The sequence below is a fragment of the Triticum aestivum genome, chromosome 3A (genome assembly GCF_018294505.1).
Source record: "Triticum aestivum cultivar Chinese Spring chromosome 3A, IWGSC CS RefSeq v2.1, whole genome shotgun sequence".
Classification (NCBI taxonomy): domain Eukaryota; kingdom Viridiplantae; phylum Streptophyta; class Magnoliopsida; order Poales; family Poaceae; genus Triticum; species Triticum aestivum.
Window position 1 is genome coordinate 58256065 of NC_057800.1, and position 68666 is coordinate 58324730.

Here is a 68666-nt window from a genome sequence, read left to right on the forward strand (position 1 = left end):
AAGGATCTCATGCTGCAGCGATTCACAGTTGCCTCAGACTGTAAACGGTAGTAATGGACATCCACAATGGCACCATGGGCCCTATTGCATCGATTCTGAAGGAGATAGAGGAAACTTCTAGGGATTTTATTTCTTGCAATTTCGTTTTTGAAGGTAGGCTTTCGAATACGAAAGCACATAGGCTAGCTATAAATATGCTCTACACCTAGATGAGGGACGCCATTTGTGGCTGCTCCACCCTCATGACATTTCTGTTATTCCTGTAGGTTGAGTCATTGACCAATAAAGCAAAGCATGTGTTATCCCTAAAAAAAAAGGAGGGTGCCTTCGGTCCATCACTTAATTTCCGAAGGTTCCCTTCAAAAATTATTTCTTTTTTTGAACACAATACAATATAGACGCAGACACTCATTCCTATGAACACATGCACGTACATCCTATCCGTATGAGCACATCCAGGAGCTGGGCCGGCACATCATCTTGAGATTGATGAAGTCATCAAGACGCCTTCGTAGTTAAAAAAAACCTTCATTTCTAAAAGGATAATGATATAGTACATATCAACTGTCAACATAGATCATGTGCTACATTCCAATACCAGTGACAGACCCAGTGGGGGTGCCGTGGGTGCCCTGGCACCCACTCAAAAAATGCAAAACTTCTTTATATAGTATTAGTTAGTCTAATCCTGTGTGTTTGATAGAGCTTGAACGATAAACTGGTAATTTTGTATGGTTATACAAGGCATTTCTATAGTGAGTGATAAGTTGGCACCCCTTGTGGTCAAGCTCTAGGTCCGCCACTATCCAATAACAGTGGTGTACAGAGGAAGCTTGATTTCGGTTCTGTTTAAGTTATGTCAAGTTCAAGAATGCAAGTTTCTATGAATGTGTGCTACTATGATAAAATTTTGATTCTTTGATTAAGATTGTATTAGTAGTAGTTGCAGCTGCGGATACATAATCTAGCTCAGATATGTTGCGTGTAGTGCAAACTTTTTTTCACACAAAAAAAGAGTCCCCAATTTGTGGGATCAGAGCTCGATACCTACACGAAGACCATCTCATGACTAAACCATATCCGTCAGATGCTGGAGTCAGCAGTAAAAGAGTGCCTTAGGGTGTGTTTGGTTCAGGAACGAAGTGTAATGGAATGGAATGGTTCCGTTCCACGGGAATGGAATGGTTCCATCTCTGTGTTTAGTATGAATAATGAGGTGGAATGGAATGGTTACGTCTCAATGTTTGGTTGGTGGAATGGAATGGAATGAAATTTTTTCAAATTGATGTTTACTTTTTGTCAATATATGCAAAATTGATTGTATTTTGAGAAGCATTTCATTTAAATTCCAAAACAACATTTTCTTTTTCTTTTCATCACCACTAATTTGTAATTTGCTTCACAAATATTCTAATAAAACGACGTCTATATATAATTTTAATGCACAAATTTACAATTGCAAAAGGCAAAAGAAAACATGTGCAAATAGACAACGAAATTACAAATAAACAGAACAATTGCAAAAGGCAAGAACCGCTGCTCCTGGCACCCAAGCCGGCCGTCGTCGCCCGCCTCTCCAGCTGCCGGCTGAGCGCTGGATGCCGGCACTCGTCTTCACGGCCGCGAGCCATGCATCCACCACCTTGAAGCCAATTGGCGAGGAGACGACAAAGAGGAGCAGAGGACAACGCGGAGGAAGGAGAGGAGCAGAGGACGGCGCGGGGAAGGAGATGAGCGGTCGGCGGCGCGGGGGAAGGAGATGAGCGGCCGACGGCGCGGATCAAGGGAGAGAAGCAGCCGGCGGCGGGAGGTGAAAGCGCCTCGTGAGAGGCTGTTCCGGGTGATTCCTCCGATTTGAAGGAACGCGTGCGTTCGGCATATTGATGGTATATTCGTTTCGGGAGGACGAGTTGGTTCCGGTCCCTGATCCAACTAAACACGAGGACGAGGCCCAGGGACGGAATGGACCCATTCCATTCCGGCCCGTGATCGAAAGCAAACACACCCTTAGTGGCAATGGATGCCTGTTCCATTAATTGGATAGTGGCCATTCATTTGGCAGTGTATATTAAAATATGTAGGAGTATCATTTATAGTGTATTTCAATTTACTGATCAAATCCGTAGGAAGGCATTAACTTTACAGACTTCCATCCTAGGCAACAGGTTTTGTAGCTCGGCTCGCCAAAAATGACAGAAGCATTTTGAGAATCAACACAACTAGCTACAGTTGGAATAAAATCAAATATGTACAGATTGTGATTTATTTATTTTTGTCATGCTAACAATCCAGACCTGAGTATAGGTCATCCAACGCTTGGTACAGAAATTTAGCAGCATTTGGTTGCTCCAGATTCCCCATAAGTATATCACTGGTCGTCAGATACGGGTCGCCGTAGAACCGCAGATTGGCATCCATTCTGGTGGTAACAATGTTCCCTTCTAGTGAAACCCCGATAAATGCGCCTGTGAAGTCATCGAAAACCATCACAAATTAGTTGTAGGCTTGGCAGGACAGGTACATGCATGAGCAAGATGAACTATTACGAAGATTTACACTTGTACAGAGTTCTAAAATATCTCCTTTCTCCCAAGCTTGTTTACTCTTGGTATCAGGATGACTTTGTATACTGAGTTCATTGCTGGACTCCGATTTTTCAGACTGCGGGTATTACATATAAGTTATCCACCAAGAACACCATTTCTTACTCATCTCGTGTCAGGGTACCCTTATCTGGCTCTGTACAAGTTACGAACAAGAATACCATTTCTTACTTAACTCGTTCAGGGTACCCTTATCTGGCTCTGTGCATTTCAAGAATATAAAATTAAGAAGCAGACCACGGAATATAATTAAACCTCCGCTACACTAAAAAACGTTCAAAACTTTTGCAGGGCAGTAAATTTGTACCCAATAAACCGAAATAAAACAGATCTGGTGCTGAGCATTCAAATAGAAGTTAGCTTTCCTAATTTCGAGAATGTAAAACTTAAGTAGCCCCCGGTGGCCGCAGTGCCTAGCAAAGCAACTAGGGTGTCGTGTTGTAATATCCAGGTGTTGGCCTTCTTAGGCTTGTACAAATTATTTCTATCAATGCATCGAAATGCAAGGCTTTCGTGTTTTCTCAAAATTAAAAACGCAATACAAACAGAGCTTGACTTCACATGATAAAAGGAGCCTAAAATTTTGAATTGAACAAGAACATTACCTTTGCTGTGACTATATGTATAGCAAACTCCAGAGCCTTTATTACCAGCTCTCACATCAGCTTCTAATACTCTACCAACAGGTCCTGCTGCAGCACTTAAGCCTGCACCGAGTGAAAAATGCATCCGGCTACTGAAGGTCTTCACAGCTTCAGGACCATGAAGCACTATGATGAAATCCATCAACTCACCGCCAAGCTGTATGTTAAGATAAAACATGTACATGTAAGAGATCTGAACACATAATATTGAAATTACTAGGGAAGTACATGAACCATGTCCGAAATCATAAATTATCGATTTTAGGCAACAGTCACTGTCCAACATGTTTTTGCTCAGCCCAAGACCATGTTCTACACAAACATAGCAACTTCAACCTGATGTTTTATCTAAAATCAGGCAAAAACAAGAGGAAATATACCTAAATGCAAACACAGTTTCAGGGTTTCACTTAAAAAATAACACTGATAGAAACAAATAAACCATTCCATCCTAAGACATGAAACAAGTGTGTGTTTCATGTTTTCATCTAGGAAATTTTTAGATAGGAGAAATGCAGGGTTAAAAAAACATTTTTATCATACACCATTTGCCCTATGCCATGCAAGTAGTAGATTATGTCTGCAATTATCCCCACATCAAAGGGAACCAGTCTAACAATAAAAGATGTTGTATCTAATCAATTCATAGATTAGATGTTGACCACATGAAAGATACAGAGAAGAATTCTGCAACCAAGTTACTAACCTGTGCTCCCCATCCTAATCCAGCTGAAGCTATAGCAGAGGGTGGAGACCATGACCCATCTGATTTACGAGCAACTACTAAGCCAGTTCCAAGTTTGTATGTAAGAAATGCACCAGCTTTTACAACTGTCAAGATAGCAAGTCCACTTGCTCCACTAAGGACTGCACGTGGAATAGATTTTCTCGGGTTTATCCTTGAAACCTGCAATGCAGTATTTATTTTTTATTAAGTAGGTATTGCCATTAAACATGTAAATATGGCAGAGAAAATGGAAACATAATTTGGACACCTGACTGTAGCTCCTAAGGGATGCTGCTGCCTTGTATATCTCGTGTTCCAATGTTAATCCAATAGGCAAATTCAACCACCCTCTCGCAGAAGTCCAATCCATAACATCATGCTTTGCAGTTTGTGTCGCGTTGCTGACAGAATTTATCAGTAAGTTCTGCAATGGATCAAGCCTATCATAGCATGCATCGCAGACCCTTTGTGGGTTTCGCTCACGAAACTTGGCTGGCAAAAGACATCTGCCTTTTGAACATGCCTTGCAAAATATCCCTCCACAGAATCGACAATGATGCCTTCCACGAGTAATGGCAGTGAAAGAAGCAGAACACTGCATGCACGAGTCAGCATAGCTATCGGGCAGCCATTCTGGTGGTTCTGCCTCCAAAACAACCCTATAAATATTGTAACTCAGGGCTTCTTCATCCAGCAAAGGAGGAGCACTTGGCGCATAGACAGACGGATGCAAGGATGTATCTCCATCACTACCTGACCCCAAGAATGAGACACTAGAGTCCTTTGATTGTTGAATGCCATCATTTTTGCAAGTGCGGCCAATGATAGCAACTATGCCACCCAGCAGGTTTCTAATGTTAACTGGCTTTTGTGCCTTGTGCTGTTCATAGTCCCAATAATCATCAGGACATTCATATCCATCAAGAAAATCATTTCCGCCGTCAAAATCAAACGACTTCTGCCCGGACAGTTTTGACTCAATGGAGTTAACGACATTTCCAGCTGTTTCCCATGCCCCTTCCAGTTGCTGAGGCAGTGCCTTTCGATCAATGGAGTTCATGACATTGCCTATCGTGCCCATAACCTTGGAGTGGATCTGATCCTTGAGGCTGTCTTGAGCTCCTGGTACGGGCAACGAGTGATAAAAGGGAACCTCGCTGGAGGTTTTCATGGTCAGTGACTAGATATAACTTCCTGAAAGAAGAAAAACAGTATTACAATTATCAGCATAGACAATGACGATGACCTGATGGAGAATAATTACAGGTAAGTTGCTACTCCCTCGTTCACAGATGTAAGACATTTCGGCAGTTTAAATTAAACTGCCAAATCGTCTTACAATTGTGAACAGAGGGAGTAGATTCAAAGAGGGGGTGAGGCAAGTCATTATTATATAACTGTTCTAAAATGTCATATATGACTTGACAGGTGCTACTGCAGTTAGTAGTACTTGAAATGGGCGAAGGTTGTCCGGCCGCTCTCATCTAAAATCTTTCTTGGGCAGAGCCAGCTTTTGATTCCACACAGGGCAGTAGTGAAAGACTCAATTAGTATCACCTAATTTATACCACTGGTAAAAAAATAAAACTAATTTACCAGTTATTGCAAAAGAACAAGGTTGTACTGGGTCCACCCAATCTACCATAACTAGTAGTACGGTTGGGCAACAAGATTGGCAGCAATTGATCAAAGCATAACTCTAGAGACAAAACAACGGCCTCCGACAACCATCGCCGCCGGAAATCTCAGTGTGATGTATGTACCCAACTACCGCAGCTTGATACAGAGGATGAATAAAGACAGAAAGGACAACGGTTTGTAGTTTGTACGGCTGTTGCCAACTACTATGCCAAAACAGGCATGAGCAAAAGGAACTCGATTCGTACCAGCTAACTTATTGATTTAGGCTGCCGTGATTTACCGATAACGTCGGTAGCGCGATTCCACGAACCCTAGAAAGAACCCCCGGCACGGCAGCTACGGAGAGGGGACGCACGCGTGCGGAAGATACCAGGGATGGAGGGCGCACCTGCGATGCGGGAGCGGGGGAGAGCCGGAGCGAGAGGAAGAGCAGGCAAGCCGGAGACGAGGAATCGGAAGAGGGGGAAGAAGCTGGGCGGCGTTCGTGGTGGGGGGAAGAAGAGAAGGACGGAAGGGGGAAAGGGGAAGACCCCCGGGTTGGTTTAGCTTACGTGTTACGCCGTGGGTTCATTTTTATTTTTTTGAGCTGTGTACGCCGTGGCTTGATAATAAACCGTGGAAATTTTTTTACTGTGCATGCGTTCCTCCGCAAACTGCTCCAGTGCTCTCTCCCCCACCGTTTCCTCCTCCTCTTCCTCCTCTCCTCTGGTTGGCTGGTCGCGTGATCCATCCATCCGCCTCCCGGCCTCCTCTTCTCCATAGACGCATCGCTCCTTTCCGCCCGCATTTCTCAGGTAACAAAAGTTTCACTGTTCGCCCGAATCGTCCCGACGTTAAGTGATTGTAATGTGGTTCCCTTTCCTTTTTCCATCCTTTGATGCGTGGATTCTCTAGTCCTCGGTCTCGACCCTGGATTCTCTCGGTGTTAGTGAGAATGTGTAGGGATTGGTTGATTCATTTTTTTTTGGTCAGGAACAAGGGAGAGGGGCGACCAAACGTTGTTCATGTAAGTTAGGGATTGGCATGGTCATCAAGATGACCGGCCTGGCATAGAATTACGGATTCTGCTGATCCTTGAAGAGGAAATTTACAAAAACTTTATAAACTATATATATTCAGATGTAATTCATAGGAAAATTCCTATTTATACCAAGCTCTGTTGACAAAGCACTGTCTAGGTGACGCTTAGGCACAAAGCCTATGCAGGACAATCAAGAAATTGTACGCTCCAAAATAAATTATTCCATATGAAACTGGCATGTCAAATGAGACATGCTGAACTTTATACTTAATTCAGATGTTGTTTGTGCAAAATTACATGTGATACTTAATTTTACATGCATGGAGCTAAGTATTGAAATTCATCACCATTATATTTGCCATATAATTTGAATGAGTTGATTATCTTATGGCGTCTACTTTTACTAGTCCTATTCCAGATGTGCAATAGGCTCTCACTACTAATGTTAAATAGGTTAGTAGGTCTACTAAAAAGAGCTTTACAAAATGTCAATGACAAAAGAAAAATACAAAAGTTCCTTCTGCCGTTCTTCACCGAGGATGCTTGACTATTTTGGATGTGTCTATCTATTGAAATGTATTGTGTTGAACTTATTTTATGATCTACTCTGAAAAATAACCACAGACATAGGAAAAAATGGGTTGGCCAAACAAAATAAAATAGGCAAAGGCTAGTTTAAAAGGCTACATCATCATAATCCACCTTAATGTCGAGCATTGAATGTTACCTATACACCTATTATTGACACAAATTCTCATTTGTTTTCTCAACTGTATCACTTAATCCTAGCACGCCCGTTCTTTAGCTAAGGGATGACAAGCCGTTGCCATATCATCTGTATTTATTTCTTCCAACTTAGTAAATATGTTGGTTGCCAATGATAACAAAATACCGAGCCATGATGTTGTGAGTACCTAATGGAATCACCTATTTTCCTTGATCCAGACATTGTTACAAGTGCTCCTCTTAAAGGCAAAACGGGCTAGGGATGTAGTATTGGAATAGTATTTTTTTGTTCTAAATATGCTACTTTTATGTATTGCCAAGCTCTAGGTCGTTTCTTGTTTAGGTTTTTCCCGTTGATTCTGAAGCTATTTTGCCATTGTCGTTTTTTTTCTCAATGCAATACCATGTAGTTTTCCTTAATGTATGTTCTCTAAATTTTACTTCTATTAGAAACTGATAAGTAAACTATTGTTTGTATCATAGCATGTCATCCTCTGACAACCCCAAGAAAGTTGACAAAGACCAGGATGAAGGAGAGGGAGGATTCTTCGACAAAGTTAAGGATTTCATCTCAGACATTGGAGAAAAGATTGAAGAAGCAGTCAGCTTTGGAAAGCCTACTGCTGACGTTACTGGAATCCACATACCTCAAATTAGTCTTGAGAAGGTAGAGCTCATTGCTGATGTTCTGATTACAAACCCAAACCCTGTACCCATCCCTCTTGTCGACGTCGAATACCTTATTGAAAGCGAAGGGAGGAAGCTCATGTCCGGAGCAATCCCAGATGCTGGAACCATCGATGCACATGGCTCAGAGACTGTCAAAATCCCCGTGTTGCTCATCTATGATGACATCAAGAGCACATATGGTGACATAAAGCCCGGGAGCATCATCCCTTACTTGGTCAAAGTTATTCTCCATGTTGATGTCCCAGTCATTGGCAGGATCTCCTTACCTCTCGAGAAAGCCGGTGAGATCCCTGTGCCTTACAAGCCAGACGTTGATATTAGCAAGATCAAGTTTGAGAAGTTTTCTTTCGAGGAGGCGACCGCGACTCTACATCTGAATCTCGACAACAAGAATGACTTTGACCTGGGACTTAATGCCCTGGATTATGAGATCTGGCTCTCCAATGTGAGCATTGCTTCTGCTGAGACGAAAGAATCTACAAACATTAAAAAGCAGGAAGTAACGACCATGACCTTGCCGATCAGCTTCAGGCCTAAGGATTTTGGGTCTGCTATGTGGGATATGATAAGGGGAAAGGGCACTGGTTACACCATAAAGGGGCATATTGACGTGAACACTCCCTTTGGACACATGAAGATACCTATTAGCAGAGAAGGTGGAACAACTCGACTAAAGAAGGAAGACGATGACGACGATAACGATGAGGTATACTATGTTAGTTTCTATAGTGTTTCATCTACAATTTCCATTAGACATTCATCAAATATTGACTTGATAAATACTTGCATGTACATTTGGATATCCATATCACTTGTATCTTACCCATTGCCACTTTATCCAGGACTAAAAATTGAAGAAATGCACTTTCCTGGAACAGAGTTAATGCTTTGAAGTTTTAACAAATGGCGCCCTATGACTCGAGAGCACTTTGTTCTTACATTTGAATCGCTGCTAACTGTGAGAATTTCGAGATATAAAAGATTGTGTAACACTTATCTCGTCTTGACACTTTTTGTATTTGTGATTCCAATTTGGGGTCAAGAAGTAATTAAGATGTTCAATGATACAAAGTCGTTGTTGTTTGGAGTTTCTCTACTATTGCTCTGACATTCGATTATATGGGGAAAACAATTTGCTTCCAAAGAGTCCAAGCAACGAGGGAAATAACTAAGGTGGCGCTGGCATGGAGTCTACAACACCCCCCCCCCCGGGTTGGGTCACATCTCCAAGGTCTATGCGTATGCAGAAATATAGAGTAGCACATGACATTGGTGTGCCGCGGCTTATTGGTAAGAGAAAGTGCAAAGTCTACTAGTGTACTCTGCTCAATTTATTGTGGTAGCCTTGTACTCTTGTGTAGATGTTTACAAACAGTCTCATCATAGATTGAGATGTCCTGTCTGATGGCTTGTGTTCATAGGTAGATGAATTTATCTAAAATAGAAAAGGGAATACTCAACACATGCAAGTGTAGGTCGAGGACTGCTACTAGACTTCACTTCTATGCGATAAAAATTCAAAGTTTGTTATGCACATTAGTGGCACACAACATAGACACGGGGACCTAGTTTCACATTATAAAGAAAACACAACGCGACAAGTTGTGCCTTCCCTTCTACTCCTCTACTACCGGCGACTACACACAAGTCGCTGACCTGCAGGGCTGTGAAGGCGATGGAGCCGACCATGCGTGAGCGGCGACGCCTGGCACGCCACGGGGGAGCCGAGCTGCGAGGAGACGAGGGAGAGGGGAATGCGATGGTGGCGCAGGCTTGCTAGCGTCCGCTTGTGGCGGGTCGGCGCGACGCATAGTGGCGCAATCGAGACTCGGTCCCTGGCGCAATGGCGATGTGCACCCCTCATCAAAAAGGAGAGAGAGATAGACTGAGTGGGAAGAAAGAAATGTGGTTGTGGATGTGGCTTTGATGGGTGCAGGACAGTCCTGACATAAGATTAGGCTTTTTTCTTTCTCCTTGTTGTACGAGTTGTCCACATGGGTGGTTATAGATGCTCTAAGAAACATAATTAAGGAAATACATATGCTTTAATAGGATGTTTTTTAGGGTGAGATGATGATTTTAAGAGAACAACGACTGTCCTAGTCAGCGAGACAGGGTTTAATCCGATAGTAACGGGCGTCGCCTTGATCCGTGCAGGTTGAATCGAGCTACCATATTTGACGCAAAACCTATATATTTTTTCTTATAGCGAGTGCATCGTCTGTCATGCTTAAAGCTTTTCCCCTGCCGTGTAGTTACCGGGCCAGCCTATTTTCTTCTTCGCGTCGAGCAAGGCGATTTCTTCTCCTTCTCGGTCGAGACGTGGTGGTCGACGTACTGGTTGCTTCTTGTTTTTTCCTTTTTCTGTTTTCTTTGTTTCTTCATATTTTTTATTTTTTTGCCTTTCTTCGTTTTTTCACCAATTTTTTCGTCTCTTTAACTGTTTTCATTTCTCTTTGTTTCTTTTCTTGGATTTTACTATTTTTTTCATTCCTTCTTCATTTTTTCTTTCTGGATTTTCATTGGTTTTCTTATTTCTTTTTGTTCCTTTCTCGGTTTTCTCTATTTTCATTCTTTTGCATTTGTTTTCTTTATTTTTACTTTTTAAGATTTTATATGTTTTTCATCCTGGTTTTTATTGTGTTTCTTTATTTTTATTGGTTTCTTTATCGATTTTCATGGGTTACCTTTTTCTTCAACCCATGTCATTTTTTTTCAGTACACATTCAGTTAATTGGTGCGGAGGGCCATCTAACCAATCAATCGAGGCAGGGGTTTGGTGCTATCGGCCTCAACATCCAACAAAAACAATCGAGGCCCATCTCCGCCCCCTACTAATCAATCGAGGCCCATCTACCAAAAAAAAAATCGAAGCCCTTCTCTTGCCGGGCGAGGCTAGGGCTCCGATAGTGGGGCGCCATGGCGGCGGGCGACGGCGGCGACACGGTGGCGCTGCCTACGGAAGTCGCCGCACTCCGGCTGCGCATACTGGTGCGGAGTGCTAGCTGTTACTTTGCTATATCCCCCCCCCCCCCCCCCCCCCCCCCCCCCCCCCCCCCCTTATCGTGCTTTTGGTTAATTGGTATGTTTTGGTGAATTCGATCTGGTTAGGAGTTGGAGAGGGAGAACCAGAGGCTTGCCCAGATTGTTTCCACCTGCAGCTGCAGCTCCAAGGTAAGACAAGAAGCTTCAAGCGGTTTCATTCCTTTACGCAGATGACACCTTTGGCTGATTACTCCTCTCGCCATTGCTCTGAACGATGATTCCCATTCCACTTATGGCTATTCTATTCAGTCAATAGTGTTGTTGGAGGGTTAAGGAGAGCTCTGCTTATGCTAAGTACGAGCTCCGGAGAGTAATTATGAAGTCCTGGATTTATGTGAATGATAGTGCTAATTACTCCATAGTGTCTTTTGTGCTGTATATGAGCTCTTTGCCAAGTAAATTTAATAAATCCCAATGTAATCAGGACTCCATAGTGTCTTCACACATGCATACTAAATAAGTATAATGGCAAAAGTGATGCACATAAGTGTAAAGTTAAACGTTGTTAATTGTTATACAGCAATACTTGCGTATTGATTGATGTTGATGCTTGTTATGTAACATCAAGTTATTGCTTTGTCGATGCTTTGTTAACTTTCCACTTTTATAGGAGGGCAATATACCATCTTCTTTAGCTGAGAGCCGTGATCAACAAGTGCTGAAGAATGTAAAATCACACGAAAGTAGAACCTCAGACCATGGCGTAAGCCTTCCATTCGATCACATGACGATATCTACTGAAAATCAAGCACTGGTACACATTCTGAAACAAACTATTGTATACATAACTTTGCTTTCTATCTGATCTAACTCGTGCATATGCATCCGACTTATAGTGCAATGTTAAAGGGGAAGGGCATGATGATTTATCTAAAATTCGAAGGAAGCATTCTAAAAGAACAGGTATAACTTAAGACATGTTAACTGCATTAATTGTAAGGCACTTTTTTTATTAATGAACTCTGTCTGTTTTTTGTTTGCCACTCAATTAGATAGAAACTAAGTATGCTCAATATGTATCTATTGATATTAATGGGATATACTCTCCCCCTCAATTATTTGAAAATCACTGATTTTTTGTTTACCTTACAGGTCGCCAACAAGGGAATGTAAGCCACTGCCAAAAGCGATTAATTGCTCTGAAAATCATGTACTTTGGCCAGAGGTATGATTGTATTTTTAACAGGAAGTCGATGCTTAGTTTGCACTGTATTTTTTTACTATTACGTGGAATTCTACTGACACCTGCATCTGCTCTCTGTTCTTTGCTATTTCTGTCTGTAACCCTTTTCGTTGTGCTTAGCCCCTTCTTCATGCTTTTCTTATAGCACCATTGTTCTTGTGCAGATTCTATGGCTTTGCTTCGGAAGCCCACACAGAGCCGACAGTCGAGGTAATTCTCCTATGAACTATTTCTTTGCTTTTTCCAAAGGCATCTAAGATTTTCTGAAGGGCTTCTATCTTGGTCCTCTCAGTCTGAGATTTTCAAAGCAATTGAAAGAGCAAGACTACTGGTTGGAAGCAGGGAAGATTCATGCTATTCTAGGTGTGGAAGAACTGACAAAGGAGTTTCTGCCACTGGACAGGTAACTGCATTTGTGTAGGTAGCTTAATGTTGGATTGCCAGCTCACACATGATAATTATCAAGTTCTTGTCTCGTATATGCTTACATTACTGATAGTACTAGCTCATATATGTTCCAGAGTTATTTTTATATCTTATTTTTATGTTTAAGTAGCACTTTCAAGTGTCTATAACAGAAATCGTGTCTTTTGAATTGGCATTGCTACTGTTTATAGAATGTTATGTGCAGAAGTACATGAGCACCTATGTGATAAGATCGCTGTAATGTCACAATTATGTAGTTGACATCTTGAAATTAGGACAATACTTTTTTTAGAAACAATGAAGATATTTTTTAGCTCGGGCCTTAAGCTAATCAGAGTTAAGATCTACAACTGTTGATTTCTTTGGATTGTTAGGCCTCTATATGGAAAATAAGTAGTGTTCCTTTGTCTCCATGATGCAATTACCATTGTTGATTTTCAACAATATCTGGGGTACAGAAGACAGTAACGTAATACTATGTAAAGAAGTAACCTATGCCTAAGCATGCAGTACCCCACATGTTACACTCAATGTGGGTGACTTGTAGTGAAATGAGACGTTATTTGTTAGCATATTCATTCATGTGTTTTTCCTAAGAGCATTGATGGTTTAAACAATGCGTTAATTACACAGTACTCCCTCCGTTCCGAATTACTTGTCTTAGATTTGTCTAGATACGGAGGTATCTAGCACTAAAATAAGTCTAGATACATCCGTATCTAGACAAATCCAAGACAAGTAATTCGGAACGGAGGGAGTATATCTCTGAAACAAAATGGGCATGGCATGTTACAAACTTACAATGTCCATGCACAAATAAACTAGCCATAGAGTGGGCACCCTATGCGTAGGTACAGAGCTGACCCTTATCAGTATAATAGTGCGGAAGTACTATTCAAGGCCAATGCTATGTTATTTCCATGTGACTGATCCATAAACTTCTTTAAAGACATGATTGGTGAAAGATGTAGAAGGTTTATGCATGTCCGTAAAGAGAGATCTGAATGACTGGAATATCAGCAAAGAACTAGCCATGGATTGGGGTGCGTGGAAGTTAGCTATCCACGTGCCAGAACCATGACTTGGTTTCAAGATCTTATGGGTTTTAACTCTAGCCTACCCCAACTTATCTCGGACTGAAATGCTTTATTGTTATGCATCCTGCATGGCATATTCTTTTAGGTACGGAAAGAGAGTGTTGTTTTGGAGTTGTGCAGAAATTAGTGCTTTTTTGGAAATACAATTTTGTCTATGAACTAAGACTCCATGTTGCAACATGCAGGTAATATCCTTATATCTGCGATCAAATTTAAAAGATGCAGGAGAGAATATATTGGGTGAAAGATCTGGTATGCTTCTGCCTTCTTGTAACTCTCCATAATAGTGATAGCAACAAATAAATCAATGTCATAATCTTTGTTGCTCAATCAAATTGTTACCTTGATAATAGATAAGTCCCTAGCATTCTCCTATTATAATAAAACGTAAGCTCAGTTTGCGGTTGCTAAACTGTGCTGTTCTGTGCTTATTTTGTAATCTGTTTTTGAAGTTAGCCACAAAAGTACGCAAAAGCGGATCAAATAAACACTAAAATATGAAAAAGCTGGTTGGACAAATGGGATCATCCTTATCCACTGCAATACCAAATGCAACCATAATATGTTATTTTCGTGGTAGTTTTCATCATTCAAAGTCAGACATCTCACTAGCATCTTTCACATCCATGCAATCATCCTCTGCCAGACTAAATCTTGTGCTTTGTTCCTTTCAGAAATCGATTATGTAAGTGTATTGAATAGAAATCTTCCAAGAGATATACGTGTAATAGGTTGGTGTCCTGTTGCAGCAGACTTTCTTGCAAGGTTAGCTTGAATTCTATGTTTAGTACTTTTTTGGTTGCTGAGTGTAAGAGGCGTTCTTACGCAAATGGCTTCGACAAAAGATTAGATGTTTCTTCCTTGCTTCTTCCCTCTTTTCTTATCTCCCTTTTTGATCATGCTATTTATTACCTAGTTGTACCCTGTTCCTGAGTAATTGGAATTTGATTTCTTGGCCCACTTTTTTTTTGCAGATTCTCCTGCTTGGGTAGGGAATATAAATACCTGTTTTGGAAGCGGGGCTTGGATGTATCGGTAACTATGTTAGCCTTGATTTCTGTACTTTGCTACATTTGCCATTTTTACCGAGCCATTGACTTTAAATTGTCAACAGAAAATGCAGAAAGCTGCATTTAAATTCATTGGGGAACATGACTTCAGGAATTTCTGTAAGATGGATGCAGCAAATGTGAGCAACTACAAGCGATACATTACAGATTTTAATATTTCTGCTTGTGACCAAAGGTTAAATTGCATTTCCCTTCTTTCTAGTTACAAACATGTGATTCATGTAATACCTGAACTAAATAATGGAAGTGCTCTGTATTTCAAGGTCCAACCATGATGAGCTGTGGTCCATGAATATCAGGGGTAGCGCCTTTCTGTGGCATCAAGTTCGTTGCATGGCAGCTGTTCTGTTTTTTGTAGGTCAAGGCCTTGAATCACCTTGTGTGAGTATTTTTTCCCTCTTTCTGAAGCTTCCTTTTATTTTTTCGAACAGTGAAGTGAATTACACAATTGAACTTGGCGCAGAAGTTCCTTTGTCTCATTTGTTTGGATTATTTACATTCAGTAGCTTGTTTATTTTGGTACAGGTAGTTGACTCATTGCTGGATATTACCAAGACTCCTAGAAAACCTCAATATACAATGGCACCAGAGCTTCCATTGATTCTACGATCTTGTCTATTCGATGGAGTCAGCTTCATGTGTTCATCAGGTATGTCTCTGAAAATTTGGCGTTTGACTCTATACCCTTCCAGGGAGTATTTTCAGCCTTGAAATATAGTTGTACTATTGATCTGCTAACATCATGTCTTCATTCCTTGCTCGGTGAACTCTGTGATTTTCCTGCTGCTTCCAGTATATGGATTATATTGTAAAAAATAGTGAGATTTTAGATCACAGTGAGCATTATATCATCCTTTTATGATTAATTATGCATGCATTCTTGAGAATTAAATAAGATTTAACAGCAGTGGGATAGCATTGCCTGACAGTAAATGAAATATACTCGTCTCATATAACTTATGACCATGACATGATATTTTCACAAAAATGGAACCTTCATTTCGGAAATACTTGGTGTCAGTTCTGTTATATTGAGTAAAGTGAAGACCGTCTAGGGATTTTATTATCTATCTGCAATAATTCTATTTTTTGTGTGACATAACTAATTCCAGTGCGCTTTATTCCTGTTTAGATGCCAATCAGGCTTTGATTGAACACTTGAAGGATGAACACCATCAGTATATGCTCCAAGCTGCCATATTTGATGAGGCTTTGACCTGTTTATCTATTCCAGGTACATACATTTAGATCTTTGTGTAACTTTACTGTAATATTTTTGTGATCTGAAAGGAGTTAGATGTAAATGCAGAGCCTAATCCACTTGAATACCCTAAGAAGAAGAGAAAACACATCCCTCTCCTGTCACGGGAAGCTGAACGTAAGTTTTTTATCGTGTGAATTTGCAAAACATCTTTCGTCTTTACATCTTTTATAAGCGGAACAATGCTGTCTTAACACCAGTCTCTGTCAGGAGTCAACACTCTTTAACTTTCTAACACTTTGCTATAACAGCTCCAATGATGTATGCATAATTATCCTCTTCAGCGTCAACGCTTGATAACCTCTTTATTTCGACGCATTTGATTCAACCCTCTTGTTTGTACTTTGCATGTGAAAATGCATTTGCTAATACTTTCACGTTCCAGCTTCTTACGAGGAACGCAGAGCAAGAGTAAAAGCTAAGTCAGCAAATGTGTAGTTGAGTGGCTACCTTAAGTAGCACACTAAGAGTTTGGCCTTCGAAGATCGGCGCGGCTGACTGGCTGAGTGTTATAATCAATCCAGCATCAAGGTAATTTTGCCTTCCTGTTCCAGTCAATTCGAGAAATACGCAAACAAATGCCTGCCTGCATGCTCACGTAATTCACTTAAATCCTTGTTCAGGGGCAATCTCCTCATCAGAACGTCTCTCCTTGAAGCTTGTGTTCTTACTGTGTGCACTTCTGGGACGGGCTAAAGTGTTACGTGGCGATGGGGAATCGACAAAAGAAGTTCATCGTTCAGATCTCCTTCAAGTTTTGTAGGTTCTTCACCACCCTTCACCATCTACCAGCCTTCTGACAGAACTTGATATGGATCATACATAGTACATACTATAATTTCTCAGGCGGCAATGCTTGGTCCCTTGGCATTGCTTTTGTACCAGCGGTTGGCTGCAAGATGGCGACCTTTTATTTTGCACTATGCAGCGCCAATTGTGTCATGTGATGGCTGGCTCGTGCTCTTCCTTTTTTTTTAGGCCTGAAACATGTAATGATTTCCTCCAAAAGATTCATAAATTCTGAAATGCTGGGATCGTCTGGCTGTAACAATCAAATCGAATCTAGAACAGCAATGCACATGGTAAGAGAGTAGTAGTGCACCGTATCGAGCAGAGACGGTAAAAGAAAATATGGCAGTGCTAGGTGCCGGCTGATCGGCGCAGGGGCCAGATCGGTCGCCTCCATCATAATACAACTGGATTGCTGATAGCCGTTGAATCACCCTTCCGTGTCGTTCTCTTCTCGCATCTCATCCAGCCCCACGCCGAGTGGTATCAAAGCTTGTAGCGCCGTTGTTGCCCCTTCCCTTCTTGTCCTCATCGATGTGCACGTTGACTGGCTTGTACTATTGCCGTTCACGTGGATTGCTGGTTCCAGCAAATTGCCTTGCTGGTCGGAGCAGAACGTCTCCCCAGTCCCAGCATTGTGGATGTGGCGTGTATCATGGCGTGCATATGGTTCTTGGGTGGAACTAAGTACTATCTTCGTCTAGGTTTATCAGGCCCATTCATATTTTGCGTCAAACTTTGATCATCTATTTAATTAAAATATATAAAATATACATTGCAAAAAATATATTGTTGAATTTGCATTTGAAAGAGGTTTTCAATGTATAATACATAATGTACATTTTTCTAATTAAATACATATAATCAAATTTTAGTCCACAATAAGAGATGGCCTAAGAAACCTTGTTGGGTAGAAAAGAAAGAACCGCTGACGTAGGCCTTGTTTGGTTCAGCTTTTATCGACGGATTTCGCTGCCGCGTAGTAGAATCTGAATCAAAGGGCGAACCCAGCAGAATCCGATTCCAGAAATCCGCTGCCAAAATCTGAACCAAAAAAGGAAGCAATTCAGGACGTGCTTTCCAAAATCTAATTTCGCCGCGGGCCAAAATCTGAAAAAGCTGTATCAGCTGGTTTGCCAAATGACCTACATTTTTTTCACATTAGATTTTCCACAACTGCTTTTAGAAATCCACAGCCGAACCAAACAGGGCCGTAACCTACTCAACCCTATTTACTCTCAACAAAAAACACTCTACACAAGGCGGCAAACCTCTCACCTCTCGTAAGCACGGGCGCACAGCGATGGGGCGAAAGGGCAGACGGCCGCACTTCCCCGGCTAATCCGGCCTTGGCCTCGACCTCGATGGTGCAAGGGCGTCGACGGTAACGCCGGCCTCCTCCTCCTCCGGAGAATTCGTATCTCAGGATAGGTGAGCCACTGCCCGACCACGTCCATCACTCGAGATCTCTCGCACACCGAAAGGAAAACCTACCTTGTAACCGCGGTACACGTAGTAGTAGCTGTGGCGATGATGTTTCTGCGCCCACGAAGTCACTTCGGACTCGACGCCGAAAGCTCGATCGATCTGCTCCTCCCATTCCGTCCGACGTCCGCAGGCGAGTCAGGTTTCGGGAAGATAGTAGGGGCTGACTTAGTGGAGCCATCTGCCGCGCCGCCAAACTTGTTATGCTGCGGCTGATCGGCCAAAGGCGTCGGATCCATGGCTTGGGGTACGCGTGGGATGGGACGGTTAAGAACCCACGAACCTGATTTAAACTGAAACCGGTAGTAGATGTTACCCTCCCAAAACAGGCAGTGGCGTAGCCAGGTTGGAGGCAAGCCCCAGGCCAACATCATTGCTACAATAGTAACCAATATTTTCTCCGTCTGAAAAAGCTTGTCCCTCAAATGAATGTATCTAGCACAAAGTTAATGCTAGATACATCAATTTCAGGGACAAGTTTTTCCGAACGAAGGGAGTATCAAACAGTGATTATGTAGCTACAATCAACAAAGGGGCGAGCCGGCACGCCCCAGGCCATGGCCCTGGTAGCCCAGGGCCTGGCTACGCCTCTGAAAATAGGTATTGACTTTGGTACATATCAGTGCTTATATTGGTGGCAGCACTACTAGCTTCATGCCTTAAGTCTGAATATGGTTGATTATTTGTGAACACACTGTTTTTTTACTTTCAAATAATCCTGCTATTCTTGAGTTTGCTTCATTTGTTTACGCGCAGTTGCCGATTTGGGGGATAATTTGTTGATCATGGTGCTGTTCGAGACCCCCTCTGGCTTTGCAACTTTCTATGCTGACGGGATCAGTCTCTACGAACCAGACGCCATGAAGGTGCGCGCTTTGTTCTTCCTTGCGTGACTTGCGTCACTAGCCTGTGCTTTGCTGATCTTGTTTTTTAACCTTGCTCTTGTTCTCATTGACCTACTTTTTTCTGGATCCTCACTCTCTCATGCAGAATTTATGGGGAAACTTCGTCACGGAAAATAGGGCAGACCATGTTAGTTCCACCTTCCTTTTTCCCTTTCTATTGTTGTAATTTCTTAATGTTGCTTAACACCAACTCAAAAGAACTTGCATCGTCGTGCATGATTGACATTTTTTGTTACTTGTTTGGCATTATAAGGAGAGCATTCTGAACACAGGCTCATTGCTTAATTAACATGCTCAAATGCATTTTCTAGCTCGTAAGGCTAACCTTAAGAAATACTCTCTCCGTTTGGAATTACTTGTCTCGGAAATAGATGTATCTAGAATTAAAATACGTCTAGATACATCCATTTCTGCGACAAGTAATTCCGAACGGAGGGAGTATGTCATGTGATGTTGGTACATGTATACTAACAAAGAACAACCGCCACAGGCTTATTTTCAGTGCTTGATTGAACCCATACATGGTATGGTACTACCACCAAAAAATACTGTCATGGTTCAACATGCATTTTATTACCTTGAACACATGAATTTATTCTGAATTGGCTTTAAAATTCACACAAGGACATAAGTGTGGTCAAGTCGCATATGTGGGAAGATTCCATTTCTGCAACATAGGTCCCACATGTCACTGACTAGGAAAATGTGTTAGAACATTAGGGTTGGCGGTCTACCCCTTATTCCTCTGGCTTATCCGTGGTGCCGTTCACAATTCGCGTATCCGAGACTAGGGGGTAGGGACTTTCTTATATGTCTTTTCAAAGAGTCCACCTCTTATACAGATAAGATTCCTAATCGTTACAACTAGTTTCAGGATAGAGTCCAGATCAAATTACCAACCACGATCATATTTGTCTGTTAATGGATTCTACCCGTTATGTCCCCGGAGCATGCGCTTGTGAGCAACGCGCCATAATAGAGTGTAAATTCTTCTATGTAGATCAACATTAGGGCTATAATCTAATTATACGATCTATCTCCTTCCAATCATCAGTGTACCTGGATAGTCTTTCCGATATAAATAGTGTATTGTATTCCACTGATAATCGACCAACTTCCTTAAGCATATACTCCATGTTAACATGTAAAGCAATTCCATGTATAAATACATGTATAAATTCCATAATGAGGTATTTCGAATATTTATAATTCTTAGTAATTTGAATATAGTAGGGTTTGCGGTCTTAATGTTCTAACAAAATGTTGCAAGATTCCCTTCCGCGTGGTGGCAAAGTTGATCGCCTAACCTCTGTATGTTTGGCTAAAAGCTTGGTGAATGGTGGCAACCTTAGTACACCAACCAAGCAGACCCATAAGTATCTGTACAATTGAGATGTAACTACTGATTCTACATGCATGATGTCTGAATCCTTGTTTCTTTAGCCTGTTTGACAACCTTGTCCATATTCATTATGTTATCAGATAATTTGGCGAAAAGACTTCCAAGTATTTACGGACAAGGCTGCTGCCATTAACCTCGATGATGGTATCGACAGTCAGCTTACTGACATGCTCTTGAAGTGGCACCAACCCGGGCAGAAATTGGCTGTTGGAAAGCCTGAATATAAAACGATCATTGAAGCAAGATTGGTAAGTGTAATAAGCTCCGTGTTTTTTCCCCATTGGCTCAACAATTTTGAGCACCATTTTTGTTGTGGCTTTTTTCAGGGAATACCCTGCCTGTTTGACGAACTTGTGCTGGACGGAGTAAATTGCAAAAAACCACTACAATTGGGGACCCTAATTCAGAAAACCACCATCTTTCGTTTTTTTTCAAAAAACCGCTACGTTTGTGCTGACAGTTTTCAAATGACGCTGATTCACTCGTTTGCCGCGTCTGAGTGCAAACCTGACCGGTTGGGCCCGCTGTCAGGGGCCACGTGGACAGGAGGCGACGACGCGCGTGACGGGCGCCGTTAGACGGCGTCGCACAAGACCTAGCGACCCGGTCCAGCCGCACCCAGTTCCCCCCCCCTCTCTCTCTCTCTCTCGCTTAGGTCTCTGCCTTCGACCCCTTCCGCCGCTCGTTTCTCGCCGCCGGCCGCCGCTCGCCGCAGCCATGGTCTCCTGGAAAGACGGCGAAACCAGCAGCGACGAATCTGTCTCTCCCCTTTTCAAGTCGCACACAGAGGAAACCTACGTGAGTACCATTTTCTCGCAAATTATGGTTAGGGTTTTCTTCGATTTGAGCATTGTTTTCACCTCTGTGATTGGGGATTGAGCACCATATCTGCTGTATTGCACTATTGTAGATCCCACAGACCATTGTCGACCCAGAGTGGTGCGGCATTGTGGCCGGAGGGCCGTTGTGCTGTCACAACGCTCCTGTGCAGAGGGCTGTTGTCTTCCAAGGAATAAACACTGGCCGTAGGTTTTACGGATGCGGTAATGAGGTTAGTTGTAGGTCCTGTATTTGCAATTTACATGGTACACTGAATATAGGTGTTATCTGAATATATGTGTTTTTCTCTATTAACTGAAGAGATGAAGATTATGCAAATCTTGTAGTTGGTGCCCAGTTCTCTGAATATATGTTTTTTTCTCTGCTAACTGAATATAGCTGTTTACTTAGTTATCTGTATATGTTGTTTTATCTGCTGTTATGAGGAAAGAATCTATCATTTTTAATGAATGCTTATCTGAATATAGGTGTTAAATGAGCTCAGTTAACTGAATATATATAGATGTTCACTGAATATAGTCAGAATTATTTCTCTTGAATGTGTTATGAGCTCAGTTAATTGACTTATTTGAATGTGTTGTCCTGCTGCTCAGTATGGTGTGGTAAGAACTATTTCTCTTGAGTTTAATAAATGCTAAGTAATTATTGTTATCACAGGAAGGAGATAATTGTGGTCTGGTGCAGTGGATTGACCCAGAATGGCCAGAACCCATGAAAAATGCACTTCGCAAACTTTGGGATATGTATGACAGAGTAGCAAAGAGAATGCAGCTCAAGAAAAGTTCATACTCAAACTGGCAGAAGAGAAGAAGCTAATCCAGGAGAAGCACCACAACCACATCAAGGAAACAAGCAATTTTTTTGCAACAATTCATAAAAATGTGACGAGGGAGAATTACCAGAAGATTATGCAGGATGGTCATGTAGAGAATGCTGTACTTCAAACCCAGGAAGAGATGGCTAAGCTTGAGAAAGACAATAATGAGCTGAGGACATCACTCCAAGTCATTAAGCAGAGCAATGATGAACTTGTTAGCAATTGGAAGAAACATGTAGCAGATGAAGGTCTTCAACAGATTGAACAGATGAAGAAAGAGAAGAAAAAGCTAGAATATATCATAGCTGATTTGCTGAAGGATGGGGAGGCAAACAAGGTTAAGTTGAGGAAAATCAAAGAACTCTGTGATGGGTGAGTAATTTGTTGGCATAATGTATGCGGCCAACAAGGTTGAACTAAGTTTGCTTGGTTGTATTGTCTTGAACTATGTTGTTTCTGTTGAACTAAGTACTTTCTGTTGAACTAAGTACTCTGTTTTGTGTAATGGAATTAATCAGGACCTTAGTAGTATGATCTTTAATTGTAATGGATTATTATGTAAGATGTGAACACTAGTCGAGAGGCTAGGAATTATGATGTTAGCTCAATGTGATCATATGGTATTGTGTTGTTAATGTGCATTGTGATCCAAATTGATCATATACTTCATGTCATTTTGTCGAGTCTTTCGTCGACGGCCGTCGAGAGGCTTGGCTAACCCTAAGTGATGGATGCCTTTCATCGACGGCCGTCGAGAGGCTTGGCTAACCCTAGTTGATGGATGCCTTTCGTCGACGGCCGTCGAGAGGCTTGGCTAACCCTAGTTGATGGATGCCTTTCCTCGACGGCCGTCGAGAGGCTTGGCTAACCCTAGTTGATGGATGCCTTTCGTCGACGGCCGTCGAGAGGCTTGGCTAACCCTAGTTGATGGATGCCTTTCGTCGACGACCGTCGAGAGGCTTGGCTAACCCTAAGTGATGGATGCCTTTCGTCGACGGCCGTCGAGAGGCTTGGCTAACACTAAGTGATGCTTGGGTAACCGTAGCCTCTCGACAACCGTCAATGAAAGGGCATCTACACTTTGTGATAACCATTCAACATATTTAACAACAACATCATATAATGTTTAGCAACATCACAGGAAGTTCACATTAAACAAACATGACCTTATGCTTGCCAATATCACAACAAGTTCCACAAATCTTGCCAACATGATAGCAAGTTCACATAAAATGACAGGTTCCACTAATCTTGCCAATATCACAACAAGTTCACATAAAACTTTGCCAACACCACAGCAAGCAGAGTACTCTAGCAAGTCCCGAGAAACAAAATGCAAGTTGCCAACACCACAGCAACTACAATAGCCAGCCTAATTGCCACTAGCATAGAAGTAATCCCTAAGTCTGCTTGGCTTCTTCCTCACCCTTGAAGAACCAGATGCTGCAGTAGTAGCAGGCCTTGGAGGAGCAAATGTAGACCTAGCCCTTGATGAAGAAGCTGATGCACTTCCAGCAGCAGTTGATGCAGCTCTTCCACCAGTTGATGCAATAGGTCTTGAACCAGATGATGCAGCTCTTCCACCAGTTGATGCAGCTCTTGCAGCAGTTGATGCAGCAGGTCTTGAACCAGTAGTTGCAGCCCTTGCAGCAGTTGATGTAGCTCTTCCACCAGATGTTGGAGCAGTTGTTGGATCAGGTACATCAGCAACTCTAGATGCAGCTCTTCCACCAGAAGATGCTGCTGGAGCTCTTGCAGGTATAGGTGCAGATCTTGTTTCCTGAAACAGAGCAAAGATGTGCATTAGTTTTTCAGTCAAATGTGAAACAGAGCAAAGATGTGCATTAATTTGAGTACCTTATGCTTGTTCTTCCTAGCTACAAGGGCTGGCTTCAAAGGAACACCACAGTTTGTGTACCTATGCCCTTGCTTCCCACAGTTGCTGCAAGTTATTGTTCCAATTCAAGAAGTGTCCTTGGGTTTTGGTACTTCAAACTGCCCCTTCCTCCTCTGAGTCGGCTTCCTGCCCTTCTTCCTATGGAACACAGGGGGGTCTATGTCTCTTGTATCTGTTCTTGTCCACAGGTCAGGTCCAGGAACAGGGTAGATCATTGGCTTGTAAGCTTCTAAGTACATAGGCTTCTTGAAGAACTGATGTACAAAATCTTCAGGCTGCTGTTTTGATTTGTAGATGGCAGATACAACATGATTACATGGTACACCTCTCATGTCCCATTTTCTGTAGCCACATGTCCAGTTCTTCAAGTTTACTGCATAAGATTTCTCACCACTGTTGACTTGATATAGATCTGGCCCAACCATCATAGCCTTGCAATTCCTAGCCCATTCCTTTGACTCCTCTAACATTTCTGTATATGTTGGGGTAATTGTCCATCTAGCACTCTCCCCCCAATTCTTTTTTCATTGAACTTCACCATCAATTTGGCCCTAGCACCTTCAACCATTGTTTTAATGGGTTTGCCCCTAATATCCAATATCATCCTATTGAACACCTCACTAATGTTGTTCACTACTAGGTCAGTTTTACAGTTGGTGTCCATAGCATATCTAGCCCATGTTTCTACAGGAATTCCCTTCAGCCAGGCCCAAGCCTCCTCACTTTCCTTTCTAATTTCTCCCATTGCTTCATCAAACGCATTCTTAGTGTAAGAATAAGCTGCTGCATCCATATATTGCTTAAGTTCATCTCCTCTAAAGCCAGCACTTTGGAAATTTGCATAAATATGCCTTAAACAATATCTTTGAGGGCAATTTGGAAATACTTGGTCAATGGCATTAAGCAGGCCCTAGTGACACAAATCAAAAGCCTAATTAAGTTTTATAGAACTATTTGTGCTACAACTAGTAAGTAAAGCATCTAAAATTACCTTCTGCCTATCTGAAATTATTGTGTAATTTCCAAAGTGTCCTGATTCTCCCCCAAGAACTATCTTCAGTTGAGTTAAAAACCAGCACCAAGTAGGGGTGTCCTCCTTCTCAACTACTCCAAAGGCCAAAGGAAATATATTATTGTTTCCATCTCTGCCAGTAGCAGCTAAGATTTGTTGACCTATGTTTAACTTCACAAAACACCCATCAAGACCTGAAAAAGTGAGACAAAAAAGATGAAACAAAGAAGTGAAACATACCAATGAAACATAACATTTTGGTGCACAAAAAACCTACCAATGAAAGGTCTACATCCTTTAAGAAAACCCTCTCTTTGTGCTGCTAGACAAATGAAAAGCCTATGAAATCTTGGATTTTTGCTTAGATGTTCTTTCACCACTCTAGTTGTCACAATGCATCTGCTCCCAGGATTTGTGTCCAAAACAGCCTGAAGATAGTCTCTAATCCTAGTGTATTGTGCTTCCTGGTCACCCTGCACAACACTGAGAGCTTGCTGCCTTGCCCTATAAGCCTTCATCTTTCCAACCTCCACACCATACTTCTCCTTTGCCTTGTCTATGACAGTCTCAATACCTGCTCTAGAATCTGTCCTCAAGCTGTCTTCAACTGCTTTGGCCACAAACCTAGCAGGAACCTTGCAATTCTCACCACTTGGAGCACATGTATGCTGTAGTTGTAGCTTCCTAATACAGAATGTTTTTTCATTTGCAATAACAGATGCAACCATGTGAAAGGGGCAGCCTTCCTCAAGACAATCAACTATGATCCTATCTTTGTTGTTCCTGTGGTAATGGTAGTTCCTTCTTTGTGTGACATGCAAATTTACCAAAGCTCTTCTGAATTGGTAAACATCAAGGAAACACATGTGCCAACATATTTGCTGTTGTGGCTCAAGTCTTTTCTCATCATACCATATCCTGGCCTTCCTCTTCTTTGCCCTGGACTTTCTACCAGATGTGGGACAATACACTACTACTTCCTCATCTGAATCAACATAAAGTTCATCATTCATATCTTCATCACTTACTGGAATATAGTCTGACTCAAGTTCAGCTTGTGAACTGCAATGTGATCTACTTGTTGGACCTCTTCTAATAGGCAATTTCTGCAGATGTGGTGTTTTAACAAACCCCTCTCTAGACTCCTCCTCCTCCTCCTCAATCTCACAGAACAAGTCTTCTGGCTCACAATCACCCTCAAAAACCCTCTTCCTCTTCAAATCTTTTATTTTCTGGTTTAAGTCTGCATCTTCTTCCTCATCTTCCTCTTCCTCTTCCTCATCTTCCTCTTGTTCCTTTTCCTCTTGCTCCTCTTCCACTTGCTCCTCTTCCTCCTGTTCCTCTTCCATGTTATCTTCTTCTTGCACTACCGGCATGTCATCAGCAAACTCTGTAAGAAAATCATCTAACTCTGTGACACCTGATATGTCTTAACAATTTCTAACATTGCAACTCTCCTGTGTGTAAAGATATTCTCCATATGAATCTTCTGTGTGTGCACTGACAAGAGGAGCAGACATGTCTGGCTGTGGTTCACTGCTCTGAGTTTGATAAAGCACACCTGCATCATCTATACTATAGACCTTAGGAGAACCAATCTTAGAAATTGGTATCTGCTTCTCACATCCATCTCCAATGTTGATATGCATGTCAGGCTCACTTCCTTTCATAACTGTGATGGTGACACACCTCTTGTCCTCATACAATATCAGCATCTCTTCTACATCTTCCTCAGATTTTATTAGCTGCATGCCTGCCATCCCCACACCATGTTGCTTCACATAATACATGGAGTCCTTTTGACCATACCCCTCTATCCCAATAATAGCTAGCATATTGATATATGTGATATCTGATTCACATATGGTCCTTTCCAGATTGTCACAACCTTGGAAATGGAACCTAAGATCCCAAGGTTCATCTTCACCCAAACTGCAAGTTCAGTTAACAGCAAGTTCAGTTGTCAGTAAATTCAGTTAACACTAACCACTAAGTTCAGTTATCAGTTTTCAGTAAATTCAGTTAACAACAAATGCAATCATATGGAATTAACTGTTAATTAAGTCAGGATATATATTAAGTAAACAATAGATTGAAACTAACTTCAGTTCAGTGAATTGAGCCCATATTCAGTTAGCATAAAGTTCAGTTAACCTAAATTTTAAATGAATAGAACTTCTAAATTAAAGAGCAATTGTAGAATTACAAACACTAGTTCCTAAAATGTATTACAAACCAGGTCAACACAATTCAGTTAATGAGTAAAGCTACAAACCCTAATTTAGTTGACATAAACCCTAAATCCTAAATTGAACTACAAACAGAGAAAAAACACTACCAAAATCACACCAAGTGTACAATTACAGTACCAGAATCACAAGAAAATTCATTGAAAAGGGAAGAAAAATACTCACTCAATGCCACCGAGGCCGGAAGTGAAGTGGTGGCTCTGCCCTGGATTTGCTTTCCAGACCTGGGCCAACTTAGCGGCGGCCCGTGACTCAATGTCATCGACGCTGGCGTTGAAGATGCTGCCATCCTTGCCGCGCTCATCACCGCTGGCAACGGCAGATCGAACGGCTCCAATCGAACCAGGGGGCCCCGTGGGAGAGCGAGGAAGGGCGGAGCGGCCCGTAGAATTGACGATGGAGATGTGGCGGCCGTCCGTGACGTCACCGGCTGAGCCGGCGCAGCCGCCGGTGGCCATGAGGGGAGCGAGCTAGGGCGGAGTCGTGGGAAGGAGGAGATGCGATTTGGGGGGAACTGGGTGCGGCTGGACCGGGTCGCTAGGTCTTGTGCGACGCCGTCTAACGGCGCCCGTCACGCGCGCCGTCGCCTCCTGTCCACGTGGCCCCTGACAGCGGGCCCAACCAGTCAGGTTTGCACTCAGACGCGGCAAACGAGCGAATCAGCGTCATTTGAAAACTGTCAGCACGAACGTGGCGGTTTTTTGAAAAAATAACGAAAGGTGGTGGTTTTCTGAATTAGGGTCCCCAATTGTGATGGTTTTTTGCAATTTACTTTGCTGGACGTGATGCGCGGCCTGAATTATCTCATGCATAGTTTTTTCCCCGAAGAGAAGTCAAAGCAAGCTGAGGGGGAGTGTCTTCGGACGAGTCGAGGGCTGAAAATGCTTGTAGATCGATATGGCTTCGATGATGTCAAACTCGACAATGTGAGATCACCACTTTGCCTTCTCGTATGTCTGGTGTGAAAATGCTTAATGATTTATCGCTCACAGTCCATGAACACACACTTTCCGAAAGTTTGTGCACTTGCCGCTGATCAAAGCTTCAACTGTAACAAGTTCGCCTAATTGATATGCATCGGTCATTGACGGAGCAGTGCTCTTTGTATCCAGGTTAACGAGTGCATTATCGAGACGGCATGCATGCTGAATGATTGTGATAAATGTTTGAAGGCAATTGGTGAGAGCTGGCGCGGTGCCAGTGCCTTCCTCCAGGTGGTATCGTCCATAAATTCCCAGGATTGGGACACGCTGAAAATGGCAACGGCTCTGAAGATGGTGTGTTTCCCAGAAGAGAAGATTGTATTTGGCGATCCGCACGAGGCAAATCGTAGCATAATGTTTTTGAGAATGTGCTGCGTATGATGGAAACTTGTCGCTCATTCGAGTGAGTCGCTGAAGCTAGCCCGTGTGTGTTTCAGATGTTTTCAGCGGATGAACTGTCGACGTTGGTGGCTGATGCGCGTAAATATGAAGATTGTGGGATCATGAAGAAAACTGTTGGGAGCTTCTATAATAGAACTGTGTTTATGTATCAATCTAGGGCTAAGAGTCAAAGACGACTGTCAAGGAGGCTGAAGAGGCATATGAAGAAGCTCAGCGAGAAGTGATCCTTCAGGAATCTGTAAGCAATTGCTCTGCAGCTGTAGCTGGTATAACGTACGTGAGGAATCCATGTGCTTTTTCTAAATTACCACTGGAAAATAGTATTACAATCTGACATGGGCGTTTCTGACTAGTACTTTATATGTGTCAGCTTCAGTTTGTGTGTAGGCTATCCATTTTACGGTTACAATTACTAGTATACAATGATTCCTCCTTGGCGCCCTTATAATTGTTCAATCATTCATATATGTTGTCTTACTCGTGCTGCAAAAAAAGCACCAAGTACTTGTGAAGGCATGAACACTGCAATTTCTACCAGTATAGGCTCATGTTTATCTGAAAATGCGAAATAGATCCATACATGGAGGGAGCCTGTTACTTTACGAAAAGGTAGAAACAACATTTTAGAAGCTCAAAAAAGCTGATTTCCTTTTTGCATTGGCTAAACAAAATATGCTATTATGGTTTGTTGGACTCGTACTCTATTATATAAAGGCACGCTGCAGGTAGCCGCATAGGACTACATTGCAAAAAACCACAACAATTGCGGTCTATTTTTCAAAAACCCACCACCCAACTAACAATTTGCAAAAGCCACCGGTGCTCAGTAATTTTTTGCCGAAAACGTTAGACGCTAGGTTGAGCTCGTTTTGACACGAAATCTGACAAGGGCCGGCTGGAAGTGATGACATGGCATGGGAAAACTCATATTGTTTGACTCAACTGTTAACCTGGTGTAGGGCCCACCTGTCATCCTCTCTCTCCCATGCCCTCTCCACCTACAGCACATAGCCTATGGCTACACCATCGTGGCGTCGCTTCTCTAATTTGACACATTTGTACTTGTAAGAGCAACTCTAATAGAGTCGTCATATGTATTGTGCGGTTATCATACGAGATATGGAGCGCTCTCCATACAGATATGGAGCGCTCTCCATATGGATATGGGGCCGCAGCAGTTTTATGCAAACACACATTCGTCAGAAAGGCAACATATTTAATCCAAACGTTAGTTCGATTTCATTCCTAGTATTTTTTGAGTCACTAGTCACATTGATAGACCACAAACTAATAATTACCTAGTAGTTGCGGCCATGTCCATCATCACGATCCGCCGCCGCCGTCGGCGTAGAGTGTGGCAATGCCGGCCTCGATGGCCCAAAAATGCACCTCGGTGAGGTCATCCTAGAACGGTCATTCATCCACGCCGGCAAGAGTGGGGGTGGGCGCGGGGTCCAAATCTGCTACTCCATTTGCGCGTACATCTACGCAATCATCTCAAGGGCCACGTTCATCTAGTTCTATAAGGGGTGCAAAGGACCTACCGACTTCTTCACCTCCACCTCATCCCGAAAACCGAAGACGAGGGGAAGCTCTTGCCGCTGTGCTAATGGAGCCAAAGATGTGGATTGGAGACGGGTAAGAGAGGATTATGCAATAATGGCGCTAATCTTTATAGGCCAACGCGTGTACCATAAAGAGGGCAGTTGGGGAGATGGTTGACGATTAGTGGTCAAGGGGCTCGTCTCCCGATGAGAAAAGTTGCCACGGCCCATTCACATGCCTCTTGGCTGCTCAAACGACTCCACTCGGCCTGCTCACACGCAAATCAAGAGATGATGCCACATGACGCCATCTCATGGGCTCCCACGGGAATTCGACTAAGCGGTTGTGGCATTAATGGTCGGGTTTCCGTCACCAATGGCGCGTGGGAGGTCGGCCTACTTTACATCCCGCATGTGGCACGAAGGAAGAGGCTGAAACTTCACCTCTCGTAGTTTTGGATTTGGAGTGAGCTCCAAACATGATCTCCTTCAAATGTGAAGGTTACGAGCTCGGTTTTGGAGCGAGTTCCATAAATTATGTCGACCGAGAGAGGCATACAACAACAGTGCCAAAATGCGATCCTGGGCCAAAATCGTCAACATATTTTTATTGCAATTGTTTGTTGGTAGCTTACCAAGCTGACCGCTTGGTCAAAATCATTATATTAGATGTTATTATGCCGACTGAAGTCACAATTATTATCCTGATTGAAGCCATATGACAGTTGCTCTAATGACTTGAAATCAGTACATCATAGCTAGTAGTGTCATTCCTGTGAGTAAGGCTGCTGCCAATGCATGGGTGCTTAGATGAAGTGCTAAGCACAATAAATAGCTTAGCAACTATCCTCCCCAATGCATAGGTGCTTAGCTTATGGTTGCTAAGCTTGCTTCATTTAATGATTTAGCAACTAAAGCTCTTCATGTATTGGTGGGCCCTTTCTTTTAAATGTTTTGCCTAGGTTCACGTGCTTAGCATTGGTTCTTCCTGGGGTCACCACACTCATCTCTCTCCTCTTAAATAACTTGCCACATCAGATTTTTTGCCTACGTGAAAGGCTTAGCACATATACAAGATGAAGCATTGGGAGGGGCCTAACATACCACGAGATATATCCAGAGAGGCCCTAACAACAAGGCACTCAGCAGATGCACAAGGTATACAAGATTCCACTGCTATCTCTATTCTAAAATGGGGAAAAGAGAAAAAACAACAACCACGAAGGTGCATGACACGATCCCAAAACTGATGACTCTATCTCTGCAGCTAGTTTCAAGAAAGGCACTGTCGCCGGCCGCGTCTCTATGCCACGGGCAGCTCAAGCAGCAGGCCGATGTGGCCGGACTCTTCGCTCGAGCTGCCGGCGCCGAAGCGTGCCCCTGCCGGCGGCGACCTCGCCACCACGCGCGGGGTGACCGGCTGGAACCCCAGCGTCAGCTCCAGCCCGATTTCGTCGCCATGCGCCTCCTGCTCGTCCTGGGCCACCGGCGGCACGGGGCTGTGCTCTGCTTGGCTCACGTGCGAGCCCGCGTCAACCTCGGTGCCCTCGGACGACTCTTCTCCCCTCGTCTGCTCGACTGCCATGCCGTCGTCCTCAACGTGGCTGCCGTGGTCGTGGCTGCCGGCCGACTCCTCGTGGCTCGGCGCTTGGTCGAGCCCATCGTCGCGCTTGGCGCCGGAGGAGGTCCTGGACTTGGACTTGGCCGTGGAGGAGGACGCGCGCTTGAACCCGGTGCGCCCGGCGCGCGAGACGCCGAGGGGCGTGTCGGCCGCCGCAGCAGGGCGGTCGGCCTTGGCGACATGGCGGATGTCGCACGCCGTGAGGGGCGCGTCGGACGTGACGCGGACGATGGGGCGACCCTTGAGCACGGCCTCGACGGCGGCCTGGCAGGCCCCCCACTGGCCGGACCAGAGCAGGCCGACGGAGCCGTAGACAGGGTTGACCATGCGGCCGCAGGCCTCGTAGAGCAGCGAGCGGAAGAGCGCCGGGCGGAGGGCGGCGTCTTCGGCGGCGAGGAGGTTGAGCAGGCCGGCGCGGCCGTAGAACTTGGCGAGGAAGACGGTGGCGTTGGCCTGCGCGTCGGGGCTCCGGATCCACTCCAGGCAGGGGCGGATGGTGCAGCCCTCGCCGCACCCCTTGCGGAGCACCCGGCACCCGTTGCAGCTCATCCGCATCCTCCTCCTCCTTCTTCCCTTCCGATCAAAGCCCGGCGCCGGAGTTGTTGGAGTTGGAGATCGATCGATGATCTTCTTGCTTCGTTGGAATATTTTTGCTGGTGTGTGTGTGTGTGTGTGATGGTGGTGAGTTTGGTTGAGGTGATGGGTTTTATAGGTGGCGTGGGCGCCAACGGTTTTGGGAGGGCGGGTTCGGCGCCGCTGCCAAAACAACGGGAGATGCGACTAAGGGCATGTACAATGGTGCTATCTTAGGAGTGCCACGTAGGATAAATGATGAGGTGGAGGAGAGAGAACTCATAAAAGAAAGCTTATCTTCTCTTATTTAAGATAAGACAAATGATGATCTTTTAGCACAATATGTCTCACCACATTTTTAAGAATTGCTAGTTATTGAAGATAAGACTAAGAAATGACCCATTGTAAATATTTTCTTTGTCATTTCTAAATTACATGTAAAACTTAAAATAAAACTATCTTATCAACTATTGTACATGCCCTAAACAATGGGGGCGAGAGATGTCCACTGCACGGCTACGGGCTACCCCGGCATCACGGAGCGGCGTCGCACGAATGTTCCGAAAGGGAAATGGATTTTTTCAACGGCTTGCGGTGAAACTGGAGGCGGCCACTTTCGGTGGACTTTGCGACGCACCACGGTTTGGTTTGGTTTGGTTGGAGTGATGGGCAGGATGGCATGACATCCCCGTTGGAGAAAATAGTTGCACGTCCCCTGGTTTTACCAATGGATGGCATCGTCATCTGCATGTTATTCAACATTCAAACTTTTCAGTTCCAAAAAATTATTTAAAAAATGTGTGTAAAATTTCAGGATAAATACCTCCAATTGCGGAGTTGGAAAAAAAACTCCTACATTTTGAGGATGCACATTACGGGCATGTTTGGTTTACAGCCTAAGGTTGCCACGCTTAAGCTTAGTCGTGCCACAATATCTTAGGCGTGTGTTTGGTTTATTGCCACACTTTTCTTGCAATATTGCCCACATGTCATAGGCTCAATTTTTGGCAAATCTTGCCACACTTGTGGTGGCCATTTTGTTAGCCACACGTGTTGCGGCAAAGTTAGTCATGAACCAAACAGACCCTACATATGCTAAAGAGCCGCATATTTGCTTTTTTTGGCTCTCATGTTAACCATTTCCACCTAAATTTTTTGGACATATACACTATGTCTCTAGGTATATATGTATTTTCTTTCAGAATTTTTTCATACTGAAAAGTTTGAATTTTGTAGTTTCCAAATTAAGGCCTTCATGGAGCTCAGTCCATATTTGGTATTTTCATATAATAAGCACATATATAGCGGGCGATCTTGCGGATAGCGGATGATATAGCGGTCTGATAACTGATATTGCACGCACAACATTAGAAGCACACTATTTTTGAACTAACCCGTTGTTGGATGGTTAGGACTTAGAAAGACAGTGGTATCCTCAGCCTACCAGGGCTTAAGTCCTAAACTTGACATTGATGCTCGCATTTTTAAAAAAAAAATAGGGCACCGCCCAGGCCCCACCTTTTATAGATGAGACCAACACAAGTCACAACAGTATGTTATCATATTCGGGATGGGCACAAGCGCCAACATCCAGAACTCAAGAGAGATAAAGGACAGATAACAAGATGCTCAAGATGTACGTTCTGGGAGGAGATGTTTCTGTTGACCGTGAGACACTTAGTGGTGACTTCTTAAAATCTCAAGATGCTATGACAGCTTAGTCTCTCTGTGGTGCTCATAGAAATGAGAGTATGCTCATGTATAGGAGCGATTCGGTTGTACTGAGTTAAAAAAAAACACACTTTTCTGGCGCAACCTGAGACGCTACCGCTATTGCGGCTGCTATTTAAAAGCTTTCTTCAGAGCGCACCAGGTTTTGGCATACCCATACTTTTTTTGTCAAGTGGGCTTGTCCCTTCCTAGTAATTGATCAACGACTCACGGAGCACCAAGATGAGACAGAAAGAGAAAATCGAGTTATGGCACAGTGCTCCTTTGTATAGAAAAAAGAAGGCAAGTCAGAGAGGTGATGCTGATACTGTAGATAATTTGCTGTAGACGATTAGTGTCGGTAATTATTGTACTCCCTCCGTTCGTTTTTATAAGGCGTTTCAGACAGCTGGGTTTGAACTGTTTAGTATACTGTCTGAATTTGCTAAAACGTCTTATATAAGTGAACAGAGGGAGTAGTTAACCACTGTGCCACCTTGCTTTTAGTGCGGGTGTGGCGAAGCAAAGTCAGTAAGGTGTAGCTCTACCTGACTTCCCTTGCAATGTCAGAGGATCTCGTTCCTCCCCGTACATGTCCACTAAAAGACCTGCAAAATCAAACCAACATTAGCAACAAGCCAACAAAACAGAAGAGCAGCTCCAGAAACACAGAGGGCTACACGCATCAGAGCTACTTCCCTTGCTGCACCACCGTCCTTCAACTACTCGACCAAAGAAGAAGCCATCAACATAACTTGCTGGACACCTTCACGCAGCGTGTTCCTGCACCCTTCTTTCAGTAAAACTGCCCAGAACAGTAAGACACTCCCCCACATGAGATTCAGAAGTCACTTTATAGCGGGTAGTCCAAATACCCCAGCAAATAGCATTATAGCAGCAATATCCAATATGCTGCCAAATACAGCACAGTATGCTGCCAAAACAAGAGATAGCCGACGACTTGCACGCCGGTCGGGGGCGCAACCGGTCATCTACTCCAGCATATCATCTGGGACTAGACAGCTGCACAGCTGAAAGTAGAGTATCAGTCGGCTTGAAAGCATTCGGATGGAGCCGGTCCACAACATGCGAGGACGTCGGTGGCTGCGGCACATCACAGACGCCTTCGAGCATCTGGACAACTTTCGACATGGAAGGTCTCCAGGAGAAATCCTCCTGAATGCACCACAGAGCAACCCTGATAGCTATCTCCACCCGGTCATCTTCATCGTCGTACGCCAACTTGGCGTCGACGATATTGCGAAGATCGCCTTCCTCCAGCTTCTTGAAAGCGAAGGGTGGGAAATGGGCCTTCTCCGAGGCTTCCAAGGGGTCGAAGCTCCTCCTTCCGCTGATTATCTCGAGCAGGACTATCCCGTAGCTGTACACGTCGCTCTTATCTGAGATGGCGTAGTTGGTGATCCACTCGGGCGCAACATAGCCCCGTGTGCCTCTGAGCCTGGTGAAAACATGGCTTTGCTCCCTGCTCATCAACTTGGCAAGCCCAAAGTCAGCTACCTTTGCATGGAAGTTGTCATCAAGTAGAACGTTCTCAGGCTTGATGTCGCAATGTATAATCTTGGACTCGCAGTCCTGATGGAGGTACGCCAGCCCCTTTGCTGTTCCAAGTGCAATGCGAAACCTTGTATCCCAGTCTAGAAGGGGAGCATCCACTCTAGTACTCAAAATCCACCTGTTTAGAGACCCCTTGGGCATGTACTCGTACGCAAGAAGCCTTTGTGCCCCCTCGACGCAAAAACCTCGGAGTTTAACTAGATGAACGTGGTGGATGTTGCCAATTGTTGTCATCTCAGAACGAAACTCTCTCTCCCCTTGGCCTAGGCCCTCCAGCTTCTTTACAGCAATGCTACTCCCATCTGGGAGTGTTCCGAGATACACGGATCCAAATCCTCCCTGACCAAGCTTGTCAGCGAAGTTGTTTGTAGCACCTCGGAGCTCCGTGTAAGTAAACCGCATTGGTGCTCCAGATATCGTCCGGAGAAACCCATCGTCTTGTTCTTGTGAGGGTGAAGGTTGCCTCCGACGACGATGATAAATGCTGAAGCCAACATAAACAAGAACCCCTATGACAGCCAACGGTCCGACCACAATGACAACAGTAACGACGGTGTGCCTCCCGGCGCCACTCCCACCTTTCCCCGAGCCATGGTTAGTGCTAGATACCTTGATAAAAGATACAGAAGCAGGTTTCCTTTCACCTTTCTTCTGCAAACTACCGATCTGGTTGAAAAGGAAGCAATTGCCCATGCACGCATCCTTGCATCCTATGATATTTGTTCTAGCCAAGGGCCGGGTGAACCTAGTGCCAATATACCCAACTCCACTATCCAGTTGAGCTAGCTGAAAGTCCTCTTTTGAGTTACATGGTGATATGAGACAGGGGTTGCAGTTTGGAAAGGTGCTAAGTGCTGACGGGCACTGGCATCCTGCTCCACTAATGCAAACGGAATAGGGGTCGCACTGGGCTGGCATGTCACATGAGTCCTCCGGGATTGCGAATGGGAGACTAGCCATGTAGCGCGTGCCATCGGCAATCTGTAGGAGGATGCGGAAGGAAAGGGATCCAATGTCGCTGAGGACAACAGCCAATGTGTCATTGGCACTACTCTGCTGCGCAATGTTAAGCCGTGATAGAAGAGACCCTGATTTATCATAGAAGTACCACGAAGTTGAATTGAGGTTTGAAGAGTAGATGTCGCCATTCATGTCCACGAACGACCTTGTATCCAGCACAGCAGACCAGTAAGGTTGGGGGTTCTGGAAGCCTGCGTACAACCTCATGTCCCCTGATGTGATGCCAAGTGTATAACTAATGTTGTTTGTGCTGGACTGGCTCACAAGTGTCATCCCATCAGTGAAGCTCTGGCCAGACAAAAGTGTGTTCGTTGGATAGCTCAAACTCTGCCATACAAGAGAAGAGCCGTCTTTGCCGAGCACTATAAGATTGCCAGAGTCCAGCAGCCGAATAGAGGCGCCCTTGCCGGAGAGATTGGCAGTCCAGGCAGTGGAGCCTTGAGACCGCAGGTAGGCATTACCATCCTTGTCGAACACAAAGGCATCCGTATGAGAAACAGGAGAGTTAGCATTAGCAGTCCAGACGACAGAAGTGGAGGCTAGGTGCACCACCGAGAGAAGATAGGAGCTCTCTGACACACTACTGGTTACAAAGCCGAAGCCATATACGAAGCCATTGGACAACAGAAAAGTTCCATTATTATCGATGTAATCATTTTCAGAGACACTGAACCCTGGCAGGAGAACTTGTTTCTGAACACTGCCGCTGCATATTATCCAGAGGTTGGCTATCACAAGCATCCGCTGCAAAACGAAGCCTGTTGAACAACTTATTCATATTAGATGCAGTGCAGGCATGTAGTAACACAAACACCTAGCATTCCGCCAAGGTTATTTCCAGATTGATGCATGTTTGAACTGCATAACTTAGCACTGGAAAGTTCATAGCAATACCTCTCATTCGAGCATGTTGTTGTCTAGCAGCCGCAACATCCCCTGAGGTGATGAGAAGGGAGGCCACCATGACGCACATCTGGAACATGGGTTTGGACGCGATGTTCATTTGAGAATATTGCTGTTCATACATGTGGTGACGGGAGGAGCAGACTAGGCTTGAGATATCGTATGTATGGTGTGGCAATCCTCTGCCACAATGTTACCGGTCATGCATCTGGTTCCTGGAGTCGAACAATGGGAGCTGGCAGCTCTTTTTGGAAATTTGTACTAAGTCGTAATCGAGCTAGCCTGCCCTACAGACCATGGAAACTCAAATACATTCAAAGAATGATCCCCATCATCACTCGGGTTATGTGGAGTAGATGGCATGTGGACCCACTGTGAAAGAGAGAAGTATTAAAAGGGAGAGATGAGACAGGGAAAAAAAAGGTCACATTTTGTTGGGATGTGTCCTTATCGGAAATTCAGTCTCACACCTGAGCAGACATGCTGCTGGTATGTGTACCAACCAGTTCCACGCAATACACACTGTATTCCGTTCAGTATTATCAGTTTCCTTATGCATTTTCTTATGACTGTGGCCCACGGTTGGCCCATGTCCATTGTTGGGGATATCCTTATGCCATGCCATGGACGACAATCAGAGTGCTTCGATTATCGATACAATGGGTGTACATTTTTATCATTCTTTTTATAAATGAGAGTTCGTTAATTATGAGTGCCCAGTCACTACTAGAATTCAGCGTTCTAGAGTGCAATCCTTTTCTAGATGAATGGTTTTGCAGCATGGCTTTAAATACCAAATTAGTCGAGATCAAAACTCAACGCTGATACAGATAAAAAAATTCACCCGGAGCCTGAAGGGGTCAAGGGGAGGAGCCAAACCAAGGGGGAAGCGATACCCATTAGCCTGCCCATTGGTGTAGTCGGCGGTCACGTACACCAGGTTGAGCTTTAGGTCGGCTCATGACTATCTTACAACGAACATTCACTAGCCCATGAGCCCTCGCTAGCTGTGAGAAAGATGATTTGTCGTGACCGGGTCGAAGCCTCTACTAAATCTGGATCAAAGAGACGAAGACGTTGCTGGAGGACCCCATGCCAACCAAGGTGTCTAGCCAAACACTGTCAGTGTATGGACAGCTGGTGAAAGTTTTTTCATTTTCTTTTTGAGCTAGGATGAAAGTTCATCTTGGCCCTCTAAAGGTCCCCACAATAGAAGTAAACCGGCGTTGGTGATCCAGATAAAAAGGTAACATGAAAAGGAGGAGAGTTAATGAAGACTTTTATTCCTATAGGTTTTGGTCATACTGACCACTTTGAGTATAGACAAGTCATACCTGAAGCCATCAGCCCCCACGTGTCCTTGCAGAGCATGCCATGGCCTGCCCTCCCCTCCTGCGCCCAAGTTCCCGCAAGGCGCCCCCCTGCTCGGCTCGATCCCCCTCGCCTAGCACCAAGCGCCACCGGAGCACGATCAGCTTAATTTTCTTGACACATCAATCGCTCAAGTGATTAAGAGCTAGCATCAGATTCATGGACATCTAGCACAGAGTGGCAGCATAAGTAAAAATCAAGCATTAGTTTGGCTGGTGACAAACCTGTGTCTTCTGCATCGGAGATCTATTGGTTGCTGCAGTAGAAAACCAACACAGTAAAAACTGTGTCCCGCTGAGGTGTGATGTTGGGTCATATACCAGAACCTACACACATGTACAATAGACAAAAGATCCAAGGACTGCAAACTAAATGACAGCAGACTTTGTATTTCTTTAACAAAGAAAAATATCTTATAAGAGATGTCACACATGAGAACAGCATGTCCATTATTACAGATAGCCTGATTCTGAAAACGAAAGCCCTCAGTTTTCATTAACCAGTCCAGCAAACAAAATTAGCTGTTATCTTTAATGTTCCATCACCAAAAGATATACAGACGCTATTTGTCATATGCCTTATAGAATCCTACTGCCAACCTTAAACACAGTCATGCAGCCCCATATCACCTACAGGTGTGCACACATTTAAGTAGAGAACAAGACTTATAACATGCCAGGAAATACAGACTTATAACATGCCAAAAGCAAAGAGGGCAAGCTATAATTAGGTCAAGCAGAATGTCGGAAGTTAACTGTTGACTGAAATGAGGCCTTCCGTTATCACAATATGAAAAGAATGAGAGCAAGAAAACTTAAAAGCACTGAACATCAGCAAGATTTGAATCAAAAAATGAATTCAGAGTCAGTTTGATAGATGACACTGAACAATGCTATAGACATGTGAATGACATTATAATGGTTCGGTGCATTAAAAATGTTATCATACATTATGTCATCATCAGCACTGGAAAAAGATTACCATTACCAGTTCCTGCTCAGTGCATTAGTGCTTCATAGAAGAACAAACCCTTACAGTAACAGGCAAGCAGAAATCCAGTGATCCATTTTGCATTGAAAAGGTCCTAGGAGCAGCATACACTCATAGAGTAGTTATGTTAGCAATAATCTTGTCTGGACTCCAAGGGAGTCTGCATCGTAGGTTGGCCTCATCCACTTGCACACAAGCAGAAAATAACATGTCTCCAACTAGAATCTCAGATTGTTTGCCTTACAAGGCGAGAAAAGAAAATTGGATTCTCTTGTAATTCCTCCCCTCACTCGTAGAGCAGGTTTCATGTTCACGGGAGTTAGGGAGGCCTTAATTTCTCCTCACATGTCCTTTTTATTTTCAGCAGCCTCATGGTGGTTTGCTGTTGGCTAGCCTACTATTTTTACCATTTCCTTTGCGAAGGTACAATAAGTGCAATATGTAGACCAATCTTATATTAAATAATAGCAACCTTCTCCCTCTTTACCTTCGCCTATCCTTCAGCCCCCTTTAGCTTTTTTCCCATAAAGCACAAACCATCTAACTGCGAGATCAGGTATTATGGGAACTATGTCTTTACTTTGATGACTCTTCTCACCAACATCATAAATGTATCCGCAGAGGGGATTAACTTCTCGCTCCGTGCAATCATCCTGTCATATAACCGAAGTGCGCTCTTAGTGTTACCCTTCTCACAGTAACTGCTGATCAGCATATCGCTTATGTCACTAGTCGGAGCCAGCAATTTCCTTTCCATCACAGACACAAACTTCTCAGCTTCCTTTGGATTTCCACACTGGCACAGGCCACTGATCAGGGAGGTAAAAACTTCGATGCCATGGTTAAGTCCCCTGTGCTCCATCTCATGATAAATCTTGACAACACCTTCCGCATCACCAACCTTGACGTACCCATCAATGAGCTTGCAGTATGTATCCTGACCAGGAATCATTCCTTTGTCGATCATTGCCGTCACCAACTCGTTTGCCTTGCCGACCTGTCCAGCACCACACATCGCCTCTAAGATCTCATTGCAAGTGCCAATGTCCGGCACAAGGCCTTCATGGAGCATCTTGTCGAAGTACTCCGAGCCCTCATCTGTCCTCTCATGTCTAAAACACCCGGTGACGAGGTGACTGTATGTAGCATCATACAGCTTCAACCCCATGGACAGCATTTCTTGAAGCAACTGCATGGCCTCACTGATATTGCCCTCACGGCAATGTACTCCGATGAGGCAAGTATACACAAACGGGTTCAGGCGACAGCCTCGTCGGACCATGCCGTCCCACTGCTCACGTGCCGACTCCAGATCACCAATACGACAGTAAGCATGCACCATCAGCGAGTAAGCAACGTCGTCGAACACCATGTTCCTCTGCAGCATCCTCCTGAGCAGCAAGATCCCTTCCTCGGTCCTCCCCTCCTCGAAGATCCACAGCGCCAGCGCGACGTGGGCCACGACGCCCGGCGCGCACTTCTTGCCGTGGATCCTCTCCACAAGGGCCGCCATCCTGGCAAGTGCACCCTCCCGGCTCAGCACGCCGACGACAAGCTCGACGGTGGCCTGGCTGGCGTACACCCGCTTGAGCGTCATTAGCTCGAACACCTCCCAGACGACCCGGAACCGGCCGGTGCGCTGCGCCGCGTGCAGCACGGCGTTGAAGGCGGAGAGGGAGGGGAGCACGCGGCGGAGCGCCAGGTAGCGGCAGGCCTCGAGGGCCTCCTCCGGGAGGCGGAGCCGCGCGTAGGCGTGCACCAGGAGGTGGAGGCCGCGGGCCGTCGCGGCGGTGCCGCTGTCCTCGTAGGCCGCGAAGAAGGCGTCCAGGAAGTGCGAGGCGGGCGAGGAGGAGTGCCTGGTGATGGCGGCCTGGAGGAGGACGGAGGCGTGGCTGACGAGGGCCGCGCGGGCGAGGAGGTGGACGAGGAGGCAGTAGGAGCGGAGCGAGTGGGGCGACGGCGACGAGGCGGCGGACCAGTGGAAGAAGCTGTGCGCGTTCTTGGCGACGGTCTCGGCGGAGGAGGAGGAGGGGCTGGGGTTCCGGGCGAGGGAGAGGAGCACGGCGTCGACGTGGCCCTCGGGCGCCGCGGCGGCGGGGAACGCCTCCCAGGTCACCCTCGGGCTGCTCGCGAGGTAGTGGGAGACGTGCTGGGGCGTCGCCGCGGCGGCCGCGGGCACGGCGGAGGCGGCACCGCGGCAGGGGGACGGTACGACGACGCGCCGCGCGAGCATGCGGCCGCCGGCCATGTGGCCATCGAATGAAACGCCGCCGAGGTAGACCGTAGACGGACCTCGTCGGTGATGAAGCGGCACCGATCAAGTAATGGACGATTAAGATGGCAAACGGCAAGCTGCAAAAACCCAGTGTTTGCTATGATGAACTACACTCCACATTCCATGTACAGTATTTTCTTGTAATTTCATCATAGCTTCCAAGTAAATTTCGGAGTACAATGTCATGGTGTTGCTATGAAATATAGTATCTGTGAGAATACAAAGCAGACGCGGGCGAACACACCAAGAGCCCTGCCGCCAAGAACCAAAAAGGCACCATGGTCATGTACAGGTTCAAGTCCATCAAGCTAAGGTGCACGCACGCTCGACAAATCATGGTAAAGTTCGGCTATGAACCGGACGTGCCACAATCACAGGAGCAGGGTTTTTCTTTAACTTTTATTAAGAATCATACAACTGAACCTGTGGGTATGCATACCTCTTGAGCGTGCTCAGGCCTCTGCTTCCGATGACCAGGCAGCTGAGGGGAACCAGGTCGACTGCCTCACACACCTTCTTGGTCGGGTCGCCGTAGAGTATCTTCCCAAAGACCTCAACCTGCGAATCACGTAGTTTCGACGACAAGACAATCAGCAATCAGCGGACAGGAATGATATCTAGCACAGGAATTTGATCAGGAGTTATGATTACTGGTACAAAATTCTGCGGGTGGAAGATGAAAAAACTGGTACCCCGCTCTGATGTGCCACTTGGGCCAGGATCTCCAGCGTCTCCTTGTCCGGTGACAGGCCGTACTTCTTGGTGACATGGGGGTCCGAGAACTCTACCAGAGGGATGAGCGCTGAAATCCACAAGAAATTGCCATTTCAGAAGCATGGTAATTTGATAATTGATACCACAACGGAGAACACCAACGTATAGAGTTTGTTCATCAGTTCGAAACTGGCAGAAGCAAATATAGATAGAACTTGAGGTAATCATGTGCAGCACTCGCTATACCTATCCTACAGATTCCAATACACGGTAAACAAGAGGGGTTGTCGGTGGACTTACGTGAACCACTCTGTTCCCAGAGATGCATCGCTCCTTGCTCATTCTGGTAGGAGTTGTTGACATGGATCAGCACGAGTTGATCACCGCTCCTGGCAAGGTTGGTTGACGCCCATCGCAGAGCCGCTTTGCTGCACGATGAGAAGTCCACAGCAACTCCGATATTCCTCCCACCCATGTCCCTGCAAAGCTCAGATAAACACAACACAGGTTTTTGATTTCCAGACCAGTGCGTCTAACGATGGCAATGAGGTTTCAGCTGCGGTCAGGTCTTTAAATAGATATCAACAGGAACTAGCATTACTGGAAATACTAAACGAAAGAGGGTGAAAACATAGGCTGAGCCCATGAGCTTTCTCCTCTTGTTACTTTGCCTGATTCCTTATCACCACTTTACCTCCCCCCTGGAAACAGACATGTTCCACTTGGTTACCGCTGCTAGAGAAAACTATGGGTACAAAAGGCATGAAAAATCAAGATTCATGATGCAAAGCAAAAGGGGCAAAAAAGAATTTTACTCCAGTTTCTTTCATGCCACTGGCACTGGAATGCCAGATTCTAATTCATCGGTTAACTAAAGCGGCACCGTCGGCACGGCACAGGTATGGACAAGAGGAAAGAAATTCTCATGTAAACTGATTCTCACTAAAGCATCAAGCAAAGAAAAGCCAGGTTGATCAGGAATAAGATAGTACCAGATGCTTCCAATACAGATGAAATGAAAGATGAAAGCATTTTGATATGGGGAATCCGATGAATGCAGCGTAGCAGTTTGGCATTTGATAAAAATAAAATGACTCATCCAGCTAGCTATTCTTTACCAGAAAAAGCATCAATAACAAGTTCAACACTTCTGTTAAGACAGATAATGTACTTGTATCCCGATCCGGCATGCAAAATAAAGAAAATAAGAGAGAAGAGGCCTTGTTACATCATAAGTAATAACAGAATGATCTTCATATCCCAATTGAACCCAGTGTCATGTATTTCCAAAGACAGATAGTAATATCTATACTCATATTCATACCTGGCATGCAGAATTAAGAAAATATGAGACAACAGGCCTTGTTACATCATAGGTAAAACAGAATGATCGCATATCACAGATAAACTCAGTGCCATGTTATTTCTAAAGAAAATAATGCAGAGAAACGCAACTCAAATTGATGTAAGTTCACACTTCAAGCAGATACAAGTTAATCGATGCATCCATCAAACAAATTCCATGGATGACCAGTAGAGCTAGATCTTCCGGACAAACTTGTGATGTTAACGCATTTTAGCATTACATGCAAAAGCAGAGCTCCGAAACATTGAGAATCAGTATCCCCTAATACAGATGTCAAAAACTACAAGTAACTACTGTTATTAACCAGCTCTTCAGAATGAGAAGTTACAAGTACAACTGCTCCACTCTCTTGTCATACGACACATGATAGATCCACCAATTGCCCAGAATTCCAATCACATGCAGTACTGTTCTGTCCTTTAATTCGACCGTCCCAATAGAAAAGAACTTGTAGTCTTCGGTATCAACTTTTCTTGTCTGGATGACCTGAAGGCAAATGAAGAAGGGTTATAACTATAAAATTAGTACATAAAAGGAGCGCTGAGGAACTAAATATTGTCATGCATATGGATTGACCTTGCTGACACTATCCATTACTTCACCAAAAATCATGTGTCGTATTTATGGACAGAGGTAATACAACTTAATTGAATTGACATTATACCTAAATTTCAATGACAGCAAATTTCTTTTGTTTGCGGCGACAGAAAGCATGGAAGAGAGCTGCAAGCATAAGCATAGTATCTCAAAAGCTGCAGTCGACTAGTTCTGTCCAGGTGATGGTGTAACTCCACCGAAGCAGCACAGGAACAATTTACCAAATCATAAACTAGTACTCCCTCCGTCCGAAAAAACTTGTCATCAAAATGGACAAAAAGGGGTGTATCTAGAACTACATCCAGATACATTCCCTTTTATTCATTTTGATGACAGGTATTTACAGACGGAGGGAGTACTTGAAATACAGGAAAAGGAACACAAGTGCCGAAACATCCAATTAAAAGATAAGAGGTCTGCAGTTCTCCATCAGGAACCAAGGGAGAATCGTGAAGCTTTGCATACTTTCTGCCTAATTATATTCTCTACTCCACAAGTACAAGTCAATTTTTACTTCATGATCTTTTGAATAGTTTCGACTATGGTTAAGGTCATTTTTTACCTTCAGGAACCAAAGAAAAATCACAAGGCTTTGCAGTTCTTCATTCTTTTTGCAGAAATTTTGATTATGATTTTTCTGGGGCAATATACTAGCTGCAAAACTAAACTTTAATAGATACGGTCCATGTCTTTCTATGGCTCCTCGCCAATAACAGAATTCTCACGTGTGATAACATTCAAAAGCACCCAAATGTTAAAGACAGGGTAATAAGGCATGCTTGTTTTGTGCTGAGAATCAATCAGTGCATAACTTGTTTTTTGGCTGTGTTGTGGTGGCCAAACAAGAGTGGAAAATTATCTCTGGTATATTCGGTGTCCAGCTAGGTTCTGACTTTGAATATGTTTGCCGTTGGTGGTTGAGTAAACAATAAGAATGCAATTCTGAATTTGTTATGCTAGGCTAATCTCTGGTCAATAACTCAATATGGTCTTTACAGAATCAACTTTGTTTTCAGAGCAAAAACTGGCATGGTAGAATAATGCTCTGGAAACTGATGTCACACATTGGAAGATGGAAGATGCTATTCAAAGATCCTCATTCAAGACTGCTTGACCGCAACCTGCTACTCCTCAAGAGGATGAGAGGATAACTGATGAGGGTTGCCCAGAAGTGAAGATGATCAAGTGTGGATTTGCCCCCTTCGAGTTAGGTGTAGCGGAGATGCGCATGTTGAGACGGATGTTCAAACTGTTTTCAGAAAAGGGTATAATCTTCTTAATGTGTTCAAGTTTAGGGGGGTATTTTGGGGGTTCTTCGATTGTGCAAAGGCTAAAAATAAAATGTGAATGAAAGTTCATGACCATATGGAAAGCACTTCAAAATGTAATGTGGTGTAGAACCATTAAACTACTCCAAACCGTGTTACAAAATGCAGGTATATGTAATATAGCTCTCTTAGGGGGGAAAAGCATGAAGCTCACCTCCTCCTTCCACAATACAGGATTTTGCTGCACCTTCCCTTGATGAATCTGAAACAGTAAAACATATATCAGGTAACAGAAGAAGGAAAAACATACAACATCCTCTCATAAGTTTGTTATTTTGGGTAGCATAAATAAATCTCAAACGATGCTACAATCATTCCACATTAAGCACCATCAAACTGTAAACATGAATATGTTCTTTTATAAGATGCCATAATAATTTAACTAACCTCCTGAAGAAACAAGTATATGGAATAGGGGTCAGGCCTTGTAGAGTAGAGAAGAAGCAATGTGTTGATGGCAAGAACCATTGGTTTCCGCCAACCATACACAATCAAGAGAATCAAACCGATAGGCAGCTGAAATTTTCTGACCAAATTCCAGAATTTCCTAAGAACTTGTTTCGAATGTGGTGAGAGCACAGTGATGTCTTTTGATGGGCTCTTTGGCGGTCGCTCTGTGATGCAAGAAATTACACACAGGAAAAATGTGCATTAGGATAATAATAGTGACTAGCATTTGGATTATCTGTAGCTAGGTCTAAGTATGTATAACAACTTAGATTAAGTTTTTCAAGGGGAAATCTGAATGAAATTGGACTATAGGACATATTATCAACTTCACTAAACTCTGTCCAATACTCCAATACATACCTAAATACCAGATCATACATAAGCATGCTCAGGAAAAAGAACAATCATATCGGGGAAATGCACTAAATGTTTTTCTCCATGTGAGCAAGCACTAGAAGGAAAAAACATATACTGTACATTCTAATGTGCCTGGTGTCTGTGGCAAGAAATTACCTTGTGCCTCCGCGACCTTTGTGGGATAAAGCATGACAGCAATTGCGGTGCCGCCGGTCCCAAATCCCCTCAGCAGACCTAGAATAATGGTTAAAGTCAGTGAGCATAATCCTGGTCAACTAACATTGTAGACCAAGACATGGCTATCTGAGATATGTTTTTGAGACAAATACAAGGAGAGCTTGAAGGATGTCCACGGCGCACTGACAAATACTGTAACCGTAGCACACGATCCTAACCCCTTAGGCTACCTGGAAGCTTCGGACGAACTCCGGGGGGCACCCTCGCGGCCAGCAGATCCCGGAGCATGGGGGCGCGAGCCTGAAACGCGGGGGCCGAGCTCGAACACCGCGACCAGACGCCCTGCAACGCGTGCCTGACAGGAACTGGTAGGGAGTCGAGTCAGCGCGTGGATCAAGCAAACGAGGACGCCGGAGAAGCAAGGAACTCACGGGTAGGGCTGTCGGCGGCAGGGCCGCGGAGGGCGGAGAAGGCGCGGGCGGGGGCGAAGTGGGGAGAGGGGACGCCCCGCCGGAGATGCGCCGCCATGGCGGCGCCGCTCGCCAGTCGCCTCCACGCCATTGTCGGCCCCCTCCCTTGGTCTCGGCCAGGATCGAGCGGCCCTGGCAGTGGTAGCTTGGCTTCGGAGGACGAGGAGGAGAACTCCGGAGACGGCGGGGCGAGAACGGGGAGTCGAGTCACCGTCAGTGCTCGTTGGATCGAGGCTCGTGCCCACCCCCACCCCCGCCCCCCCTTCCGTCATAGACGCATGGCACTCATGTGCGAAGCGTGCTCGGCAATTTATGAAGGGGTGGGGAGCCAACTTGGGCCGTGACACCAGGGAGCGTAAGAGGGCGCTGCTGACTGCGATCCAGGCCCTTGACCTCCGGGCTGACGCGGTTGGTCTCTACTCGGACGAGTGGCTGTCCCGCTATGACCTCGAGGACCAGCTCTTCGTGATCTACACTGATGAGGAGGCCTATTGGCGTATCCGGGGCGCTCAGCGTTGGGTCTTGAAGGGTGACGCGAATACGGCTTACTTCCAGGCGATCGCCTACGGGCGTCGCAGACGCAACACCATCCCCTGCCTTTGGGATGGAGCCTCTCTCCTTCAGGACCCCCGGGACATCCGCTCCCATGTTGATGGGTTCTATCGTTCCCTCTTCTCCCCCGCTCCTCGGAGCGGTCTCTCTCTCGCCCTTGATTGTTGGACCGGCGCCCATCTGGTTTCTGAAGCCGATAACACATCCCTGACGGCCCCCTTCTCTAAACAGGAGGTCTGGGAGGCCATCAGGGATATGAACTCCTCCTCGGCGCCGGGCCCTGACGGTCTTCCGGTCATCTTCTTCCAGACCTTCTGAAACGTGATTAAGCCTAAGATCATGGCCATCTTCGAGGAATTCTTCGTGGGCTCGATTGACCTTGGCCGCCTCAACTTTGGGACCATCTCCCTCATTCCTAAGGTCCCTGGGGCGACGGACATCCGCCAGTTCCGCCCGATTACGGTCATCAACGTGATCTTTCGGATCCTGGCCAAGGGGTACGCCAATAGGGTGACCCTGCTTGTTGACCGGATCACTCACCCTAACCAATCTGCCGCCGCCGGAGCCTGACTAAATCCCCGGCGCGGGTCTCGCTTTGTTTTTTCTTTTTCTTTGGGCTTGTTGAGTTGCGCCCTCAGCAGAACCTTATGACTTTGTTGTGGTACTTGGGTGTGTGTGTGTGGACTTGGTGTGGTTGTATGTCCTTTGGCGGTCTGCTTTATTTATAAAGCGGGGCGAAAGCCTTTTTCGGTAGAACGGGGAGCTTCCGCTTGTGCTGTCCCCGCTGCCGAGTCCCGTTCCGTCTCGCCGAGTTTTGGGCCGTGTGGGCTGTTAGGGGTTTTGGACTGTTCACCGCCGAGCTCAAGAGCATGCTAGGCCCAACACTAACCAAGCCCATATGCCCAGTGCGCCTGCTCCAAAAGAGTGGACGCGAACAAGACGAGGGTTTTGGTTGGTCGATCCGTCAAAAAAAAAGACCGGTCGGAGACGGCGCTCTCCTCCTCCGGCCAGGCCGACGCACGACCGCCGCCGATCCGTGCCGTTCTTCTCTCCCGTTCGTTCTGACGGCGGCGCCCTTTCCTCTGTTCCGTCTCCGTCTGAAGAAAACAGCTCCAACCTCGGTTCGTTAGCTCCTAAACTTCAGATGCTTATAGGATCATGTCTTCCCTTCTTCCGATTTGGATGGTTGATTGACAGATGAAATTGTAGTCCTTAGCTTTGTTGTTACGGTTAATTTTTATGCCCAGTCACATGATTTTCCTGCTAAAGGCAAATAAACTTTAGTGTCGCTCAGCAGAACGCAAGATGTCGGTTCAGCAGGTGGATGTTATCTCGTAGATTTGCATCGATTCTAGTTATTATGTCCGAGATTTCTTCCTTGATTTCATTTTCCCAGCTATTCCAGATATGTCTCTACATTATTGTGTGACCTATGGGTTCTTTGTTGTCTGCTTAGAGATTTAGAGATAAATAGGTCGGTACCTTTGTTCTTTCCAAAGATGAACACATGAATCTTTAATATATACTTGAAAGAATGATTTTTCGTATATCGATGATACTTGATTATACATGTTTCAGAATTTCGATTCTTGTACTTTAATTGACGACTTAATGTCCAAAGGAGTATGTTAGCAAAAACATATAGTTTCGGTTCTATTTATGCAACTTGCTCAGGAGCACCTAGGTCCTCATGGAGGAGGTTTTCATGTGTTCAGTCGGAACAGTATTATCTCATAGACTCGTATTTCTGATTGTTGTTTCTGGATCCCTTCTTTCTTTATTATTTCGGCAATTTCAGATACTTGGGATGATAATTACTTCGATGTTGTTCCTTATTGTAACACATGAATTTTCACCAGTATAATAGTTATCTTTATCGCTATCGCTAAAGTGACCTTATAGCCCTGCTATGCTTAACTCTGATTCTCATTCATTTCTGTGCAGTGCTCTGCGTACCTATTGAACTTCAGGATTACCATACTTGCACACTACATTGCTCGATGGAGGATCTCCCGGAGGAACTGTTTGCAGAGTTTCTCAAAAGGATCACCAGGACAAGTGATCTGAATTCTCTTTCCCTTGTGTCGAAGCAGCTCTACAAGATTGAGGGAGATCAGAGGGGTGCTATCCATGTTGGCTGTGGCCTTTTCCCTGCTACAGAAGCCTTGGCATCGCTGTGCACCCGATTCCCTAATTTGTGTAAAGTGGAAATCGACTACTCTGGTTGGACGGCAGGCCATGGCAATCAGTTGGACAACCAAGGTCTCTCTGTGTTATCATCTCACTGCCCCTCGCTGACTAGTCTCGGTTTAAGCTTTTGCTCATACATCGATGACTCTGGTCTTGGTTATCTAGCCTGTTCCAAGAAACTAGCGTCCCTCAGGTTGACCTCCACACTAAACATAACTTCAAGAGGGCTTCTCGCCGTGGTTGTTCGTTGCAAGAGTCTTTCTGCTCTCCACCTTATTGACTGCCATAAAGTAGGTAGCAAAGATTGGTTGGAGTACCTTGGCTCTGTAGGATCATTGGAAGAGCTTGTAGTAAAGAAGTGTGAGGGCATCAGCCAGGATGACCTCCTGAAGTTTGGTCCAGGATGGATAAATCTACAGAAGTTTGTGTTTGAAATCAAGAAAAGATTCTTTCGTAATGACGGGGCTGGGCCTAATGAGGGCTATGATCCCTCATACAACCCTCATAGCCTGAATATGTATGATTTCAGTTGTGAGGATATGAAGGACTTGAGGTTGGCAGGTATCGAAATTGCGACAGAAAAAGGACTTCGTTTTCTCTTTGGGAGGTGCAAAGCACTGGAGAAGCTTTGCTTGGAGTATGTTCGGGGTCTAAATGACAACGACATGATTGCATTATCCCAGAGCTGCAACAATCTTAAAAGCATCTCACTTTGGCTGGATCCTCAGAATTATTACGATACTTTCAGGACGGCATTTACTGATAACAGCCTTAAGGCTCTATCTCTCAGTTGCCCTATGCTTGAGAGTGTTGATCTCACATTTTCAGGCTGCTCTGCCATGTACACGTCAGAAATAGGCTTCACACGGAAGGGCCTAGTGTCTCTCATTAAGTCTTGCCCGATTCGTCTAATCGTGCTAAGGGGTGCCAACTTCTTTAATGACAAAGGGATGAAGGCCCTCTCATCTGCTCCATTACTGGAGACACTCGAGCTTGTGGATTGCAAGGCCATAAGTAATGCTGGGCTACGGTTCATTGTGCGTGCCCCATGCTTGATTAATCTCACGCTCCGGCTCTGTGACCGCGTGACTAATGCTGGAGTATCGAAGCTGGCACATTCACAGAAGTTAGAGTCTCTGATCATTGAACGTTGTTCCCGGGTCTCTGAGCAGGCTGTGCGTGGGGCTGCCAGATCAGTTCAAGTCTGTACCACTCAGCGAGCTGGAAAAACTGTTCACAATTTCGTGCAGTTGATGAAGTGGCCTCCAAAATTTGTCAGTTCAAAACCCTCTTTTGAAGTGATCAAGGTGTTGCTGACTGCTGAGTGCTGGCTCCGTTATGCTTCTCTGTCTTCTCCTTACCTCTCTGACCTTGTTTTTGCTTGGACCTTTTGTTGCCGTTATTTGCCTTTGTGCGAGAGAATCTGCAGGGGATTTTGGACTGCGTACCGGTGCACTTTTCTTGCTCTTGTAGTTTATTTTCCTCAGGTTGATGTTTCCGAAATTCAGTTACCTACGTGGTTGGGCTGTAAGGTTTTTGCTGCCCAAATTATCAAATTTTGTGAAACTGATATTGCAGAAGTAGTTGTGTGGTAAGCGTAAAAATAAGTAGTTTTCGAGACTTATGTACCAGTACTAATATATCTTTTTATTGTGATATTTGTTATACTTACACATGAATTATCAAAAATTGTTGGCATGCACATAAATCGACATTACATTGAGTTGTCAGAGTTTTGTTGGCCTCTACATAGTAACAAAACCTGCTTTTCGCCCGTTTTGTTTCTTTCAAAACGGCACATGCAGTGTACCGTCACTTGATTCAGAAAACCCTGAAATGAAATATAAAGGTCATTTGATTGAAGGAAAAGCATCCAAAAGATTTGAGTGATAGAAGTTTTTTGTAAGATATAGTGAAAAACAATCGTTACCAAAAAAACTTAATATTCAATTGCACAAATGAAACAACTCAGATAACAAAGGTTTCTAAGAATTTCATTTCTCCATTTTTCTATAGAAAGATGCCCAAGATAGAAATAAAAAAACAAGGATATGATTTCCTTTGACAAGCGAGCGTTCTAAGGGCATCTACAAGGCTACCCCTCAAACGGACTCCCTCAAATGTCCGTGGACATCTGGCCGGGCGAATGTCATCCAACGTTCTCCCTCAAATAATTGCCTCATCCATCTTTTTAATACGCTGAATATTGAAAACAATCAAAGATAGATACCATGATCCATCAATAATTGAAAGATAAATATTCCAATACAACAATAATTCAACATAAAGTTTGAAAAAAAAGTTTAATTTAAATTCAGTTTATTTGGACACAAGCTCTAGTTGTCTATATGAACCGTCCACAAATGCTCCATCATACCATTTTAAAGTTGTGTTTGGGTTCCTCGACTGGGAATCTGATAATGCATCCGGAGAAAATTGCTCAAACGTTGCTGCTTTCTGCTCAAGAAACCGGACAAGATCATACATCTATTCAAATCCATTACTTGGTGAATTGCCTCACCCTCATCCTCAACAATCATGTTGTGCGTGATCACATAAATTGTCATCACCTCTCACATTGTCTCTGGATCTCATTGTTTGGTAGGTCCGTAAACAACTACAAAACGTGCTTTGATCACTCCAGATGTCCTCTCAGCATCCTTTTACTTGCAACAACGTGTGATTTTTGGTTACCTAGTGGATTGGAGATGGTCTTGACAAAAGTCGCCCACGAAGGATAGACACGATCACAAAGATAGTACCACATCTTGTACTCATGCCCATTTATGGTATAGTTGCACGCAGGAGCTTCGCTCGCACACATCCTTGCAAACAATGGAGACCGTGCATCATGTTGATCTCATTATGAGACCCTGGCATGCCAAATAAAGATTGTCAAATCTGAAGATCTTGTGATGCAACTAGTTCAAGAATGACAGTGGGATTTTTTTGCTGGCCTTCACACTGCATTTGTTATTACCAGTGCATGCAATACAAGGATCCGAGCATATGTGGAAACCCTCTCGCTTCTCCCATTGTCATGAGCCTTGTCGTGACTTCGACATTTATTTCTCTCAAGTACTCCGGTCCAAACACCTTGACCACTTTCTTAGAAAATCTGAGTTTAGGTTCAAGGCATGTGCTCCCAAACATTCAGAGGTACTCATCCCACTAGTTTGCGGTTGTGGCAACACAAGCATCCTCACAACATTCATGCACTTCTGGAGACCATGGAACCAATACAACCAACTACATCCTTCTTGAGCTTCAAGTAATCATCATATGCCCTGAAACCTTCCATGTTGTGCAAGAGCAATGGTCGCTACATATAATACCAACCTCGGAAATAGCGGCCGAATAGCACATCATGTGCAAAGTATTCCTCGTGGAGATCAACACGCTCCTGTGCATGGTGTTGATTCAACTCACGATGTCCCGGCGTTGAGCCCTTGAAGTTGAGAAAAATGCTCCTATGCAAGATCCATTTCATCCAGAATTGCCATCAGTATTGCCAGTTCAATATCATCTTCGTTATCATCCGACGAAGACGAATCCATAAACTCTCCACGTCAAAGTACTCCTCATCTGAATTCATCATGTTTGCTTCAAAGTAAACAACAAAAGCGTCAAAAAAATGCGGTCTGGCATTTGACCGAACACTTCCGCATGCAGCGCACATCCTCCTCCCTTTGCTAGTTTCTAAGTGCGCCGACCCATTTAGTCCTTTGCCTCAATGGGTTTTTTTGGCTAATTTTCTTTGTGTTTTACTTCTGTTTTGCCGGGTTTTTCTTGTTCAGTTTTAATTTATTATTTATCATTTCCCTTTTTATTTTAAACTCTTGATTTTTTAAAACTCATCCTTTAAAAAAATATTGCAATTAGGAGAACAATTGCAAATATTTATCTGTGAAGTTTTCGTATTTCACCAATTTTAAAAATTAGGAGAACAATTGCAAATATTTTCCAGAGACTACAGTAGCATAAGATGAGTAAAAGAAACAATGAACTGAAGGGGAACGCTGCATGAAAATAAAAAAAATTATGTTCTTCGTGTGAACACAATTATATATTTCCATGAATATTTATTTATATCCATGAACTTTTTTGAATTTTGTGAAAAAATGGTACAAATTGTTTCTACATGTTAAAACATTTACTAAAAGTTGTGTGAACAAATTTTCTATTTTTATGAACATTTTTAAACATATGAACATATTTTAGTTGCGTGCACAATTTTTTAAATGGCACATAAATTTTTTTTTATGTTATGATTTTTTGAGGAAAAAAATTATGCGAACAAATTTTTATCCTTTCATGAACATTCTTAGATGTCATGAAGCATTTTATAAATATGTGAAAACTGTTTCTTAATGGGACAAACGTATTTTTAAATCATGAACTTTTAAAAATATAGGAACATTTATTAAAATGTGAGAAAAAAATCAATTTTCATATTGTAGATGCATGAAACATTTTCAAAAGTTTCAACAACAATGAAACCCAATAACAGTCGCGCAAAGGGCGCCCTCTCGGCTATGCCACGTCGGATTTTGGATGGTTGCGCGAGGAGCTGAGATAGGCACACGGTTGGCTTCGTCGCTGCCCCACAACCCACTTCCTGCCTCTTTCTTCTGGACGAAGGAAGAGATCACGAGATACGGTCGCCCTGCTCCAACCCACTTCTCCTCCCCACGCACGCCACCTCCTTTCCCCCTCTCCCTCTCAGACCCACTCGCCGCGAAGACTAGAGGCAGAACGCGGCACGCGTCGGTCGACGAGGAGGAGCTGCGCCGCCGCCGGAGCACCGACTGCATCTACTACCTCGCGCTCCCCGTTGACCTTCAAGAAGGTACCCCTGCGTCTCTCTCTCTCTCTTCGCGAGCTGATGCGCCGCCGAACGGCAAGGGCCATCCATTCGGTTTTGATCTGACCGGGGGCCTCCTTCTCCTCTGGTCTACGATTCGAGCTGCGCTCATGCGCGCGCACGATTTCGTCTTAGTTTCTAACAAGCGACCGAGCTCTGCTCTGCTCGGTGCCGGTAAATTCGACGGTTTCAATCGAGATCTGTTTGTTCGTTATAGAAGCTGATTCAGCTGAGCCCTTATATTGCTGCTGCTTCTATCCGGTAACATCTCAGGGAAAGCATTCTCCAGTTGTTTGTGAACGCCATTGCTCAGGGCTCCATGTGCACATTCACAAACATTAGTCGCCAATGGAGCAGAGCGCCATTGCTGATGTAGCTTAAAATGGTGATCAGTGACCGACTGAGTGTGCTTGAAGTTTGAGGTGGAGTGCAAGGAGGAGGACACCCGGGTGGAGATCTACTGCGCCGCCAAGCCGGGGCTACTGCTGTCGATGGTGAGCACACTGTCCCTCAACATCCAGCAGTGCGTCGTCGACTGCTTCAACGACTTCGCCATGCACGCCTCCTTCTCCAAGGTACCAATGATTCCATCCATGGACTCGTCACTTCACCAGCAAACATGGATGAATTCATCTTCTTCTTCAGCTAGATCATCTGTTAAGTCACCAATTCCAGCTGATTGATTCGAGTTTTATATGCAGATGCAGAGGGAGATGTGCTGCTGGATCTTATAAGGAGGTCACTCTGACAAGACTGGCTAGCTGTGATTCTCGTGGGAATAAAGAGGATGGGACCTGTGATTGTCATGGATCTGGAGGTGACACTGATCAGGAAGGTAAGTTTACTACGATCTGGAGTAATATTACTAGATTGCAAATCATGAATTTAGTAGTTACTGCAGAATATTGGTTAGTTGGTTCAGTTTACCTTTCATGTTTATATGGTCTAACGACATCTGACATAGCAGATGCTTGGTCCAGCTGGAGATAGCTTACATGGTTTTATTTCACCATAATATATTTCCAACAAGATCGTTCCCTATTGTTTCCTGAAGAAAACTAACGATCAAACTGTAGAAAAAACATTGTTTAGAGGAGTTAATATACAATTTGTTGTCTTGCAATTGGCTTCTAAAATTTACAGCAGGAGTACGCAATGAGTTTGAACAAATGAATGCAAAACCTAGCAGATTTTGCGATGTTACTGTTTCTTGATATCTTCCTCATTTGTATTATGTGTATTCCTTAGTTGACAGCTATTTTAATGTATACTCTCCCCTTATTTTGAGGAAACTTCACGGGGCAGAGGATCACTACAATTTTTTGTTTCAAATAGGAAATGAACAAAACATGATTTTGCCAACCTCTCATGTAGTATATATGTACCTATTTCATAAAGTACATCGGTTTAAATACAAGTTTGCAACTCATGACGATGAGTCGAGGAGTGAAAGAAGTTTGGAACTCACACAAGTGTCATACTCGCATGACCAAATCAGGCTACGAAGACAAGTCTTCATGCGCACATGTATGACCTTGCCTCTGTCGTTGTTATTCTTTTTTCTGAAGAAAAAAAACTGCTGTCATTAGGCTCTAAATTTGCCAAGATTTTTCTTGTCTTTGCAATTTTGTTTGCAGGATTGCCGATTTTAGTTACACAGTACCATTTAAAAAGCGGCTGACATTTGATGAATTGCCGAAGGGTGGTGGCTGGACACCATGGGGGACAGTGTTCCAAGATGGTTAGACGTTAGCTACTGATTCACAATCTATCAATCCTATCTTCATGTATCTGTGTGTGTTAGGTACATCTACTTGATTTCTTCTTCTGATTTAGGGAGGTCTTTAGAATCTGAGAGGAAATTGATGTAAAATTTATTTTCCTATTCTTGGAAACTCTTGCTTAGGAAAATCATAATGTTCTTTTCATTGTACAAGCAGTACAAGGTCCAACATGGTTGTGCTGATGTCTAGGTTTCGACTTCCTTGTGAGGTGCCCTCCTCTTGAGTATGCCAATACTTCACGGTGGTGAGGTCTGTCTCGATGGTAGACCGGTTGATTGATTAAATGGCAATAGGAGCAGCTTAGTGAGCCAGTGATGCAACTGTGCATCGTCTCTTGACGCACCACTGTCGACCCCAGCTACTGCATGTACATATGATATGCCAATACTTCACGGTGGTGAGGTCTGTCTCGATGGTAGACCGGTTGATTGATTAAATGGCAATAGGAGCAGCTTAGTGAGCCAGTGATGCAACTGTGCATCGTCTCTTGACGCACCACTGTCGACCCCAGCTACTGCATGTACATATGATCCATGTATCGTGTTTAGTTTCTCACTAAGACTTGGTATGCTTGTGTTGTGATGATTCGAGGAACTCTACCTCTTTTGGAGATCGCCCACCTTTTGGAGACTGCTAAACCTTGACTTGAACAGTTGGATGTGTTTCTGTGATCAGTCATCCAACTATCCACTTGTAAGATTGTCACCTCTATTAATATAGATCTATTAGCATCGATGAAACTACTTCGCTTGCTTTGCTTTATGAATGAACACTCTTCTGCTGCAGTTCTATTCTATGTATTATATTTTTAACCACTGTTGCTTGTTTGGATTGTCAACACGTTAATAAGTGTGTTAGCTTGATTAGTGCGCACATTACCACATAGGTGGCGCCACCCAGCCACTAGTTTTTAAAGTATGTGAACACTTTTTTGCAGTACACAAATATATTTTGAAATCACGTAAATGTAACATATTTTAACCAAAGTACATTAATTTCTAGGAATAGGACAACAATAAATTTAAACATGAAAGATGGAAAGAAATGAAAAAGGTGTGCGTACGTTGTGCTGCATGATGGATTAGGCGAGGAAGAATAGGACATGAGACGTTGTCATGAATTGGGTCACAGGAAGGCCACGCGCCACGTCTTATTCTTCCTCTCCCATAGCTTCACTTTTCAGGGTTCATGTTCGGTGAGTTTGCTAGACATGGGAAAGACATGAAGTTGGACATGAATGTCGCCGTGGCCAGTGATCATTTAGACTACTTATTTTATTCCTTTTTTGTTTAATTGAAATATGTTGAAAATATAATGATTTTAATCATTTTGCAGAAGAATAGTTCGGTTTGTTCAAATCTCATTTAAAGTATACTAGTAAAATGCCTGTGCGTTGCAACGGGAGAAAAATAATAATATCACAGACATCTAGCCTAATAATCATGACTCAAAGACTCCACCTCGCGCGTCGTGCAAGTCCATGTCCTCTATTTTAACACGGCATCCATCTATCACGGCTTTTCCTATTTTCCGCCCTCACTGACGGGTACCCCGATGTCCATTTGATCATAATGCATCTAGACGTGGTCAATCCCAAGGCGATGAGCTTGACCATCACATGACATACCTGTCATTGAATCGCACCAGCCCAATGGATTAAACTGCCCCAATGCAAGGGAATGTTTAAACTAATCTGTTGAGGTAGGATTGAGCGGTGCCCTCCGTGTCCCTCGGGCACATGCTCCATACAATTTCTCATGCACAACCTTCGTGCTTCGTTATGGAGCAAACATCCGTGGCCCTGTACGAAGGTTGTCCAGATCAAGTAACTGGGTTACAGTCTAGGTCGCTAATGTAAAAGATGATCGGTCACTCTGTGGTAGGGTTTTTTAGGAGGCCAGTTCAGAACATTGGACATGATAATGTGCGGCTAACGACAATGTTGGACACTTATCCCCTACCACATTGAGCGCTAGCTCGGTAGCATGCCAGCCAGTCGCCGCCAAGGCACAAGTCGCCTACAACTCCAAGCAACTAATATCAATTGATGATTTTAGGGGATGCACCCACTCCCATGACATGTTCGCTTTGCTGCATGCGCTCACTGTCACAACAAGATCTATCGTTTGCTAATTGTGTGGAAACCGCGCTTTCTTGCCTTGATTGGCTCTACCAACTCAGCCAAATCAGTAGTTGTCTAATTCTTTCTTCTGGCTGCATTGCTGAAATATATATGAACTTAGACTGTACAAGGTTCAGTAAATGAATATGCACACTATCAGCTTGTGTGTACTCTCGTCTTAATTTGGATATGTGGCCCCAACATGTTTGAATCCATTAGTAATGGTTGATTGGTGAAGCTATAGTTAGATCTCATAGTACTTTCAGGTTGCAATCTGAATTGAGCCGACGATTACTTGAAGAAAAAAAACAAACAAGATGCAGTATTGCAAGTGCAAGTGTGAGTGTGAATTGTTTGGGATTGGGACGAAAAGAATGTTATCTGTTGTAGTGTATAAATACGATATGGCTCATTTTATTTTATGAGTGTCGGCTGGCATAGTTGGTTAATGTGATGGGATTTGCACCTCATGTAGCTAGTTTGAATCCCACTAATGCACGTATTTTTTGATGATTTTCCAAAAAAAATGGAACTCCAGTAGGCCCGGGTCCATGAGAGAAGAGTGTTCACCAAGACTTGTTCGCAGAAGGAATGACGTACACAAATTATGACTCGGTGTACGAAACACCGCCGATTCTATTTGACCCTTGTGAGCGTCAAAACGTTGTTGCTTCGCTGAAGGTAGCATTTAGATGGCCGACTTTTTCGGACCTTTCATTCAGAATTTCAAAATTTCTTCAAATTTTTAGAAAATGTTCATATTTTTTTTCAATAGAAGTTCGTAATTCCAAAATTTGTTCATGTTCTTAAAAAAATTCATGTAATAAAAAAAGTTCGCCGTATAGAAAAAAAAGTTCACCATACATTTGAAAACTCATCACTATATATAATAAAAATTCATCATGTATAGGAAATTTGTTCAGTGTGCATTTAAACAAATCACTGTATATTTAAAAATGTTCAGTGTGTATTTGAAAAATGTGCACTGTATACTAATTAAAAATAAACTTCATTGTGTATTTTTAAATTCACTTTTTTCAAACATTTCGGAATTTTGTTGCTAGTTAAAAAATTACATTTGGAAAAACTATTCACCGTATACTAAAAAATGTTCAGTGAATATTTATGGCGCAGTGCTAATTTTGTCACCACATTCGCCTGCAAACTAAAGGTTCCGTGTTCAATTCTCCCTCGGGTCTCCTATTTTTGGTTGGTTTTCCAAAAAAAAAAATCAGGAATGTCCTATGTGCATTTATAGCGTAGCGCTGCTTTTCAACACCAAATGTCATAAGGGTGAGTGGCTAGCACTTTAGCCATAAACCCGGAGGTCCTGTGTTTGATCCTCCCTGGGTCCCCTTTAATATTAGGGAAAGAAAAGATGTGGCATGCCGGTATATTTGGATGGTCGGCTCAGCTTTCATATTCACTGTCGACGGACGTATACTGTTGCCCAGGTCCGTTTTGGAGATGCCCTGCCACGGCCCAAGCTCTTATGCCCGTATGCCAAATGCACCTGCTCCAAAAGAGGCGACGCCAAGAAGACTAGGGTTTTAGAGTCGGGGCTGCAGCGGGCGTGAGGCGTTTGGTTGGTCGATCCGTCACTGACTGGTCGGAGGCGGCGCTCTCCTCATCCGGCCGAGCCAACCCACGACCGCCGCCGATTCGTACCGTTCTTCTCTCCCGTTCGTGTTGACGGCGGCTCCCTTTCCTCTGTTCCGTCTGAAGAAAACAGATCCAACCTCGGTTCGTTAGCTCCTCAACTTGAGATGCTCATATGGATCCTTTCTTCCTTTCTTTCGATTTGGATGGTTGATTGACACATGGGAACTCCTAGTTATTACTACTACTTATTAGCGTTCTTGCTGCCGGTAATTTTTAGGGATCCCTAATTTTTATGTCCAATCCCGTGATTTCCTTGCTGAAGGCAAAAAATAAAATAAAAAATCAGCAGGTGGATGTTATCTCGTACTTGATTTGCATCGATTCTAGTTATTATGTCCGTAGATTTATTCCTTGCTTTCATTTTCCCAGCAATTCCAGATATGTCTCTGCATTATTGTGTGACTTATGGGTTCTTTGTTGTCTGCTCAGAGATTTAGAGATAAATAGGGTGGTGCCTTAATTAATGTTCTTTCGAAAGATGAACACATGAATCTTTGATATATACTTGAAAGAAAGAAAAAATCCGTGCATCGATGATAATTTATTGTACATGTTTCAGAATTTCGGTTGTTGCACTTTAATTGATCTTTGATATATACTTGAAAAAAAACATAGTTTCTGTTCTATTGATGCAATTGCTCAAGAGCACCTAGGTCCTCATGGAGGAGGTTTTCTTGCGATCAGTCAGATCAGTATTATCTCGTAGAGTCATATTTCTGATTGGTTGTTTCTAGATCCCTTCTTTCTTTATTATTTTAGCAGTTTCAGATACTTGGGAAGATAATTTCTTAGATTTTGTTCCTTTTTAGTAACCCATGATTTTTCAACAGTATTATATTTATCTTTATCACTATCACTAAAATGATCTTTGTCGTGGTATTCTCACGGGGGATGCAAGACGACATATGCCACAAGGTGGCTTCGTGTGAGGGCAAGATTGCTGCCGAAATATCCAGGGACGGGTATGCGAGTAGCATGCGCTAGTTTACCCAGGTTCGGGGCTCTCCGGAGAGATAATACCCCTACTCCTGCATGTCTGGATGTACATCTGGGTTATACATCGGGCAGTACAAAGTGCTCCTGGAGCTATATCTAGAGTCAGTGCCATAAGCATCTGACTTGGTATATATGCATATGAGCTAGTGGCTGCATGTGCCTGAGCATGCATGCGTGAGTGGCCTTGTGGCCGGCCAAGTGCATGTGGCATGGCTGTGTGTGTGCGCGCGCTAGCTAGCCATCTTGCTAGCTAGCATGCATGCGTGAATGTGTGAGTCCATCCCTTGATGGATGGATGGAGCTGGCTTATATAGTGTGGAGTGGGCATGGTAGCTTAGTATGTAAGTTAAGTGGTGGCGTGGGGGGCAAGTGGGCATGGGGCACCATGCTCATGATGGTGTGTGATGTGATGTGCATGCCTCCTTGTCCTTGGTGCATTTTATAAAACAGTGCCCAGAGACAGATACACTGTAGATGACGTTGCGGTATGGCCGTCTTGTCGGTGTCGGCGGTTGACTTCGGGCAGCAGTCGGCAGCCGGCCGGGCAGAGCAGTCGGATGGGGAGCCGGCAGGAGCGGCCGGGCGGTCGGACTGAGGGGCTTTGCTAACCCCGATGTCTTGATTTATTGTCTCGTCGTCTTCGGGGTATCCATGTCCAATTACTCCGACAGTAGCCCCCAAGCCTCCGGGCAACTTGGCAAAGTTGGGCGGAGGTTTTTTGGTGAGTGTTCATGGAAATGATCATGAAAAAGACAAAGTTAGTCCGCACAGATATATCAAATGTTTGCTTTTAGCATTGCAAGTTTTATGCGGAGGGTGCCGACTCGGTTTCGTCCGAGCCCCCTTAATCTTTTTCGTATTCCCTCTGCTTTTTGGCTTGTGCTCTTGCTCGCGGGACAGTCATTCTGCGGTCTGTGGCTGAGAGTGGACCGCGAAGTGGAGTGTACAGTACTCAGAGTCTGGGAGCAGATTCGACCGAGCAGATACTTGTAAAGGAAATGGCTGGGTCGCCCGAACCGTTTTTCTTCCCGGACGTTTTTCGCGTGGGTGGCCTCCAGCGTTCACTCTTGCTAGTCAGACAGCCACTCTGCGGTCTGTGACTAAGAATGGGCCTTTGGTACCGCGCACGGTACTAAGCCGTCTGCGGGAACTAACGTTTCAGGCCAAACGGCCTGCCCCGGGGCCAACTCTAGCTGGCGCCGGGGCGAACAATGATGCAACTGTAATGAAATGCGGAGACAGCCCCTGAGCTTCGCTCGGTGTTATTCGTACTTGCGTGGTGCAAAAAATATGCGGGTGAGGAGCTCACATTGATTTTCGTGTAGTCGTGGTCGTTGTCGAAGACAGCCGGCACGGCTCGGCGCTCGCGGAGCGCGCCGACGTACCCGCTGGGTGTAGCCTTCGAGCCTCCTGGTGCTCGAAAGGGGTCCCGGCCGGTCAGGCTCGACCGGCCAGGCTGAAAGTGCGTTATATCGACTAGAGGGGGGGTGAATAGGCGATTTATATGAAATTCTTCACTGAGGAATTTGCCGGTGAGGAAATTCCTTAGCGAAGAACTAACAGCAGTGGAATGAGTACTCAAAAGTAAACATAACAGAATACAGGCATAGTCAACATGATGAAATGAAAACAGGCACGGAGTACAGGAAGCGTAATCACAGGATAACATAGGATGAAGACAAACAGACTGAAGAAATTGAACTGAGGAAATTGAGAAAGTCTTCAGTCAAAGTCTTCAAACACAGATATGAACAGACACATAACACATTTATGAGGAAATGGAAGAGTTGAAGGAATAGAACCAGTAAGCTTGGTGAAGACAATGATTTGATAGACCAGTTCCAACTGCTGTCTCAGTTGTACGTCTGGTTGGAGCGGCTGAGTATTTAAACTCGAGGACACACAATTCCGGACACCCAGTCAAGGACACTTAGTCCAAGACACCCAGTCCTCACCGTATTTTCCTTGAACTAAGGTCACACAGACCTCGTCCAATCACTCGTGGTAAGTCTTCAGGCGACTTCCAAACCTTCACAACCTTGGTCACTCGGCGATCCACAGTTTCTCTTGGATACTCTAGACCATGACGCCTAACCGTCTGGAAGAAGCACAGTCTTCAAAGGTAACAAGCGTCGGATCCACACAGGATCAATTTCTTCAGTAATGCTCAATCACTTGGGGTTTGTAGGTGTTTGGGTTTTGGGTTTTTGGTTTTTCCTCACTTGATGATTTTCGCTCAAGGTCTTCAGAGGATGGGTTGCTCTCAAATGACAAGTATCAATTTCTCTCGGAGCAGCCAACCAGCTAGTGGTTGTAGGGGGCGGCTAATTATAGCCTAGGGAGCAGCCTGACATGATAAGACATAAATGCACTTCAATGATATGACCGTTAGGTGGATAGATATTTTGGGACAGCTGGCACATAGCACAGCAACGGTCGGAATTTTGAGTAGCAAAATCCTCAGGGCTATCATGTTCCTCACTGTGTAGGCAATCCGCACTGGCGAATTCCTAACTCCTCAGTCAGGACAAATTCCTCAGAGACCAGAAGAACTTCGTCTCTGTCACTGAAGAAATTGACTGAACTGTATGAGATTTCCAATGGTTTCACTCGAAGGGATTGGTAGATGTAGGATTTTGAGTTGAGCATCACATGGAAATTTTTCCTTAGTATTTCCTCGACCCCCTTTAACAGTATGATGTTTCCTATGACTCAAGAAAGAGAAAAACAAAACTATGAAAACGAAAGTCTTCAAGCTTCATATTCCTCGCATGAATATCAAGTCTTCACGGACACACCAATTTCTTCACTTTCAAAGTCTTCATGAAAATCTTCAGAAATACCAAAATCTTCAGTCGAATATATTCATTTTTAGGGGGCGACTTTTTCTGTAAATATCAAACTCCTCATAGACTTATAGACCCGTGTACACTCACAAACGCATTAGTCCCTTAACCTATAAGTCTTCAATACACCAAAATCACTAAGGGGCACTAGATGCACTTACAATCTCCCCCTTTTTGGTGATTGATGACAATATAGGTTAAGTTTTCAATGGGGATAAACATATGAAGTGTAAATACTGATATTGAGGAATTTGATTGCAAGATATAGAAGAACTCCCCCTGAAGATGTGCATAGTGAGGAATTTGCTTTTGAAGCAATGCACACTTGAAGAGTTGAATCATGGAGATCTCCCCCTATATCTTATAATTCATACGCGCATTTTAACATATAATATGAAGAATTTGAAATGCATGATGAAATATGGTGCCTGATGAAATTCAGCATGCGTGCAATAACATTAATGAGGAACAAGCATGCAGAATAGTGCATCAAAAGTATCAGAGCACAGTGCATCAAAAGTATCAGAGCACCCTCGAGTTTAAGATTACAACTCGATCCAATAAAGTTTCAGAAGAACGAGAGTTGTAACTTAGCAAAAAAAACGCCCATATAGTAGACCCGCTTGAAGACTAACTCATATTTCTCCCCCTTTGTCATCGAATGACCAAAAGGATCGAAAATGAGGACTAACGCCCCTGAAGATAATCATGTTGATGAAGGAGCGCCAGCGTTGTTGGGGTCATTTGTTGATGTAGGGCCTGCCGCAGTGTCGTCCAAATCTTCATGTTCATCAGTGTCGCACGATGAAGAAAATGAGCTGGCCACCAGAGAAGGAACCTGGACCTTCTTGAATTTCTTCGGTGGAGGTGCAGACCAGTCAAAATCTTTTTTGAGACCCATGTTCTTCAGATCTTCTTCACCATACAGATGTGACAGGATTGCCCAGGTGCGACCGAAGACTTGATGGAGGTATTAGTGGTTTTTCTTCACTGCATTGTGTGTGGCAGTCATGTTGTGAAGAAGTGAACCAAACTGACGCTTAACCCATTTATGATTTCGATCCACCTTCTGGTGAAGACTAAGCAGAAATTCACGGTCAGTCATCACGCGCAGAGCAGTGGCTTGAGGAGTGGACTTAGGTGCATTGGCAGAGTCATGTGTGGTAGAGTCATCATTGGTGGAATAAGATGCAGCTTTGCGAAACTGACCATCCAATGGACGAATGCCTTCATCTATTACAGCAGGTGCCTTGCCCTTTCCATCAATTGAGGAATATGTCTGCTTGAGGACTTCAATTGGGGGCAAGTAGCTGAGGTGATTCTGGAAATCAGCTTTGTAGTTGAGTGAAGACCTTGTCCTGAGGAATCTCATAATCCAAGGTGTATAAGGCTTCAGCTCAAACAGAGACAGTGCAACATTGGCCATAGTCCTCATGAAGAAATCGTGATAATTGACAGGAATGCCATGAACGATGTTGAATACCAGATTCTTCATGATGCCAACAATTTCCTCATCAAATGAGTCGTGGCTTTTGATGGGACTGATTGTCCTCGTAAGAATACGATAGACAGTTCTGAACACGTACATCAATTCCTTCACGAGAAATTTGGTTCTTGGTGCTTGACCTGGCTTCAAAGGTTTCATCAGCACCTGCATGTAATGATGTGTGAGCTCAGGTTCACTATAGATGCAGCGAGCTTCTTCAAGGGGAGGGCTGAGTGGTAGAGCACGAAGCAATTCAGAGGCTGGTGCAGTGTAGTGAGTGTTTTCAGACATCCAGTCCAGCACCCATGAATTCACATCTGCAGCATCTCCGGTGATGTGCAGTGTTGCATAGAATTGAAGAATCAGTTCTTCATTCCAATCACAAATGTCAGAGCAAAAGTTGAGCAGTCCAGCGTCGTGAAGAACACTAAGGACTGGTGCGAAGCACGGCAGAGATTCCATATCCACGTGAGGAATATGCTCATGGTAGAAGATTTTCTCCTTGTTGAACAGCACTGAGGAATAGAAATTTGCTTGACTGGCAGTCTAGAAACGCCTCTTCCTAATGCGAGCAGAGTCATATGGGTTGTAATCTTCGAAGAATACGTGCTCGCCGAAGAAATCATCAGCCTTGAACTTTTGCTTGCGTGAGAAAGGATCCTTTGGCTTTGGCAGAGGAGTGTCAGTGAGTTGCATCACGACCTCAGGAATCTCAATCGCAGGTTCTTCAAGCTGAGGAATTTCTGGTTCCTCCTCAGTGGCAGTCTGCGTCGTTGGTTGTTCAGCAGCAGCAGTTTCTTCAGCGCTAGTGGCTGGAATTTCCTCATGGACAGATGCAGTGGGATGAGTTTCTTCAGAGCCCATGTGAACAGTTTGTGTGGGGGGCTGAGGAAATTGCTGTAGAGAGGTGAACATTGGAGAATTTGGATGTTGACCTTCCCAGAATTCATCACTGATTACGGGTGTGGAGCAGCCAATGTCCACATCTTCATCTTCCATTTCTTCAACGCCAACCTCTGCAGCTGTCAACTGAGGCATATGCGAGGAGATGATAGGTGTTGAAGGGATCGCATCCACTTCAATTTTTTCATCCAACGGTTCAGATGAAGCAGCAGAAGGACTTTCTTCATCAGATCCGTTGGGGATCACATATTTTTCATCAAAAGGAACAAGGTCCTTTGATGGCCTGGTTGAGATGGGAACTGTTGGAAATATGCCCTAGAGGCAATAATAAATTGGTTATTATTATATTTCCTTGTTCACGATAATCGTTTATTATCCATGCTAGAATTGTATTGATGGGAAACTATGATACATGTGTGGATACATATGCAACACCGTGTCCCTAGTAAGCCTCTAGTTGACTAGCTCGTTGATCAATAGATGGTTACGGTTTCCTGACCATGGACATTGGATGTCGTTGATAACGGGATCACATCATTAGGAGAATGATGTGATGTACAAGACCCAATCCTAAGTCTAGCACAAGATCATATAGTTCGTATGCTAAAGCTTTTTCTAATGTCAAGTATCATTTCCTTAGACCATGGGATTGTGCAACTCCCGGATACCGTAGGAGTGCTTTGGGTGTGCCAAACGTCATAACGTAACTGGGTGGCTAAAAAGGTACACTACAGGTATCTCCAAAAGTATCTGTTGGGTTGGCATGAATCGAGACTGGGATTTGTCACTTCGTGTGACGGAGAGGTATCTCTGGGCCCACTCGGTAGGACATCATCATAATGTACACAATGTGATCAAGGAGTTGATCACGGGATGATGTGTTACGGAACGAGTAAAGAGACTTGCCGGTAACGAGATTGAACAAGGTATCGGGATACCGACGATCGAATCTCGGGCAAGTATCGTACCGATAGACAAAGGGAATTGTATACGGGATTGATTAAGTCCTTGACATCGTGGTTCATCCGATGAGATCATCGTGGAACATGTGGGAGCCAACATGGGTATCTAGATCCCGCTGTTGGTTATTGACCGGAGAGTCATCTCGGTCATGTCTGCATGTCTCCCGAACCCGTAGGGTCTACACAATTAAGGTTCGGTGACGCTAGGGTTGTAGGGATATGTATATGCAGTAACCCGAATGTTGTTCGGAGTCCCGGATGAGATCCCGAACGTCACGAGGAGTTCCGGAATGGTCCGGAGGTAAAGAATTATATATAGGAAGTGCTATTTCGGCCATCGGGA

The 68666-nt window shown here is 44.3% G+C and overlaps 9 protein-coding genes and 1 long non-coding RNA gene across 15 annotated transcripts; 4 read left to right on the top strand and 6 right to left on the bottom strand.

Annotated features, from left to right (window-relative positions):
* Positions 1-2066: 2066 nt before the first annotated feature.
* On the bottom strand, positions 2067-6182 carry LOC123060258 (uncharacterized). 2 transcript variants are annotated; one of them, XM_044482871.1, is made up of 5 exons: positions 6004-6182; positions 4243-5168; positions 3954-4154; positions 3209-3404; positions 2067-2465 (listed from the first exon to the last, which is right to left on the bottom strand). In XM_044482871.1, exons 2-5 carry the CDS (start codon positions 5143-5145, stop codon positions 2281-2283), a joined length of 1485 nt encoding a protein of 494 aa, XP_044338806.1. In that variant the 5' UTR covers positions 5146-5168; positions 6004-6182; the 3' UTR covers positions 2067-2280. The 2 variants fall into 2 exon arrangements, with proteins under 2 accessions (XP_044338806.1, XP_044338807.1); XM_044482872.1 differs by having other exon boundaries at positions 5861-6168.
* A 73-nt stretch (positions 6183-6255) lies between these two features.
* On the top strand, positions 6256-9274 carry LOC123057886 (desiccation-related protein At2g46140). 2 transcript variants are annotated; one of them, XM_044480761.1, is made up of 3 exons: positions 6256-6409; positions 7846-8758; positions 8895-9272. In XM_044480761.1, the coding sequence occupies exons 2-3, from the start codon at positions 7847-7849 to the stop codon at positions 8898-8900; spliced, it is 918 nt and encodes a 305-aa protein (XP_044336696.1). In that variant the 5' UTR covers positions 6256-6409; position 7846; the 3' UTR covers positions 8901-9272. The 2 variants fall into 2 exon arrangements, with proteins under 2 accessions (XP_044336696.1, XP_044336695.1); XM_044480760.1 differs by having other exon boundaries at positions 7846-9274.
* A 1600-nt stretch (positions 9275-10874) lies between these two features.
* Positions 10875-17356, top strand: LOC123060259 (tRNA pseudouridine(38/39) synthase). Its single transcript, XM_044482873.1, has 17 exons — positions 10875-11043; positions 11164-11226; positions 11708-11851; positions 11934-12000; positions 12190-12262; positions 12445-12490; positions 12573-12683; positions 13989-14055; positions 14478-14568; positions 14778-14838; positions 14918-15048; positions 15137-15254; positions 15399-15522; positions 16006-16107; positions 16183-16251; positions 16520-16665; positions 16758-17356. Exons 1-16 carry the CDS (start codon positions 10972-10974, stop codon positions 16570-16572), a joined length of 1392 nt encoding a protein of 463 aa, XP_044338808.1. The 5' UTR covers positions 10875-10971; the 3' UTR covers positions 16573-16665; positions 16758-17356.
* Positions 17357-31620: 14264 nt separating this feature from the next.
* LOC123057887 (LOB domain-containing protein 41) lies at positions 31621-32773 on the bottom strand. The gene has a single exon (XM_044480762.1). It carries the CDS (start codon positions 32633-32635, stop codon positions 31763-31765), a length of 873 nt encoding a protein of 290 aa, XP_044336697.1. The 5' UTR covers positions 32636-32773; the 3' UTR covers positions 31621-31762.
* Positions 32774-34134: 1361 nt separating this feature from the next.
* LOC123060261 (G-type lectin S-receptor-like serine/threonine-protein kinase SD2-5) lies at positions 34135-39183 on the bottom strand. Its single transcript, XM_044482874.1, has 2 exons — positions 37853-39183; positions 34135-37716 (listed from the first exon to the last, which is right to left on the bottom strand). Exons 1-2 carry the CDS (start codon positions 37983-37985, stop codon positions 35369-35371), a joined length of 2481 nt encoding a protein of 826 aa, XP_044338809.1. The 5' UTR covers positions 37986-39183; the 3' UTR covers positions 34135-35368.
* Positions 39184-40209: 1026 nt separating this feature from the next.
* On the bottom strand, positions 40210-43299 carry LOC123060262 (pentatricopeptide repeat-containing protein At1g66345, mitochondrial). Its single transcript, XM_044482875.1, has 3 exons — positions 43190-43299; positions 42937-43055; positions 40210-42574 (listed from the first exon to the last, which is right to left on the bottom strand). Exon 3 carries the CDS (start codon positions 42468-42470, stop codon positions 40791-40793), a length of 1680 nt encoding a protein of 559 aa, XP_044338810.1. The 5' UTR covers positions 42471-42574; positions 42937-43055; positions 43190-43299; the 3' UTR covers positions 40210-40790.
* Positions 42524-43857, bottom strand: LOC123060264 (universal stress protein PHOS32). Its single transcript, XM_044482878.1, has 3 exons — positions 43512-43857; positions 43190-43299; positions 42524-43055 (listed from the first exon to the last, which is right to left on the bottom strand). Exons 1-3 carry the CDS (start codon positions 43684-43686, stop codon positions 42900-42902), a joined length of 441 nt encoding a protein of 146 aa, XP_044338813.1. The 5' UTR covers positions 43687-43857; the 3' UTR covers positions 42524-42899.
* A 793-nt stretch (positions 43858-44650) lies between these two features.
* On the bottom strand, positions 44651-48250 carry LOC123060263 (uncharacterized). The gene is made up of 6 exons (XM_044482876.1): positions 47918-48250; positions 47717-47851; positions 47466-47543; positions 46890-47116; positions 46657-46704; positions 44651-45063 (listed from the first exon to the last, which is right to left on the bottom strand). The coding sequence occupies exons 1-6, from the start codon at positions 48045-48047 to the stop codon at positions 44902-44904; spliced, it is 780 nt and encodes a 259-aa protein (XP_044338811.1). The 5' UTR covers positions 48048-48250; the 3' UTR covers positions 44651-44901.
* Positions 48251-49423: 1173 nt separating this feature from the next.
* On the top strand, positions 49424-52395 carry LOC123057888 (F-box/LRR-repeat protein 14). Its single transcript, XM_044480763.1, has 2 exons — positions 49424-49629; positions 50453-52395. Exon 2 carries the CDS (start codon positions 50509-50511, stop codon positions 52291-52293), a length of 1785 nt encoding a protein of 594 aa, XP_044336698.1. The 5' UTR covers positions 49424-49629; positions 50453-50508; the 3' UTR covers positions 52294-52395.
* A 2975-nt stretch (positions 52396-55370) lies between these two features.
* LOC123057889 (uncharacterized) lies at positions 55371-57990 on the top strand. Of its 4 annotated transcripts, none has more exons than XR_006426993.1 (5): positions 55371-55547; positions 55836-56137; positions 56264-56397; positions 56937-57089; positions 57200-57990. It is a non-coding gene; the product is annotated as an uncharacterized lncRNA (long non-coding RNA). The 4 variants fall into 4 exon arrangements; XR_006426991.1 differs by having other exon boundaries at positions 56961-57089; XR_006426992.1 differs by having other exon boundaries at positions 56264-57089.
* Positions 57991-68666: the final 10676 nt, after the last annotated feature.

Coding starts and splice junctions, on each gene's coding strand:
- LOC123060258 (XM_044482871.1), bottom strand. CDS start 5,145: ATGAAAACCTCCAGCGAGGTTCCCTTTTATCACTCGTTGCCCGTACCA. Junction 4,155..4,242: donor CCCTTAGGAGCTACAGTCAG/GTGTCCAAATTA, acceptor ACTGCATTGCAG/GTTTCAAGGATAAACCCGAG. Junction 2,466..3,208: donor TACATATAGTCACAGCAAAG/GTAATGTTCTTG, acceptor ATGACTTCACAG/GCGCATTTATCGGGGTTTCA.
- LOC123057886 (XM_044480760.1), top strand. CDS start 7,847: ATGTCATCCTCTGACAACCCCAAGAAAGTTGACAAAGACCAGGATGAA.
- LOC123060259 (XM_044482873.1), top strand. CDS start 10,972: ATGGCGGCGGGCGACGGCGGCGACACGGTGGCGCTGCCTACGGAAGTC. Junction 12,001..12,189: donor GAAGCATTCTAAAAGAACAG/GTATAACTTAAG, acceptor TTTACCTTACAG/GTCGCCAACAAGGGAATGTA. Junction 14,839..14,917: donor AGCGGGGCTTGGATGTATCG/GTAACTATGTTA, acceptor AATTGTCAACAG/AAAATGCAGAAAGCTGCATT.
- LOC123057887 (XM_044480762.1), bottom strand. CDS start 32,635: ATGCGGATGAGCTGCAACGGGTGCCGGGTGCTCCGCAAGGGGTGCGGC.
- LOC123060261 (XM_044482874.1), bottom strand. CDS start 37,985: ATGTATGAACAGCAATATTCTCAAATGAACATCGCGTCCAAACCCATG. Junction 37,717..37,852: donor ACAACATGCTCGAATGAGAG/GTATTGCTATGA, acceptor GTTGTTCAACAG/GCTTCGTTTTGCAGCGGATG.
- LOC123060262 (XM_044482875.1), bottom strand. CDS start 42,470: ATGGCCGGCGGCCGCATGCTCGCGCGGCGCGTCGTCGTACCGTCCCCC.
- LOC123060264 (XM_044482878.1), bottom strand. CDS start 43,686: ATGGGTGGGAGGAATATCGGAGTTGCTGTGGACTTCTCATCGTGCAGC. Junction 43,300..43,511: donor CTGGGAACAGAGTGGTTCAC/GTAAGTCCACCG, acceptor TGTGGATTTCAG/CGCTCATCCCTCTGGTAGAG. Junction 43,056..43,189: donor AAGTGGCACATCAGAGCGGG/GTACCAGTTTTT, acceptor CGTGATTCGCAG/GTTGAGGTCTTTGGGAAGAT.
- LOC123060263 (XM_044482876.1), bottom strand. CDS start 48,047: ATGGCGTGGAGGCGACTGGCGAGCGGCGCCGCCATGGCGGCGCATCTC. Junction 47,544..47,716: donor AGTTCGTCCGAAGCTTCCAG/GTAGCCTAAGGG, acceptor CCATTATTCTAG/GTCTGCTGAGGGGATTTGGG. Junction 46,705..46,889: donor TATACTTGTTTCTTCAGGAG/GTTAGTTAAATT, acceptor TTACTGTTTCAG/ATTCATCAAGGGAAGGTGCA.
- LOC123057888 (XM_044480763.1), top strand. CDS start 50,509: ATGGAGGATCTCCCGGAGGAACTGTTTGCAGAGTTTCTCAAAAGGATC.